Here is a 60,970-nt window from a genome sequence, read left to right as displayed (position 1 = left end):
TGGAGGTCACCACTGGGGAGCTTTCTAGTAGTGGTTACACTGAATGACTAGACACCCCGCAAGGACAGCAGTGGTACTGAGTTGGCTTTCTAACCGGGATTCCTTGCCTGAGTCTGAGCCCCCAAGAACTGGAGTAGGAAGGAGTGATATAGCCTTTGCAAGGCTAGCCAGGCACCGCCCAACAAGCCTCAAGGCAGGTGGTGTTCAGAGAGCTTCTCACAGAAACTGATGGTGTAGAGGGAAAACCGACACGAACAATGAGCAATACAAGCACGTGTTTCTTAGGGAAGGCTCCTCTGGGCCTGGGTAGAAGAGTGGGGCCCATTTTTTTCCTTGGGGCTGATAGGTCTGGAGGCAGCTGGTGGCCCCCAAATCCTTGAGATAACCAAGTATGACCGTCTGAGGGCCTGTAAGTCCCCTCCACGTGTGCAAGGAGACTGAGCTCTGCCTGGCCCCTGTCAGATGCAATCCATGGAGTTCTCCGGGAGGAGGCCTGGGATGCAGCTAGGGAGGCCCAGGTTTTTGATGGGAGTGCAACTGAGGGGAAGACCAAAATCCAAGTTGGGGTCCTGGTTCTCTATGGTTTCCAGCCTGTCTGGGTTGTTGTCCCAGTTGATATGGAATCGGGTCACCCGGGGGTTAGAGGCCAAGATGTTCCGCTGTAGCTGGAGTAAGAAGGAGAGCGTCAGCTGCATCACCTAAGTGTTCATTACTCCCGCAGGCCTCCCCTTTGAACGTGAGAGCAGACTCTCCCTCCCCTGCCACCCAGATGCAGAACTCTAGAGATGCTTGTACACTGCAGGGAGGAGCAGGGCCTTCTCATCCTAGTTTTGCTTGGTGTTGTTCATTTATTTGTCTTGAGAGAGGGTCTCAACTATGCAGCCCTGGATGGCCTAAAACTATGCAGATGAAAACTCATACAGGTCTGCCTGCCTGTTTCCTAAGCTGCAGTTAAAGGGATACACTACCACATCTGGCTTGTTTGTTATGTATAGGTGTTTGGACGCATGCATGTCTGTGCACCCTATGTGTCTGGTACCTTTGGAGACCGGAAGAGGGCATGGATTCCCTAAAACTGGAGCAACAGTTGGTTATGTGCCACCATGTGGGAGCTGGGAATCAAACCTGGGTTCTCTGGAAGAGCAGCAAGTTTCTTAACCAACGATGAGCCATCTCTTCTGTTCATTTTATTTATTTATTTATTTATTTAGTTTGTTTGTTTCTCAAGACAGGGTCTCTCTGTGTTAGCCTTGGCTGTCCTGGACTTGCTTTGTAGACCAGGCTGGCCTCGAACTCACAGTGATCGGCCTGCCTCTGCCTCCCGAGTGCTGGGATTAAAAGTGTGCACTGCCACGCCCGGCTCCCATTTTATATTTTTACTATCTTTATTTTTATTGTAGGAATATTTTGCCTACATGAATGTCAGTTGTTATGTGTGTGCCTGGTCCCTGTGGAAGTCAGTAGAAGGCACAGATCCCCTGGAACTGGAATTAAACATGGCTATGAGCCACCATGTAGATTCTACGAATCAAACCCAGGTCCTCTGCAAGAGCAGCCAGTGCTCCTGACCCCTGAGCCATCTCTTCAGTATTCCCCCACACACCTGGAAACAGGGTCTTGCTATGTAGCCGAGGTTGGTCTGATACTCAGTGTGTATGGTAGATGAGGCTGGCCTCTCACTTATGATACTCCTGGCTCAGCTGTCTGAGGGCTGGGGTGCTGAGAGCACATCGCATGTACCTCATTCTGTCAGGCATGCCTCCAGAAGAAAAGGCTTGCTCTGTCCTAGGTCTAGCTCAGCACTAGCCCTGCTACAGCATGACCTTCTAACCCTCACTACAGACCTTGGCTCCCACCTGCCTCAACTGTAAAAGAACTGGCCTATCTGAAGCAGAAAGTGCAGAGATGGGTCCCACCTGAGAGAAGTCTGGCTTTGGGGGTGGGTTCTCCCGAAGCTCTGGGTTTGGATACTCATTGTTGACATAGTAGCCCACACGGATGAATTCTTGGCCATGGTAGGTGCAGGTGATGAGAACCACAGTCACACCCACAGCATCCGTCTCAGGAATGAGGGATGGGTTTGGAGCATCAGCCTGGGAAGACATATCCTGGGCTTTAGCACTGCCAATCATGACCAGATGTCATTAACACAAAGACCACCAATGAACTGGGACGAAACAAACTGATTACACAGATGACTATAAAGAAGAAATCATGAATTTGATTTGGCAGCATGCTTGCTCAGCATGCACACAGCCCTGCCTTCCAGCCTAGTCGCTAGCAGTAAGACTAATAATAAATTCAAAACTGCTGAATTTGATTAGGAGACAAGGGTGTTCAGGTGGAATGTGGTGCTCAAGGGGACTGACAAGAAATGAAGATGGTCAGGTGGGTACCAGGCAACCCGAACCTGCTGGGTCATTTAACAGCTTAGGGAAGAGCAGTGGCATGTGGAGGTCTGGCTATAGCAGAAGTAGGGAGGCCAGGGAGGAGTCATCCTAGAAAGGGGTGGTAGCCTAAACCTAGCAACAGGGAACAGAATCATGGATCAGGGTGTTTGGCTTTAGGCGAAATAGCTATGTTGGTGCAGTATGAAATCAATGCAAATGAAACCACTCACCTTTACCCAAACCTACCAGAGAGCAGAGCATCACCAGTGGGGTCCTGTTCCAGACCGGGCTGCATGCTTTGGAAGTAGGCCTTGGCTATGAACACGGGGCTCAGTGGGCTTGACAGGTTGGAGTGTGTGATTGCTTGGAATAGGGGAAACCAGTGGGAGGGAGGTCATGGATAATGACTTCCTAAGACCCACCAATGAGCCTGGTGACACTGGACATAGTACTACTTGGAAGTCACAGCCCATTTTCATATTTACTGATTCTGAGTTAACAGACGTGGCAATTTGATACATCTAGAAACTTCAAAACCAACAAGTATAGTACTTTCATAATTGTTTACGCTGTCTACTGTCAGAATTCAAGTTCCTTATGGTTCCTGTCAGAATGTGGGCAGTACTGCTACACATACCAGCAACCACAATATTTTGTCTCTCTTGGCCTAGATACACAGAGCTAAGCTACCATGAATGGAACCCCCTGGAACCTACCTTTGTTACACCACCACCAACCTCAGGGCAGAATACAACTCTTACGTTTTATATTCATCCCCCCTTTATACACACCCTTGTATTAAGACAGGGTTCTCACTATGTGGCCTTGGCTGGCCTCAAACTAAAAGATATCTGCCTGCTTCTGCCTCCTGAATGCTCAGATTAAAAGTGTACCACACCCTGCCTACTTGTTTTTCTTTAACAGCATTTGGCTGTGATGCCTAGGCTGGCCTTAAACCCAGAAGCAATCTTTCTACTTCCACCTTCCACATCCTAAGGTGTACCACTAAACTCAACTACCACCTTTAATAGCAACCAAGCACTTCCTTGAGTCTCCATTATACATGCAAACGTTTAACTCAGAGCCCAGGTTGCATCTAAACCGTGTGTGTGTGTGTGTGTGTGTGTGTGTGTGTGTGTGTGTGTGTGTGTGTGTGTGTGTAGGTCTGTTCTACTTAGTCCAGCTCTGGCTGATGAACACATACCAACAAAACCTTTTAATCATTACTCTTCCTTAAATTCAATATTCATGAACTGTGTTCATGGGTTTTGTACAAGTCCTGTGAACTTATCACAAATTAGCAGCCCAGTAGTCACTAAGAGCTGTGACCCAGAGGTGGGGTGAAGGGGTAAGACATCCGATGAGACTGGGTCAGACAGCTCCTGCAGTCAACTAAGATATGTATGTTACTCAGGCAGGCCTTGAACTTGTCCTCCCACCTCATTGTCCTGAGTAGCCAGGATTACAGGACTGCTATGTCACCAGTCCTAGCTCATTAGGATTTGAACTTGAACCTGATTGTTAAAACCAGTGTGCACTCAGGAAAAGAGGAAGGTTCTAGGCTGGGTGTGGCTCAGTGGTGGAGTGCATGTGTAGTACATAGCAGGCCCATCTCCAGCCTGAAACATTTCTGGCAACTTCCTTACCTGAAAGACGAACATATGTCTTCCTGCAGGGACAGGGCCCACCAGCACTGAGTCTAGGATCTGATCAAACTCTTCGCTCTCAGCTGAGCCCACATAAATGATCTTCCACTCCAGGTCTGCAAGCACATGGGGGAGAAGGGAGTTGAGGACCAAAATAGCTGGAGAGCAAGGCGAGGGTCTTCTTGCTAGAAGGTCCTAGGACTGGGGTATTTGCTGGGCAGTCGGCTCTGGCACCACAGCCCTAAGTTAGAGCAAGTATGAAGATCTCCATTAGTGGAGGCATTTTTCCTTTGGGCCTAACTGTGCCAAGTGACCTTGACTCTGGCCCTCCAGGGAAACTTAGGAGCAGAGAGAAACCATAGAGCAGAAGCTGACTCAAGAGTACTGTGACACTGGCCTGTGGAGGGGACAGCAGGGAGGTGGGCTACTCTGGAACCCTGGTCTCTGGGTAGGAAGTGCTATCCTTTTTCACAGGAGGATTGGTGCCACCAAGTAGAGCAGATCCCTCGACAACTGGGGCAGAGTGGCACATTCCAACACAGCAGGAGAGCCAGGTGTCAAGAGGGGAAAGGCAAAGCTGTTGGGGGAACTAACTTGTCCCAAAGTTGTCCACATCTGGCACCAACTGATGCCTACTTGTGCACAATGTGGGACAGACGCTCTGCCAGCAAATGGTGTGTGAAAGGGCATACCTCCAAAGCCTGAGGCTGTACTCCAGCACTAAGGGGCTCAGTCCTGAAGTATACCCACAAGAGATGAAAGAAAAGGACCTGGAGACCCTTCCCATTAATCTCAGGAGATCCCTGGTGCCCATAGTCTCTTGCAGGAGGGCCAAGTGTTACCAGGAGTAAGGTCATGCTAGTACAGAGAAGCTTGGCACCAGACCCAGAACTTATTTTAGGCTCTTTGAAATTACACAACCCCAGCTCCAGCAGCTGGGAAAAGTTGCACAAGCTGAGATGTTCACAGGGAGCTCTTGGAAGCTGCCAGCCCTTCGTCCAGAGTGGCCCAGGCATCCTACACTGGAAGCACACGGATACCAGACCAGACTCATACTATGGAGTCTGTCATCTGAGCCACAAAGCTTTCCTTGATACAGTCACTCCCTTGTCCCTTTACAATTTCACCTAGGTTCAAACTCCAGCCTCAGCATTTCAGGGAAATTTTATTTAGCCACACTGGACCAAGGGCCAGGCAGCTTCCAAGAGATTATATTTATATTTTCTTCCTTCAAAAGGTAGAACTTCACTTGTAAATGCCTTTAATCTCAGCATGTGAGATACAGCTTTAAAAAGATAGGTTTGGGTCTGAGAGACGGCTCTGAGGGTTAAGGCACATGCCACAAAACCCAAAGACTCAGCTCCATCCCCAGAAAACACATGATGGAAGGAGAGAGCTGACCCTAGCAAGTTGTCCTCTGACCTCCACATTCATTAGCACACACTAATATGCAAAAACAAACGAACAAAAGACAGAGTTTTTCTATGGAGTGTGGGTCGGTCTGAACTTACAACGGTCCTGCAATCTTGCAAGTACTAATGTCCCTCATTGAATCTGGAGTTTGCTTTGTTGGCTAGGCTGGTGCCCAGTGAACCCTTGCAATTCACCTGTCTGTACTCCTCCACACTCCCTCGCTTTTACCTGAGTGCTGAACAGCCAAACTCAGATCCTTCCTGAGCCATTTCCTCACACTAGAATGCAGTTTTTTAAACAGAGAGAAACTAAAGATTTCATTTCAGACTATACTCAGCTTTTAGCACCTGGAGATAATGTAACCATAAACTCACCAAGCACAGATAGAAAATATTAGAAAAGCAGTCTGGGGCTGGAGGCGCAACCCAGAAGTGGAGCACTCATCCAGGATGCATGGTGCCTGGGTTCCACTCTAGCACCAAACACAAACACAAGTCTATATTGAATATGAATATGTACAACTTTTCTTTTTTGTCATTTGTTCTCACATTATGTATCCCTGGCTGGCCTAGAACCCAGAGATCCAGCTGCCTTTGCCTCTTGAGTGCTGGAATTAAAGGCATTTCATTTACTCTTATGTAGTTATTTCCATAGCACTGACACTAAATTAGACTAAGTCACGTCAGGCTGGGGAGATGACTTGGTTTTACAGTGTATCACCTGTCTAACTCCATAACTCCAACCTTGGAAGGTGGTCATGGGATCGCTATAACAAACTGCTAGTAAGACTGGCCATACCATCAAGCCCTGTCTCAATGAGTAAGGCCGAAGAGCAACGAAGATGATCCCTGACATCAACCAGGAATTCCCCTGCACACAACCTGTCCCTCAAAATAAGAGAAAAAGAAAAAAGTTAGTCTCCAGGGTAGGGCTGGTCTTTGTAACCCTAGCACTCTTGGAGATGCAGGTAGAAGGATCCAGAATTCAAGACTAGACTCTTATTACATATTATGTTCAAGATCAACCTAGGCTTCATAGACCCTGTCCAAAAAACCAAAACAAAAAACAGACTAATAACATCTATGGAAGACTGCGAAGGTTTTATGCAAACCATTTTGTAAAAGGGCCTTGAACACCTGTGGATACTGGTACCTGAGGGACTTTTCTGAAACTAATGGTGAAGACTATTTCTTCAAAAGTAGTAGTGGGCCATCAGCCATTTATACAGTATAAACTCACACTCACCAAATACAGGATTAGATTTCTTTCTTTCTTTTTTTCTTTTTTTTTCTTTTTTTTTTTTTTTTTACGTTTTTCGAGACAGGGTCTCTCTGTGTAGCCTTGGCCATCCTGAACTCACTTTGTAGACCAGGCTGGCCTCGAACTCACAGTGATTCGCCTGCCTCTGCCTCCCGAGTGCTGGGATTAAAGGCGTGCGCCACCACGCCCGGCTTTTTTTTTTTTTTTTTTTTTTTTTGAGATAGGATCCCACTGTCTAAAACAGGCTGACCTTGAACTCACAAAGATCCTCTTGCCTCACCCTCTCAGGTACTGGGATTAAAATGCCCATTATTTTTGTATTTACTATGTGTATGATGTGTTTACATGCATGTGAATGTGGGCATGCCTAAGCCATGATGCATATGAACCTTAAGTGAGGTACATGTCAGCACATACAGTGGGATTCTCTTGTCTACACAACATTTACCCACTGAGGTGTCTCCAAAGCCCCTAAGTTCACAGTGACCCCTGGTAAGATACACCTTTTACAACTGGGAAAACAAAACCAAGGCTGAAAATATTACTAAAGACATGTAAAACGTATTGTAGATTAGCTGAGCCTGTTTTACACAGAAACAGGGACAGGTCCAGAACTTCACCCATGCTAGTGAACGCTTCATTAATGATCGACACCTCACTTCATTCCTGTGCAGCCTCAGCGATCCTCCTGCCTCTGCCTCCTGAGTGCTGGGATTAAAGGTATGTACCACTATGCCCTAGTTTTCTTTGGTTGCTTGTTTTTCCCTTCCTTCCTTTTCTTTTCTTTTTTGAGACAGTTTTGGATAGCCCAGGCTGACCTGAAACTTGCTATGATGCTAAGGTTGGCCTTGAACTTCCAATCCTCCTGTCAGCCACCTCCCCACCACCTCAAGTGCTGGGATTACTGTAGAGGAATTTTAATTTAAGAACTTGGCTGCTCAGACAAAAGATCACATCCAAAGACCTTCTAGGTCTGTGTGATCCGGCTGGAATATAAACATGTCTTTAATCCAGGAGACAGAGGCAAGCAGATCTGTGTTCAAGGCCAGCCTGGTATAGAGCAAGTTTCAGGTAAAGAAAAACTTAGGTCCAGGCATGGTAGTACACCTTTAATCTCAAATAATGAAGGTAAAGTTAGTCTGTAGAAGGAAGCACCCATGTTTGAAAGTGACATTTCAGTCAGAAAAAATAACAAATCACAGAAAGATTTGACAGAATAGGATATGCTAAACTTTCACGAGAAGAAAGAGGAGGCAGTTCACAGAGAGACAGGTTGCAGAGAAAGAACACAGGTGAAGACGGAATGAGCCAGAGAAGGAGGAGACAGAAGATTAGAAAAGATTGCTGAAGTTAGTTTGAGGCCAAGCAGAGCAATTCAGAGGCTGAGAGAAAAGTCAGAATAAATGAGTTAACTGAGAGAGGAGTTTGAGCCAGGACAGCTAAATTGAACCAGCCAGCTATGAGCTCAGCAAGAACGAGAAAGGGTGAGCTGCTGGGCGTGGTAGTGCACGCCTTTAATCCCAGCACTTGGGAGGCAGAGGCAGGTAGATCTCTGTGAAGCCAGCCTGGTCTACAAAGTGAGTCCAGGACAGCCAAGGCTACACAGAGAAAACTTGTCTCAAGGAAAAAAAAAAAAAAAAAAAAAAAAGAAAGAGTGAAAACATTCTAGGCCTAGGTTAGAGTGTATGGAGCCTAGAAGCTTCCAGAACTAGGCCTAGGTTAGCAGACAACTTCAACAGGCAAATAAAAGCTCCAGCCAGGTGTGGTGGTACATGCCTTTAATCCCAGCACTCGGGAGACAGAGGCAGGTGGATCCCTGTGAGTTGGAGGCCAGCCTGGTCTACAGAAAGTCCAGGACAGCCAAGCCAAGGATACACAGAGGAACCCTGTCTTGGAAGAAAGAAAGAAATTTTCAGCTGAAAAGAACCAAATCCACTAACTGTAGACTGTACCTGGAACTGTCTACTTTCAGATGTTAACCATGGTTTGGGAGCTTTCTGGAAATGGGGGTCAGCGGCTCAGGGGTGGGGGGCTTGTCAGGTTTCAGCAGATAGTGCCAAAATAACAGGAAACAACTTCTCTGATTCCTGGAAATGAGGCCAGGAAGATGAAGGAATCTTGTCCACCAGTCAGTGTAAGGAACAGAACCAACCAGCATAACTTGGAGGAAAAGCTCCCTCTTCTATCTTTTCAAAGGGTCTTGATGTGACATGAAATTCTATGGTCATTCCTAGTGTGTACTCCTAAAATGGACTGTTGAGCTCATATAAAGCTCAGCGGCAGAGCAACTGTTTAGCATGTGTGTAGTCCTGGGTTTGATATCTAGTACAAAAACGTGAGAACCTCACACAGAGCTCCTACTGCCCCCACCAAAAATACATAAAAATAAAATAAGCTTACAAGCAGGGGTTGAAGAAATGGCTCAGCATTTAAGAACACCAGGAACACGCTGGGTGTGATGGCGCTCACCTTTAATCCCAGCACTCGGGAGGCAGAGGCAGGCGGATCCCTGTGAGTTCGAGGCCAGCCTGGTCTACAAAGCGAGCCTAGGACAGCCAAGGCTACACAGAGAAACACTGTCTGGGGGAGGGGAGGTGCAGGGGGGACAAAACAAAACAAAAAAATACACCAAGAACACTGTTACAGAAGACCCAGGTTTGATTCCCAGCAGCCACATGGTGGATCACAACTGTCTCTAATTCCAGTTCAGTTATTATGACAGATTTTTTTTTCTGGTCTTGACGGGCACCATGTGTGCATGTGATGCACATACATGCATGCAGGCAAAATACACATAAACAAACAAAAAAAACATGTTTCCTTCCTTTTCTAGGGCTGTAGGAAAGATTAGGAAGCAGGAAGCAGGCTAGATGTCTTAGCATAAAAAGTGTTTCCCATGGAAGCCTAAGAAGATGAATTCAGGGTGCTGGAGAGACAGCTCAGGGTTAGAATCCAGCATTGCTCTTTTTTTTTTTTTTAAAGATTTATTTATTATCATGTATACAATGTTCTGCCTACATGTACACTGTGTACCAGAAGAGGGCACCAGACCCCATTATAGATGATTGTGAGCCACCATGTGATTGCTGGGGAATTGAACTCAGGACCTTTGGATGAGCAGACAGTGTTCTTAACCTCTGAGCCACCGCTCCAGCCCCCAGCATTGTTCTTAATGACCCAGGTTTGATTCTCAACACCCTTGTCAGGAGGCTCAAACCAGCTACACAGGATCAGATGTCTCTGGCCCTCAGGGGTTCCCACGCACCTACCACCTCTGACATAGACACAAAAGTAAAACAAAATAAAGAAGCTGTGTGGTGGTGGCGCACGTCTTTAGTCCCAGCACTTGGGAGGCTGAGGCAGATGGATTTCCAGAGCGAGTTCCAGGACAGCCAAAGCTACACAGAGAAACTCAGACTCGAAAAACCAAAACCAACCAACCAAACAAAAACCAAAACAAACAATGGCCTGGCGTGGTGGCGCACGCCTTTAATCCCAGCACTCGGGAGGCAAAGGCAGGCGGATCGCTGTGAGTTCGAAGCCAGCCTGGTCTACAAAGCGAGTCCAAGACAGCCAAAACTACACAGAGAGACCCTGTCTCGAAGCAAACAAACAAAAATAAATAAATAAATAAATGGAAAGACAACAGGTGTAATGGCACACACCTTTAATCCCAGCACTGGGGAGGCAGAAACCAACAGATCTCTTGACTCCACGACAGCTGAGGGTACACAGAGAAACCAGGTCTCAAAACACCAAACAACAACAAAAAAGAGGTGGAGCGCAATTAAGAGAGATTACCTGAGGTGTCTCTGGCCCACACCCTCAGACAAATTTTTAAAAACAAAACAAAACAAAAAACCTAAACTAACCAAAAACAATCTGGACTCAGAACTCAGAGACAAAGTTCAATTGTAACGTTCCTACTATCTGGCTGACTTGGAGAAATCACCCTGCTCCTATTAAAACATGGGCAGCGGGCGGACTCCAGCCTTGCTGTTCTGATTCTATAAATAAGGAATAAAAGTAATACTAGGCAATGACCATGCAACCATTTTTAAATGCAAGGAGCACAAACAGGCTGATGGAAACCTGATCTCTCAGCATCTGGGAAGTGTGAATCCCTTAACCTCTTGGCTCCCAAATAAATCTTATTCCACATTGTTACCCTACCTTTTATTTATTTATTTATACCCTGCCTTGTTCCAGCCAATATTTAACCCTGTGTAGATTCCTTTAAACTTCAGGAGGGAGAAAGTAGGGAGAGGCTGAGCCATCGGCCCCCTTCAAGAGAATTGGAGAGGCTAGCCTTGCCTGAACACCACCCAACAGCCACCAAGAGGCCCAGGGTGCCACAACCCAGTCTCTCAGAGCTCCACCTCCTCAGCTGCTACATCCTTTTCAACCCTCAGTAGAGCAATGGTCCCATGAAGTGCATCCTCCAGAGAGCAGGCCTCCCTCGCCTTGCTGTGGAGCTGAGATTCCAGGGTCACCTCACAGTTCACATGTTCACAGACTTGATTTGAAAGGTCGTTTGCTCTTTCTGGCTCTTGGCCTTCCATCTGTGGGACGAGAGCCACGTCCAACCTTTACATCCCTCGGAAGAATTAAATCGTTCTGTGAAAGATTTACAAAAGCCAGTGACCTCCTAGGTAACTGCGGTTGGATCCCATGCCTGTTTTGGCGAGTCCATCCACTCCCTAGATTAGGTCAGCCCATGAAAAGAGACGGGGATTCCATGCACGGAGCTAGCTGGAAGCGGGAAGGGATCTCAGACACTAGCAGAGGGAGGCCTGCCTGGCTGTGGGGGAAACCAAGTTACCCGCAAGACTGGAGGCAGAAGCCCCCATCTCTTCCCCAGGGGAAACTCATACATAGGATTTGGGACTCTGGGCAACAGCAACGCTATTGCAGTTGGCATGCAGGAGTCGCTGGGGACAAATCTGGGGTCGTCCGGGGAGGGTATTGTTGGGACATACGGGGTGCAGGAGGGCTTGCCATGGGCACACGGGGTGACAAAAGAGGAGAGTCTAGCACGTTGGTGAAAAAGGTGTCCACAAGGAAAACGGGACGGTAACGGAGGTTGGGTTTCCTGGAAGTTAGATGGAAGGTCTCTTATAAAGAAAGCGGCAGGCTGAAACCGGGGTCCGGCCATAGGGAAGAAGGCGTGGCTGAGGGTCTCCCCGGGTTAAACGGAGGCTGACACCTCTACAAGGAAGCCGTGCCAAGGGCGAGCGCGGCAGGATGAGGGGGTGAGGAGGCCACCACGAGACAACGCGGGGTGCAGTGGACAGGGTCGTATTCACCGAGAGGTCGGAGTTAGGGACACGGAGGCGTTACCAAGTTCCCATGGTGACCGGGAATGACAAAAAAAAACGGGGGGGGGGCGAAGGGTTTGGAGTTCCCTGCACAGGCCCAGCCTCACCGTCAGACAGGGCCTCACTGCATTCGAAGCTGATCTCGAACCGGAAGGGGCTGTGGAAAGGGCTCGGGTTCTCCAGCACAGCCACATTAAGCACCGACACCTTGGCCATCACCGCGCCAGGGGAGGGGGCCGCAGCTGCAGCGGAGCTTTTCTTCTTCGGTAACCTGCGGCGGGGGGAGAAGATGAGATGGTCCGCAAGGCAGATCGCTCGCAGTGACCACCAACTTCTTCTCTCTCTAAAGAGCGACTCCCGTCCGCGCGCAGCCTTCAAATAGCCGGCTCTTGCCCTCCAGCCAATCGCCACTAAGGATCTATGACGGCGCGAGAGCCCCGTCAGCCAATCCTGGGGCGTCTTCCGGCGCGCGCCTCGCCCTCAGACCAATCAGAGAAGCTCCCTCTTCCACGGGCCACAGGAGGCGGAACGATCATTTCTTAGCGTCGTGAAGTGTCCATCGGGAACCAATCCCTGGAGTCTCCGACTCGAATCCCTGGCTCCTGGGTGGGCGGGGTTAGAGCGCGGAACTTCTTCTGTCCAATCCCGAGGGTTACCGCACCAGCGTGACCCGCCCTCTCCCCACCCCACCCCCCCGTTCCGCTTTTCCGGTAGACGCACCCCACAAAGAGCAGCGCCGCCAACGGCCGAACGGTGGCGCGCGACTCTCACTAAAGCGCGCGGAACGGACGGTGCTCGCACTCACAGTGATTGACGAGCGATCGGAGGGCGGGGCTTAAACAAGGTCTCTGGGATGCGATTGGCTAATGTCGTGGTTGGCCACGAGGAAGGCTGGGCCGGAGAGCGGTGGGAGTCCCACGCCCTCACAAAAGAGTGGCTTTGGCAGCTGTCCGCAGGTGAGCGTTTCCGGCAGCTAACCTGAGGGGCTCCTGGCTTTGAAGCACATCTGGCTCACCCCTTAAGACAAGATGGCGCGGCTGTAAAGGGGACCCCGCATCGAGTCCCAGGCCGAAAGAAGTACTAGTTTGTGGACGGCATAGGACCAGGGTTCGAATCCTGCCTCTGCACCCCGTTTTCCAGCATTCACTGTCGCAGTGCACCTCTTTTTAATGCCAGCAGCACACGAGAGACAGGCGGGTCTCTGAGTTCGAGGCCAGCCTGGTTTAAAAGAGCAAGTACCAGGATAGCCAGAGAAACCCCTGTCTTGAAAAGCCAAAAGAAACCAAACCAACACAAAAAGTCTGAGAAGCAATGGAATTGATTTTAGCAGTACATTTCACAAAATGCTGATTTCAAATATGATCAGTATAAGAAATACTAATGAGTTATCCTGCATCCTTTTATTCAGTGAGACATCTATGGGATTCTGTATGTATTTCACATTTCAAACACATCTATAATCTGGCATGGGAGCATCCACTTTTATTTGAAAGAAGTATCTGGACTTTTTTTTTTTTTTTCTTATATATGGACTTTTATATTTCACAAAATTTACGGTTGAAAATGTAAGCCGGGCCGGGCATGGTGACGCACACCTTTAATGCCAGCACTCAGGAGGCAGAGGTAGGCAGATTGCTGTGCGTTCGAAGCCAGCCTGGTCTACACAGTGAGTCCACAAAAGCCATGGCTAAACAAAGAAACCCTGTCTCGAAAAACCGAGGTGTGTGTGTGTGTGTGTGTGTATGTGTGTGGAGAGAGAGAGAGAGAGAGAGAGAGAGAGAGAGAGAGAGAGAGAGAGAGAGAGAGAGAGAGGTGGAATGAATTTGTAAGCCAGTAATTTCAGTGTGAGAGGCAGGGCAGGAGTTCAAGGCCATCCTTGAACCTGAGGGCTGGTGAGGTGGTTCAGTGCTTTCAGAGAGTGCAGGCTGCTCTTGCAGAGGACCCGAGTTTGATTCCCAGCACCCACATCAAGCAGATCATAACTGTCTGTAACTCCAGTGTGAAGGGATCCGACGCCCTTCTTGGTCTCTGCAAGCATCTGCACTCAGAGTTTTCTTCTAAGGTGCTGAGACGGCTGAAGCAATTTAGAGCACACACATATTGCACCAGGTGGTGGTGGCACACACCTTTAATTCCAGCTCTTGGGAGGCAGGTGGATTTCTGTGAGTTTGAGGTCTACAGATCGAGTTCCAGGACACGCAGGACTACATAAAGAGACCCTGTCTCGAAGAAAAATGAAACAAAAACAAACAAAAAGAACAGAACAGAACACACACTGCTCTTGTAGAGGACCCAAGTTCAGTCCCCAGGACCCACATGGCATGGCAACTCACAATCACCTATAGCTTCAGTTCCAGGAGATTCAAAGCCCTCATTGCATGGACTAGGCAGCCATGTGTCGCACATAAAAGAAAGCAAAACATTCAATACTACATAAAAACAGAACAGTTGGCCTGGTGGCACCCTCCCCTAATCTTAGCACTCAAGAGGAAAAAAGGATCTCTGTGAGTTTGAGGAACCACTAACATAGTGAGTTCCAGGACAGCCAAAGCTACACAGCAGGAATCCACCCCCCACCTCCCCGCAAAAGAAGGAAAGTGGAAAAAGAAAATGTGGGTTCATGTACTTGAATCCCAACTGTTCCTCATTGTGACGGTTCAAATAAAAATGCCCCCCATAGGCCTTGTGTGTTTGAATGCTTAGGCCCCAGTTGGAGGAAGTGTTTAGGAAGGATTAGGATGTGACCGTGTTGGATGAGGTGTGTCATTGGGGGGCAGCTTTTTGAGGTCTCAGAAGACTTGTGGGATTCTGGTCTGCTCTCTGTGTTCCCTGCTTCCTGGTTATGAATCAAGATATGATCTCCCATCTGCTCCTGCCATTATATGCCTTTGCTCCCACCATCATGGGCTCCAGCCCTCTGAAACTCTAAACCAAGTTAAACTCTTCCTTTCAGACATTGCCTTCACTGTGGTGTTTCCTAGGAACAGAAAAGATAAGTAACACACCCACATATTAAAAAGCTTTCCTGCTTGTCAGTAAGGGGTGGTGCATGTCTTTAATCCTAGCCCTCTGGAGGCAGAGGCCAGGGGATCTCTGAGTTTGAGGGTAGCCTGGTCTACAGAGCAAGTTCCAGAGTAGCCAGGACAGCGTAGATAAACCTTGTCTTGAAAAACAACAAAGTTTTCCGTCTCCAGAACTGAAATAAAGTAGTCAGGCCTTAGCACTTGGGAGGGTAAGATAGTTTGTACACAATTTTGAGGCCAGCTTGGACTAAAGAATGCCTTGTCTCAGTAAACAAAATCAACTTAATGATGAAGTTGCCACGCATTTCGTAGACATAAGCCAAGTTTGTTTACCTCCTTTTGGACTGTGGACTACTTTGCCTGCAGCCCCATCCTCTTCATACCCCAGAATAGCTCACCATCTACAGTTGTCTAATGCTCACAAAGAAATGCCTGTCCATTTCGTTCTTGGAACAGCAAGCTAGATGATTTTCAGGCATAAACCAGATCATGTTATTAGACATTAGAGGTGCTATGGAGGTGCTGGGAATTGAACTTGGCTCCTCTGGAAGAGCAGCCAGTGCTCTTAACCGCTGAGCTGACTTTTTAGTCTCATACATCTTTTTAATATTAAAATATTCTTCTGGCTAGGTATGGAGGTCTTTTTACCTCAGTGACTGGGAGGCAGACATGGGAGGGTGGCTGTGAGTTGATTGAAACCTAAGAGACTCTGTCTAAAGAAAGAAAAGAAAAAAAGAAGAAAAAGAAAAGCCAGGTGGTGGTGACATACCCCTTTAATCCCAGTCCTTGGGAGGCAGAGGCAGGTAGATCTCTGTGAGTTTGAGACCAGCCTGGTCTACAGAGTGATTCCAGGACAGCCAGGGCAACACAGAGAAAGGAAGAAAAAAGAAAAGAGTCTTCTGATGAAATCAGTGATGAACTTAACAAATACAATTTTATTTTTCTTTAAAAATTTCTTTCATGTATATGGGTGTTTTTTTACCTGTGCTTATATCTGTGTACCACATGTGTGCCTAGTGTTTGTAGGAATCCAACACCCTCTTCCAGCCTCCAGAGGTATACACATGGGACATGCACATAAATGCTATACAAAATAATTCAAAGTTAAAATACTGTATAGTGAAATATAATTTAGTAGATTAAAATTTTCCTAGACCATAAAATCATGAATGGGTATTAAATGTATTTAAATAGTAATTTGAGGGGAGCCAGGCATGATGGTTTCTGCTTATAATCTCAGTGCTAAGAAGGCTAAAGCCAGGAAATTATGAGTTCAAGACCAGCCTTGACTGCATAGCAAGGTCAAGGCTATTTGGTCTACAAGAGACTTTCTTTCAAAACAAAATAAAACCAAACCTAAATGATAACATGTGCAGTAGGTTTTCAGGTCATAGAGTCTAAAGTGTTAATATAGTCTCATAGTCCACTTTCAAGTAATTTTCCAACACCAGCTGGGGACGGAATCCAGGGCCACACACACTAGTCAGGCATCCCACCACTGTGACACTCCCTTCTAGTGCCCCACTGACTAATATACACCATTTGTTAAGTTTGGTGCAGAAAGCAAAAAGGAGTATCTTTATCTAAAAAGGTCATTAAAGGCCAGGTGTGCACATACCTTAAATCCCAGTACTCGGGAGGTGGAGGCAGGTGGATCGCTGTGAGTTCGAGGCTTACCTGGTATGCATAATTATTTCCAAGCCTAGGAGGACTACGTAGTGATGCCCTGCCTAAAAGGGGGAGGGGAACTTTATTACTATGCTTTTAAATTTCCCAGTTTTAATTTCTAATATGGTAAATGTTAATATAATCCTCATAAACAGGGCTTGATATGGTTCATTTGGCAAGAGCTCATTTGCCTCTCAGATGCTGGGATTAAAGACATGTGCCTCTACATCCGGCTGTTCAAGTCATTTGTGACCTTGTAGACTGAGCTGTTCTTCTGGCAATTTCTAACACTGCGTTAATTGTACAGCAGGTCACCATCTAGTCGAGTTTTCTCAAATCTTTGCCTGTAGCAGTAGTATACAGTCTAAATGTCATCACAGTACAATCGGCCCTGCTTAGGCCACTTCCTTACTTGTCCCGCCTTTCAGTTGTATTGGGCTTATGCCCTTGTTTCTTACATAACAAGTGGGGCACATACTTTTTTTCTGTTACAAAAGCAAAATATTTAATGTGAAACAATTAAACATGTTTCAAGAAAGTGAAAATAAGCAGACCAATGATGGCGCAAGCCTTTAATCCCAACACTTGGAAGGCAGCAGCAGGCAGATCTCTGCCAGTTTGAGGCCAGCCTGGTCTACAAAGCAAGCCCAGGACAGCCAAGGCCACACAGAGAAATCCTATCTCGAAAAACCAAAACAAACAAACAAACCCAAACAAAACAAAACCCCAAAATAAACAAACCAGTAAAAATTAGCCACTATACACAGACTCTTAATATTTTGGTGTGAGGGTTTATATTCTATTTATGCTATATGTACAAAGAAAAGAACATAGTTTGCTCAGAACTGGCCAGGCAGAGCACCTCATTTTTCAGGGATTAGATTTCAAATCATACATAATGAGGTAGTAAGGTGCTAGAGGCACACAGGATTCTCAAACTGTTTCAATAATCACGTGTGTGTGTGTGTGTGTGTGTGTGTGTGTGTGTGTGTGTGTGTGTGTGTGTATCTGTCTGTCTGTCTTAGAGTGGTCTGCTTAGTCCAACAACGGCTGTCTCCTGAATGGAAGTCCAATAATCCAATAGGTGTTTGGTCCACAAGGCTGGACGTCTGAGCTGGTCTTCACTAGAACCCTGAAGAAGCAGGCTGTAATATGCCTGGGAAGAAGTGAAGTTCCCAGTGTGAGTGGGAACAAGCAGGCAGCGAGCGAGCGCTTCCTTCTTCCAAATCCTTTATATAGGGTTCCACCAGAGAGTGGGGCCCTCCCACTTCAGATGGTCCCATCAAGAAAAATCCCTGACAGATGTACCCAGCATCTTTGGTTTTAGTTTATTCCAGATGCAGTCAAGTTGACAACCATGAGTAGCAATCACAGTCCTCATTCCACGTTAGTGGAATCTGTGTCACACTTCCATGTTTGGCTATAGCCTAGGGCTATGTGTCCAGGGCTTCTCTCAGAGTGTGACACAGTGGCCTGGCCAGAGACCTGGGTATGTGTGCATCGCCATCTGTAAAATGGGATTGTAATTCTAGCTTGCACTTTGGATTGTGGGTGCAAATCAGAGGAAAGTGCCCAATAAACAGCCAGACCAGGAGTACAAAAGCATGCCACATACAAGCCACTGTGCACATCAGTACATGGTGTCTGCTGAGAGTTGGAAGAGTGCTCCTTTTTGTTTTTTTGAGACAGTTCCTCTGTGTAGCCCTGGCTGTCCTGGACTCGCTTTGTAGACCAGGCTAGCCTCGAACTCCCAGTGATCCGCCTGCCTCTGCCTACCGAGTGCTGGGATTAAAGGTGTGCAGCACCGTGTCCAGCTGAGCAAGTGCTCTTTACTGCAGAACCATTTCCCCAGTCTCTTAATTTTGTTGAGACAGTTTTGCTGTGTAGCCCAGGATGACCCTAGCTGGTCCATCCTCTCACCTGCTGGAAATTATAGGCCTGTAATACCAACATCTGAGTGTCTTAAGTGTTGATTCCTGGGACAGAGAGAACCACATCCCACTTTTTTTTTTCTTTTTTTGTCTCAATTAAATCACACTACTCATATCATTCCAAGAAATCTTTAATTTCTTTATTGTTTGACTTTTTGACTCAACATTTTTTTAAACTTTTTGTTTTTTTCTGAAACGTTCTTATGAGCCTTTTGTTTTATTCTCGTTAAATGCACTCGACCCAAAATTGGTTTGGCATATCGAAAAGGAGACCAAGGAGGGGAGGGGCTAGGGTGTGGGAGCAGGGAGGAGGCCCAAATGGACTGAGAAATTGAGAATGAGAGTAGAGAGAGGAACACAGAGACAGCAAAAAGGACACAAAAAAAGGTGGATAGCTAGGGAAACCCAAAAGGGAGGAAATCTAGGGAAAAAAGAAAGAAAGAAAGAAAGAAAAAAAAAAAAAGAATGAGCAAGATTTAGGAGCAAATGAATTCAGGAGCCCAAGGAAGGGAGCAGGAGACCCAGACCCTTCTGTGTACCGTCCCCGCTGGGGTGGGGGCGTCAAGGCACCAGGTCTGGTTAGGCTAGGGGACACCTGGGCTCTCTGGGTGGCTTTGCGCTGGATTATAGTGGATCCAGCCCCACTTGGGGACCTGCCATGTAGCTCTGAGGCCTAGGAGATACTCCTGGGGCCAGCGAGTCCAGCTAGAGCAGGACCATGGACCCTACCACACTGCAGCCTGGAACCCCAGGCGCCCACACGTGGAGGACTGTGCAGGAAAAGAGGGCACAGGACTCCTGCGCCTGCCAGTTCCCAGAGAGTTCTTCACCCCAGCTCTCCCTCCAGGGTTATTGGTGTCTGATGGGCCTCAGGCCTGGGCTGAATCAAGTCCTCTGGCTCCTAGGCCACCCACTCCACAGCCACAGCAAGCGGCAGGTCCAGTGATGTTACCAAAGGCAACACGCTGTCCCATGCTCTCTTCACACCTGCCTGGCAGGACTGTCCCCACCCCCTTCCCTATAGACTTCACCCGTGGTCTTCTAGCAGACAGGCTAAAACATACTGCCAGGAAAAAAACCAGAGATGGACTAAACCCTGCCTTTTCACATCTGTTCCCCTCCATGGGGCAAACCATTATCTTTGGTCTGGCCCCTTCCACCTCGTTGATGGGGACAAGCCAGTCCCAGCTCCCCAGAAGGGAGAGGGCTTTCTAGCAGCAAAAGGACCATCCTTCCAGCTACCTATCCACCTCCTCCTCAGCTCCTTCCCAGAGCCCCTCCCCCAGAACCCAAAGAAGTTCATGGCAGCAGCAAGCTGAGACCCAAGGATGCTTTAAAACTCATGGCACTTGTGAGGAAGGAGGCAGGGAAGAGTCAGGGTGAAGTCTGCAGAGGTGCAAGGTCACCTCTGGAAGATGGCAGCGGGATTATGCTACCCCCAAAAAACTGGGGGAGGGCAGGCCAGGCTGAGGGCTGGAAGTACTTGGCAGACACCCTAAGCCTGCCAGAGGGCTTGGGGTGGGGCAGGCAAGGGAAAGTGACCTCTCACCTTTGCCCTCCCCCCACTACTGCCACCCCACCCTCAGCCATAGCAACCACTCTCTGACCTCCACTCCTCTCTGCTTTGCCCTTCTCAGGATGGGACACCAGCCTCCTCCTGCCTGCCATGAGTCCTGAAGTGAGATACAAGAAGCAGGAACTCAAAGGGGTAGTGCAGCCATCTTGGCAAAAGCATCTTTGGGTGTGAGGATGTCTCCTGGCCAGTGGGGCAGGGGGAGACAGGCCTCTGGTCCTGGGACAGGCAGTGAGGTACACGCCCCAGGAGGGCTGACTGGTGCAAGGAGAACCGAGCAGAGGGAAAGGACCGGTGCTGGGAGGGACAGGTTCTTTGTTTCGCTGTTGCTTCTAGATTTGTTTTGTCTCTGGAGTGTAAAAAGCTGCTCTGGCCGTTGCCCACCACAGCTGGGATGTACACATACAGGAAGTCCTGGCTGCCAGGGCTGGCCGCTGCTCTGTTCCGGAGAAAGTCCGGGCTGGCCTGGGCTGCAGGTGCCCGGTGGCTTCAAGTGATGAGATTTTCTTTTCTTTTTTTTTTTTTTTTGTCTTTTTTTTTTTTTCCTTTTCCATTTTGTTGAAATATTTACAGCAATAGGGGAGGAAGAGAGGGGGAAGAGGACCCCTAGGGAAAGATCCAAACCCAGGACCCACTCCTCAGGGAGCCCCAGACCCCAAATCTGCTCCCCAGATAGCCCAGCCCACAGGACTGGGAACTGCCCAAATATGGCCACCCCAGTGGGTTAGGGGCCCTGCGGGGAGTTGTGCTTCATCAGGAGTCACCCCAAGGGAGGGGGTCATTGGGTGCACTCTGGGGGTTGAGGGGCAGGCTTGCTTGGGAGACAGGGACCAATAGCAAGAGGGAAAGGAGCTTCAGAGAAAGTTCCACCGTTAGCCACCAGCCCCCACTGCCCTGTTCCCTGGGCCTGGGCTTTCTTGTAGCGCAGGCCCCAATTTCTAGGGAGCAAGGAACTATAGCAGGGGAGGATCCTGCCCATCTGTCCCACTGCTCCCGTCTAGTGGATGGAGAGGAGCCGATAGGTTGGACCCTGCAAGGCTTTGGCCACCTGAAAAGTGGCACCCCCTAGACCCTTGCTTTCTCCCACCACAGGCAGAGAGCTTCAAGAGTTGGTCGCACCTACCAGCTCCTCCCTCACTCCCAGGGCCCCCCTCCCCCAGGGCTTCTCCTCAATGTACTCCCCTAGAGAGGCTGGGACGTGTGGCTGGTGGAAACCCTGTCTACTAACCCTGGCACCTGGGGCCCAGATCAGAGTCCCCAAAGGGGACTATGGGGCCCATAGGCTGAGGGGCACCTAGAGAGAGTGGCCCACCAGCCACTGCCTCCGTCAGTCTCTGCTCCCACCAAAGCCCCCTCCTGGGTTCCCTCCCTGGCCAGGCCTCCGGCCTCTGGTCCATGAGGCCCCTCAGAGACTAGTGACCAACTGCATCTGCCCATCCCCATCGGGCCCTGGCCCCTCGAGGCTGGGGGCTGCCAGATAGCCCTCGTGGCTGGGCCGCCGCACCTGGTAGTAGCCCTGTAGGGGATTCCGAGCCACCAGGGCCGGTGGGCGGGAGGTGTAGTAGATTTCTGGGGGCCCAGGAGGGGCAGGTGGGGGCGGGGGCAGGGCCTCATTAGGCCCTTCGGGGCTGCTGTCCGGGTAGGAGGGCGAGTCCCGCAGGTTGGCCCCACTGGCGTAGAGGGAGTCCCGGCCGGGAGGGGAGGAGAGGGGCCGGCTGGTGGCCCCATCCTCTGCTGTGCAGCTCTCCGACTCATCCAGATCACTCTGGTACAGCACCGACTGGGCCCGGGGCAGCAGCAGGGGCTCCTCCAGGGCCTTGTAGAGAAGTTCAATCTCCGCCCGGTCAGCACTCCCTGGCCCACCGGCCTCGTCCTCACTGACCCCTGGCACGGGTGGCACAGGAGGCTCTGGTGGTGGCCCTTTAGCGCCCCCACTCGCCCCCCGTAGGTTGTTGTGCACCAGCTCTGAGATGATCATCTTCTCAAAGGCGGCAGCATCGGCCAGATTCCGGCCTCGGGGTGGCTCAGGACCCCCATCCCCTGGAGGAAAATCCCCGCTTCGCAAGGAGTAGCTGTTGTTGAAGTTGCCGTTAAGGGGCAGGGTGTCCATGCCACAGGCTTCCCGGCCTCCCAAGGGGTGCTCTGCAGGGCAGAGGGGGCAGTAAGGACCGGCCTGGTCGTGTAGGCAGGCAAAGGGAGCCGAGGTCTGTCCCAGGTCCTCTGCTCATTTTCCTCTTCCCTATCTGCAGTGGGGTCGGCCAACTAGCAACAGGCTGATGAGGGTGTGCATAAGGACGGGTTCCCCAGGCTCCCCTCTTTATTTAAGCTTCAGAACTTCAGCAAGTGTAGGCCTGTGCAGCCAGGCATACTCCCTAGGCTTGGACTGCTCACTTTCATTCTGTACCTGAAGATGCTATCTGGCTGCTATGTCAGAGCCTGTGGGTAGTGGCACCCCAAGTTTACAGTCCCTATGAGAGGCTACAGAAGACGGCCACTGCCTTGTTCCCTCCCCCCTTTGGAAGTGCTTCCAGGAGACAATGGTACTTACTGGGTTCCCTGTAGCTTCCTGTAGACGCCAGCCCACAAAAGAGAAGACAAGAACGAGCTAAGCAGAGGCCCCTCAGGACCTGCCCTGGGGCCTCCCGACCTGGGACTCTGCTCTTCCCTGGCATCTAGGCAGCCTAAGTGTCCTCACCTGGGGAGTTGAAGACTGGGGGCGAGGAGGGGTTGAAGCCCACGGACTCTGCAATGAGTGTATTGTATGGGCTGGTGCCCCCACGAGGCTGTAGCACAGGGTTGGTCAGTAGATGGTTCCCCATGGTACCTGCCCAAGGGAAGGGTAAAAGGTTACCAGGCGGCCTAGAAAACTGGGGCAAGGAGCTTCCCAGAAAAGAACCGGGGCCAGGGGAGACCTCACCTCGGTTCAGGGTGGGGGTGCTGTTGATGTCACCTGCCATAAAGGAGGACTCTGTCTGTTTCCTCACGGTGTCGTTCCACATCCTCCGGATCCGGCTCTGAGGACACAGCCCAAACATGAGGGGATCTCTAGGACCACCCTGCCCGCCAGGACCTTTCTGAGATGCTGGCAGAGCACTCCTGCCTCTTGGCCCCAGAGAGACCTGGTGGACATGCCTTCCCTGCCCGGGTACCTGGGTCCCTGTGTAGTATCGGGTGTTACTTCGCATGGCTGAGGTCTTAAGGGAGCCATGAGCGCCCCCAGGTGGGGAGCGGATGCAGCAGTAGGAGTGACGCAGGCACTTGCTGTACTCCTTGTGCACCTGTGAAAGAGGTGACCATCAGCCACAGCGGGGGGCCTACCTCCGCTGTCATCAGTCACTCTCAGAATGGGTTGCCTCAGAGGTCCAAACGCTTATTTTAGCGGTTGGTACACAACCACAACTTCAGTGTCACTTGTCCCCAGTGGCCAGCCATTCAGGCTGTTTTGGCACATACTCTTTTCTCTACCATCAATGTTCTTACCTGTTCATTCTCCAACTTAACACGCCTTTATGGAACATGTACTATATGCATCGTACATGCATAGGCATAGGGAACATATGATCTCCAGGTCCTCCCACCCCACCTCCCCAGTGCTAGAACTCCAGGCCTGCATCACCATGCCCAACTCACGCGACACTGGGGGTATAACCCAGAAGTCACATATGTTAGGAAAGCATTCTAGCAACTCAGGCACATCCTCAGACCTCATGTGTTGTTGTTTTAACTAGTTTTCAAGACAGGGTTTCTCTGTGTAGCCTTGGCTATCCTGGACTCACTCTGTAGACCAGGCTGGCCTTGAACTCACAGCGATCCGCCTGCCTCTGCCTCCCGAGTACTGGGACTACAGGCATGTGCCACCATGCCTAGCCCCCTCGTGTGTTGTTTTTTTAATTTATGTTTTGACTTAAAAAAAAAAAAATTCTTACTGAGCGTGGTGGTGTACTCTAATCCCAGCACTCGGGAGGCAGAGGCAGGCGGATCGCTGTGAGTTCGAGGCCAGCCTGGTCTACAAAGCGAGTCCAGGATAGCCAAGGCTACACAGGGAAACCCTGTCTCAAAAAACAAAACAAAACAAAATTATTTTCCCTCATGTTTTTTTTTTTTTTTCTGAGACAGGGTTTCTCTGTGTAGCCTTGACTGTCTTGGACTCACTTTGTAGACCAGGCTGGCCTGGAACTCACAGCGATCTGCCTGCCTCTGCCTCCCGAGTGCTGGGATTAAAGGCGTGCACCACCACGCCCAGCTCCTCATGTGTTTTTTAAGGAAAAATTTTATGAGTATGGATATTTTGCCTGCATGTGTGTATATGTACCATGTGTGCTCAGTATCCTAGAAGCCAGACACGGGAGAACCATTCCTACTGTTAAGGTAGGAATCTTAGTATTGTGACTCCCAGCTGTTTGTCACCCATGGCCTCACCGTTCAACAGGGCCATGAGAGCGCCCATAGCTAGATCTGCTCTGTGCTGCCACTCTTCTGAGCTGTGCCCTTGTATCTTGCTTTATTTCCAGAATCTTCTTTACTTCCCGTTGAACACCCCCACCTTGCCCCTATCAGACGCAGATGGTTCACAGAAAGCAGGTGACCAGGGGACACACCGAGGGTTCCAGGGAGCATCTGAGCCCTTTCCTTCTGGCCTCCCCAAGGAAAGCCCTGCCACCCTCACCTTTTTCTGTAAGGCGCAGTGAAAGACAAAGATGAAGACACCCTGGAAGGCGTTGAAGGTGGTGAAGAGATAGGCCATGACTACCGACTCCTTGTTGATGAAGAGGAGGCCAAACGCCCAGGTGAGGCCCAGCAGGAAGAGCAGCGCAATGGCACCCAGTGCCCAGGACCTGGTGGCCAGGGGACAGGAAGTCAGCCCAGCCCCAAGGTCCTTGGTGTCATCTGAAAGACTCAGCCTAAGGTTGAGGAGGCTTTGGGAAGGTCTGCTGGTGGATACTGAGAGTTAGGGCCCCACATGGAGGCTTGTTGCCTGCCAACTTTATAATTTTGGCCAGATTTCCAGTCCACTCAAACTCCCTGTGTGGCCTATTTTTCAAGGTGTCCTCGAGCAGACTCACACTGAATCTGCAGTCTCGGGCTAGCTGGGCTGCTGCACTCTCTGACCGCTAATAGGGCCATACTGTGCACAAATACCCTCACGCTGAAAACCCCAGGGGACAGCACCAGCGAGGAGCGTTTCAGGAAGGCCTGGGAGGGTCCCCAGGGTAAGTGGCTCACTTGATGTTGTCAAGGCGGCTGGAGTCAGGCTTGAGCACTGATGAGCTTCGGATCATCTTGTGCAGGGTTACCATGAGGAACACCAGGTTCACCTGGGTAGGAGGATAAGAAAGGGTGCTCGGGGCTGGAGAGATGGCTCAGTGGTTAAGAGCGCCGCCTGCTCTTCCAAAGGTCCTGAGTTCAATTCCCAGCAACCACATGGTGGGTCACAACCATCTATAATGTAACCTGATGCCTTCTTCTGGCCTACAAGCAGACAACACTGTATGCATAATAAATAAATCCTTAAAAAAAAAAAAAAAAAAAAAAAAAAAAAAAAAAAAAAAAAAAAAAAGAAAGGGTGCTCAGCTTTGCTCTAACCCCTTCTCGGTGCCTCTTCTGCCCCCCACCTGCAGCTGTTTGCTATTACTGCTGCTCACCACCGAGCCATGCCCTGACCTCTCTGCTTGGCTCTGACAGCTTTTACACTAGTGCCTTGCAAAGCTGGCAAGGAGCCCTGGGCTTAGGGTCAAGACCAGCACGAATGAAAGGAGCCCCAATACTTGGGAGTACCGCTCACCACAATGACAAAGGAGACGGGCCCAATGAAGCTCCAGATGAAGTAGTTATCCACCCTCAGCCAGCAGCTAAAGAGAAACAACCAGAGTGGGAAGATGCCTGAAAGGCCAGCCACCCCAGCCCTGGCCCAAGCAAAGCGAGCCATGGGGATAACGGGCATACTTACGCCTTCTCGGTGCCGTAGCTTCGGTAGTCAATGGCTGCCGCGATGCCTACCACCAGGGCTGGGAAGCAGTAGCCACCCAGGTAATAGTACTTGGTGCGCGAGTACTCGCTCTCGAACACCTCCACCAGCAGCAGGTAGAGGTGCACACCCTCTAAGCACAGCCAGGAGAAGGCGGCCAGGAAGAAGTAGTGCAGCAAGCCAGCAAAGATAGGGCAGGCGACCTGCAGAGAGCAGCTCAAGTGAGAGGCTGCTTGGCCAGCTGCGGCCCCTCCCGCTGCCTAGCCTCGGCTCCACGCCTGTCTCACCTCATACTGAGTCTTGTCTATCCCGACCAGGAAGAGCAACTCCGCAAGAAAGAGGTTGATGCACAGGTTCTTGTGGATGGTGTTGCGGTCGGTCTGCAGGCCCCGCAGGAAGCAGAAGGTGGAGATGCAGATGGCCAGACAGACCAGGGAGATGACGATGCCAACCCAGGTGATGACTGACAACAGCAGTTCATTGATGTGGCCCTGGTACTAGGGGACGGGAGTTGGGGTGGGGGGAAGGGAGGTGCACTCAGGGCTTGGCCAGGTGCCAGCTGAAGGCAAGGACCCAGGCAAGGCCATGGGCCACAAGGCCCTCCAGTGCTGCCCACCCGGCCACCAAGCTGGCCCCCACCCCTGTGCAGGCAATGCAGGCTCACTTCCTCATGCTCTGGAAGGCTTGTGGAGAGATGACAAATGTGACACCAACTTGCTTCTCCAGAGTGCCTCAGGGCCAGATGCAAGGCCTCATGCCCCAGGCAAGACTGGTGGCCCCCCATGCCCATGAGCTGGCCTCGTAGGCATCGCCCATGATGTGTGCTCTCTAGGATGCCATGCAAAGCCAGGCCAGCAGCAAGCAGGCCCGCCCGGAGCAGCAGAGCACTGGCCAGCTTACGATCTCTCGATGAGCCATGAGCACTGCGAAGTTGGTGAGGTGGCTGCAGGCACATGTGGTATGGGTCTTATTGGACTCCACCAGGCGGCAGCCCTGGGTTGACCAGTAGCCCAGCATGGAGCGCTCTGAGTAGTTCCAGAAGGAGCAGTTTGCATTGAAGTGGTTCTTGGCCTGTTGTGTAGTGGTGGCAGAGTGTCAAGATGACAAGTCCTATTCTTGCCCTCACAGCAGCTACAGGGACAGTGCTGAGCGTGCAAGAAGTGTCTGGGACCCCAAGGTGACACATGGTCCAAGCTGAGGCAAGGGAGCTAAAACGTACTCTCAGGTAGGTGGGTGAGCACATGGTGGGGGAGCAGAGGATGCTGGGGCCTCCAGGGAGGGCGGGCTCCCCTGGGCTCACCTCCAAGTGGGCCACGGTAAAGATGACAGGGTCCATGAGGAAGACACGGCTCGACTCCTTATTGATGGACGCTGCAATGACCTGTGAGTTCACCACCAGGGAGGCACCTCCAGGACCACCGGCCCCTGCCTCGCCTGCCAGCTTCACTGTGGCATTCTCCGTGGACAAGAAGAGGCCCAGGTTGTTGTAGAGGATGAAGACGACCTTGACCACACCTGAGGGAGATGGGTACAGGGAGGTCAAGTGGCCATCCTCAGCCACACTCTATCTGGGCTCCATGGTTCTAGCCCAGGTCAGGAGGCTCAGTGTCCACAAGGCCATCGTTCATCAGTGGGCAGTTCAAGTGACAGCACACTGGCCACTCTCACTGTCTGTGTGTGACCTTCGACAGATCCCTAAACTCTCTGTGCCTTGGTCTCAAATGGCACAATACCTTCTGGAGCCAGGATTCAGCTCTGTAAACCCAGGCCTCGGCAGAGCTTCGGGATACCCACACTATCAGTAGATAGATCATGATTAAAACACATGACCGGAGGCTGGGTGTGGTGGCTCCCAGCACTCGAGAGGCAGAGGCAGGTGGATGGCTGTGAGTTCGAGGCCAGCCTGGTCTACAAAGTGAGTCCAGGACAGCCAGGGCTGTTACATAAAGAAACCCTGTCTTGGGTGGGGGGGTGGGGGGGGAATCAACACCCCCAGCAAAACGTGTGACTGTTGTGTTCCATATAGAGCCAAGGTCAAGGCGCAAAGTGGGCAGTGTGCACGTGCAGACAAACCCCATGGGACACTGACCATTGCGGCTATTCTGCTTGATGGTGTTGGCAGACAGCTGGATGGAGTTCTCGCTGGGGTATTCCTGAGGGAACACCAACTCCTGCACTTGGCCCTCTGTATTCAGGACAGTCACTTCCAGGACTTGTGAGCAGGGGCAGAAAGAACATATTGTCAGTGTTTATCAATAGACCGGGCTCGTGCTAACCATGAGGCCTGCAGCAAAACCACAGGTCCAGGAATTAGGGAGCCAACACCCCCAGAATGTGGGATTGACTCTGGGGCAGCTGCAACACTCACCCACATTCTGCTTGGCAGCCAAGAAGCGAGCAGGTTCCCTGACGTTGTCGGCTAGCAGGAAGGCGCCCTCCTCCAGGACATCAAGGAGCATGGTGGCCGTGTGCACCTGCTCGGTGGCATTCATGTCTTTCCATGACTCAAGGGCCTCTGGCCGGAGCAGGTTGTCCACTGTCTCCACCACAGCCTGTGGGTACAATGGGTCTCCCACATCCTCTAGTTCTTTGGAACAGTTTGACGTTCCTGCCTCTCCCTTCAATTCCCAAAGCCCCCAGGAAGCCAAGGCCACTCATTCCCAAGAGCTGGACCCCACTGGACTCACCTTGATATAGTCCTTGCAGGTTCTCTCTCGCTTATGCATCTAGAGAAACAACAGAGGTAGTGACAGGTGGAGACTCCAGGCACCGCTCCCCTGGCCCTAGTGCCCAGCCACCGAGGCGGAGTATGTCACTCTCCCAGAGACCTTCCTCAGGAACCCCAGCTCTCAGGACTACTCAAGGCAGTCCAGCATCCCCTAGGGTCCCATGTCCCTCACTGGTCACTTAGGGTGGCAGCAGGTGCAGAGGTACCCTGAGGCCCTTCTACAGGCCTACCTTATTGTAGTTCTTGCCGGCTGACTCGCGCTCGATGGGCCGTAGGGCCTGGAGCTGGGCATCCAGGATGTCTAGGAGTTGCTCCATCAGCTTCACCGACGAGGACACGTCCCCAGCATAGATGGAGCCCCGTGTGTGGCGGGCCAGCTCACTAGCAATGTTGGCTGCATTCTCTCCACTCTTGATCTGCAGGAGGCGGGGAGCAGGGGGACCTCAGGTCTGCTGGGCACTGGCCCGTGCTGCTCCACACTTCCCCTTCACATGCCCCGCCTGAGTAGGCCATCCACGGAAGGGTTAGGTAAAAGGAGAACCCTTTCCATGGCTTTCAGCCCTATGTGTCTCCCCAATACTCCTGCTGACCCTGGACTCTGCTGGGCCTGCCTACAAGGGGCAGCAGTTACTGGTACCTTCTGGGCTACTTGGTTGACCCAGGGGGAAGTGCAGTTGCTGAGGTCAGGGCCCCGAGGGTTCCAGAGCCCCAGAGCTGGGAGACACTGGAACGAGGCAATTCCTGTAGAGATAGACAAGAAAGCCAAGGAGAAGGAGATGAAGAGGGGCCAAGGAAGGAGAGAGGAGGGGACCGAACAGAGGACACGTAGGAGAGAAAGCCTTGGGAAAAGGCACAAGGCAGCCCACCCCGAGCCTCCCAGAGTTAGAACCCCCTAGGCAGGATCTGCTGTGGAAGGGGTTCTCTACTAAATATCTTCCAAGCTTGTCTGGAACCCCCAGAACACCTGAGTTGTTCATCTGTCCTGAAACTGGTTACGCTTCTTTACAGTCTGAGGCTGGGGGCTGAATCTCTCCCCCAGTACTACTAGGCTGCAAATGACACTTATATACCTAAGCTGCGTGTCCTCAGCACTTCCTGGTCACTCTAGCTCAGGCACTCACCTCGAGTTCCCTTGGGGCAAGGCCTCTCCACCAGCATACCCTGCTGGGTAGCTGGCCACTGGACCCGCCGGACCTCTCGGGGTTCACAGAAGAGCTCGGGGGACACATGCAGGTTGGGGGCTGGAGGCCGCCGGGTACTGGGTGCCGGGGCTGTGGCTGGAGGCAGGTCAGGTCCCAACTGGTTGATGGCACCCACTGGGTGTGTGGTGAGGGGCGCCCTGCGGAGTGGAGTGGTGGCTGCAGGCGAGGCTGTGCTGGTAAGGGGTGTGGGCCGCGCTGTGGTGGTGGTGCTGAGAGGCGGGGAAGTGGCTGGCCCTGGAAGGTAGAGGGATACAGGCCATGGTCATATCCATGCCTATGGCACACCGATGCACCCAAGCACAGGGTCCCCTGGCATCTTGTCATCTTCCTTACCCACTGAAATGGAAAACTGTCTGTGCTCAGAGGCCCCCTACGTTCTCAGAAGAGGGTAAAAGTGTACTGTTGTGCATCGTGAGTTGCCTCTCCTAGAGCTGGGACTGCAGATACCTGGCTACACCTTCCCTCAGGGGTACCAATTCCCCTCCTGCAAAGGCTGGATAAGGCTGGAGGCAAAATGACTCCAAGTGTCCTGGTTTTGAGTCTGCATCCCCAGAAATCCCACACTAACGTGCCCAGGCAAGGCAGGTCCTGGTTAAAGCCCAGAATCCTGGGGTTCAACACTCAAATAAGTCATGTTTCACCTGTAAAACAGTGCAGTGAACCCCAGGTCTTGAAGACAGCTGGCACACTGAAGTACGGACCATAAGAGGTGTGGCCAGTGCTTGCCACAATCTGTGATTTTCTTTACCTCCCAATCCCCAAGAGCTTGGCCTACAGCCTGGTACCGGAGAAGTGGACACGAACAGGCCTACTCCCCTCAAAACCCATCCTCACCAGCACTGGGATCTGGGGGTCCGAACTCCAGGCTGTAGCGCACCACAAAATAGTTGTTCCACACATAGAGCTGGTTGTCCCGGGGGTTGTAGTCGACAGAGGAGACAAACTGGTAGGGGTTGGGGAAGGCCAGACTGACAGGCTCCTCTCGGTTTGCGTTGGTGTTGAAGGCGTAGTCCACGCGGTTGCCTGCTGCCTCGCTGTCATCATCCACGTAAACGGAGCGCAACACATAAAGGACGCCGCATACCATGAAGGCATTGGAGGCCGAGCGCTTGTCGTAGCCCGTTTCCCACGTGCCCTCGAAGCGCAGCGTGTAGGGGTTGAGCTGGCTCACCACCAGGCGCCCGTTGTTTCCCTCGGTGGCATAGATGACCCACAGCCCATTCTCATCCACGGCCAGGTCGATGTCGGTTTTGCCTCCCCAGCGGTAAGGCGAAGTGTCATGGTAGTTGGCCGTGTTGATGACTGTCTCACCGCTCTTGATGCGGGTCCGCAGGTCATACTTGACAATGTTGCGCGTGCGCTCCTTGTTGTAGAAGACTGCGCCGTCATAGACCACAAAGCCGGTACCATCCACACGGTTGGGCAGTCTGTACGTGGTGGTGTGGCGCGCGGCCACATAGTCCTCCCACGAGGCATATTCAGTCAGTGTGTCTGTACGGTAGGGGATCCAGGGCATGACGTAGATGCGGTCACCTGCCTGTAGCGGGTCCTTGCACCATGCACCAGACTGATGCTCTGACTCATGTGTGGATGTGGGCTCCAGCACCTTCTGCAGGGTCCCTGGGCACACGAAGACTGGGCGGGGTGGGTGGGTAGGCAGGGAGGAGGTGGTGGGGAGCAGAGGCAAGGAGAGAGGGGAGAGAGAGGCAAGTTGGTGACACGGTTGGGTGTGGAAGCCACACTGTCCCCTCCTGCTGCTGCAGTCATGGTTGCTTGGTCGGGCTGGTGATGGGAAGGGGTCCCACCCTGCCCAGCTGCCCCTCTCCCTGGAGCTGTGGGCCCTGGAGACCATCAAGAGCAGGGTTAGTGTGGGAAGGTGGGTGCCCTCGTCCCTTCCTTGGTTGCGCGAGACCCCACAGGCTGGGGACAAAGGATTTGGCTGGAGCTCTCCCAGACTGGGCGAGAGGGGGTGGGGAGTGGGGCCCTCTGCTGCAATGCCACCTAGCTCAAGGGCCGGGTACCAGCACCCTGACCTCCCTTCTTTGCCTCTATGGAAAGACTAGGGGCGGAGATCCCATCCTTCACCCACCATGCAGGGATGGACTTAAAAAAAAAAAACCTCCACTCTCTTCCTCCTCCAAAAACTGCAAGGTAGAGTGATGTTTCCACACCAACTCTGGCAGGCAGGGAGGCCTAGGACTGTCTAGTCTCTCCTTGGGGGCCTGATGCTTTCTGGGCTCCACTCAGCTGGTACCCGCCAAGTAGGTAGCTAAGGGAAGGACGGAGGGAGCAGCTCCCACGTTAGGCTAGGGAGGAGTCCAGTTCTGCCCCAGCCGGCAGGGTCTCTGGTGGGTCAGGTTCAGAAGCACACACTGACACTGTGCACAAGGGTGGAGTTGGGACATGGAGAACAGGACTCCCGGGACTTTTGGGGCGAGGGAGCTGTGCAGAGGGAAGAGAGACAAGGAGGGGTGTGTGTGTCCACAAAGTCCTGGCTCCAAGGGAGGCGCTCTGGAGACCACCTGGGAAGAAAAGGTTAGTGCTGGCGAGGAGAGAGGGGGTGAGCAGAGAATTCACTCCAAGGCCCAGGCCCGACTGAGAGTCCCTTCCAGGGGCAGTCCCAGGTCCAGCTCGGAGGGGGCAGGGGAGGGAACCAGGTGCTAGGATAAAGCCCCAGCCCACCCCAGCCAGGCCCCCACCTCCCCTGCCCCGGACCCCGATTTACCTGTGACCATCCCCGGCTCGGGAGGAGGGACCAAGGCAGCGCTGATGTCAGAAAGGTGGGGGGCCCCGCCCCACCCCCCCATTCCCTGAAAAGAGGAAAACCTCGACTGCATCTCGTTGGCACCACTGGCCTGCCCACCCTTGCCCTCACAGCCCAGCACCACCTGTTCCTAGCCTACCCTACTGATCCAGCAGGTCAGTGTGGGCGCCCCCCTTTCCCCCTGAGTGCTGTGGGCCCAATGCCCCGCCCTTCAGGAGGACTGGTGCCTTCCTCTTATTTCATGATAGAACCCACAGGTAGGCCAGGGCTGTAAGGTGCGTGCGTGTGAGTGAGTCTATGGTGAATTCTCTGCTCCTGCTTGGTCCCATCACCAAAGCAGCTAGCCCCAGGGGCACAGGGAGGGCTGGGACGACTTGGCACCAGCATAATGGCAACCCCTGGGTAGGAGCCAGGTCTAGTGCCTACTTCCAGCCTGGCTCATCTGCAGGCTTAGCTTGGTTGGGGTATGTGTGTAATCTATAGCCCTCCCTTCCTAGCACTGGGTCAGCTTGGCTCCACGTCCCCGGGCACAAGGCAGCCAGCAGCATAGCCCCTTTAGCAGAAGTTAAGCGTGGGCTCTAGGCCCCAGCTTTCCCATCAGTTATGTCTGTACCCTCTGACCAGACTACCTGGCCCCCACCCTCTATTTCTGTTCCTCAGGTCTTCCCTCAATTCCACAGAAACCCCTGCCACGGGTGTGTTCATTAAGAGGGCCTGAGTTGGTCAGAGGGTCCCAGGGGGGAAATAACGGTTAGAGGCCATCCCAAGGAAGGGGAGTGACATGGTCTGCCCAGAGCCGTGGGCAGCGAAGACCCCTCCTCAGCTTCCTGCCCCTCATCCCTCCCACAGCCCACCCCGGAGAGGAGATCCAGTGCCGGAGTTCCAAGCCTGCAAGAAGAGTGGCTAGTGCAGGGCCTACTCAGAAGAGCAGGGGATGGATGGAGCCCAGGCCTCTGAGATGGGCAAGGCGGGGAAGGAAAGGGGAGGGGCGCAGCTCAGAGGGACTCCGCCCACCTCCCTGGCAGGGGATACTCCACAGACCACCTTAATTTCAAGGCAAAAGAGACCCCAAAGGGCCATCTCATTGTTTGTCCATTGCCTTCTGCCCTACTAGCAGGTCACCCTCTACTCTCTAGCCCAGAATAGACAGCCTCACCCACCAGCGTCGGGCTCCCTGCAAGAAATTATGGGGCCTGTGGAAGTCCCCAGAGCAAGTCTGTGACCCCCACCACCCCTCCCTGATCCTCTCCCACATCAGCCCGGAAGAAACCCTGACTGCAGCTTTGCAAGTGTGCAGACCCCACTCCCACCCTCTCCAGGAAGCCCGCCCCCACCCTGTCCCAGGATTTTGGCAGGCTGCCCCCTCCCAGGGGATTGGGATAGCTGATAACCCTCCCGGTACTAGACCCGACTGGTCAGGAGGGGTGGAGGGTGAGGAGACTGGTTCTCTGTGCTCCACAACAGCTCTGGGCCTTGGAAACGCCAAACCAGAAGAACTTAAGCCATCAGGAGCCAGAAAGAAAGGAGAAATCTGGTCCCCCAAAGGAAAAGGTGTCCCCCTCCATCCCACCACCCTCCACCAGAAACACTTTGCAAAAGGTACAAGGGGAGAGGGGAGAGAATAGGAGAGAGGAAAGGAGAGGAAGAAGAAGGGAGGCAAGAAGAGACAGAGAAACCGAGGAAGAGAAACCTCTAGCGGTGCCTGTGGAGGCTGGGGAGTCCCTCCCCCCCACCCGCCTGGATGCTTACACAGTTCTCCTAAGGGAGGCAAAAGAAATGAGAGATGAGGTCAGGTACCCTGCGGGGACCAGGGACCAGAAGAGGTACAGAGGGAGGGGAGAGAGGAGAGAGGAGAGAGGAGAGAGAGAGAGAGAGAGAGAGAGAGAGAGAGAGAGAGAGAGAGAGAGAGAGAGAGAGAGAGGCAGAGACGGGTAGAGGAGTGGGGTGAGTATCTTGCCCAGGCTCAGAGAGGAGCTTCGGTGGATATCTGGAGGGTGGAGAAGCCCATGGCCGTGACCTTGGCCGTGGTGGTGCTGCAGCACCAGGGCCAGCCCAGCTGTGCTGGGAGGACACCCGGGGCAGGGGAATCACTGGACCGAGTACGGGTGGGGGAGAAGAAGGGTGGGAGGGGCGGGCCACATGAGCATGGTACAGGTGGAACAAAGTGTGAGTTAGGGGTTAGCATTGGTGACAGTGCGTTTACCTTTCTGCTCCACTTCTACTTTAAGCATCGGAAGAGAGAGAGAAAACAAATTGAAAAAAATGTGCAAGAAAAAAAAAGAGAAAAAAAAAAAAGATTAAATTGCTTTCGTTTCTTTTCTGGCCACACGCCCCCTCTTCCTGCCTTTCCTCCTGCTTTCCCAACCCCTTCCACAGCATCGTCTCAGCCCCCACCCCCAAGTCCCTTCTTTTGGGGTAGGATGGGGTAAGAGGGTGCTGAGGAGACAGTGAGAAGGGACAGGGGAGACACACGGGAGGGAAGAGACGAAGAGACTGGGTATGGTACAGACAGGCAGGGGGACAGAGCCCTCAGGTAGGAGGGGCCCTGGGTGTACAGAGGAGCCCCTGAGAGGAGCTGAGCTCTGGCTACGGGGACACCAGGCAGTGGGGGAACCACCGGCCTCCTCTTCACCCCGTTATTGCTAAAGCCCTTGCTAGAACCAGAGGGTGTCTCCAGGACTTGGGTACCCCTCTCAGCCATTCCCCTTTGAAAAGGCCCCACCCGAGTCCAGCTGTGTTCCCCTAAGCCCTCCAGACCCCTAAACTGCACAGAGAGATGGCAGTAGAGGCAGACACAGAACAACAGAGGCAGGCAGGCAGGTGCCCCTGGCCTCAGACAGAGCCAGGGTAGGGTAGACAAGAGGCACAGAATTGGAGGGGACACAGACTGGGCTGGACACCACGTGGCAGACAGGCTCCTACACTCCTGGGGTAGGGGGGTAGGGGAAGGCTCAAGGTTCAGCTGCTCTGCCCAGTCCACCAAGGGCCCAGGAACCCTAGCTGCCCCCTGCCCTGCCCACCGCCCTTGATGACGCACAGGTGGCACCTGGGAAGGAAGGGAGAATTAGGCTGTGCTCAGCTGCAAAGCAAATCCAGTGTTAGTCCAACGTCTGGGGGTCCCACACTCCGGTGACACCACCCCCAAGCTGTGGGATCCCTGCCCGTCACCCCTGCCCCCCCATCACCAGCACTGGGGCCACCCCAGCCTCTGAAGCCCAAGGCCCTGTGACTGACCAGGTCGATCCCCTCCAGGCACCTTGCTTGAGTTCTACAAGGACCCTGTCTGGCTCCCCAGCGCCTCACCCAGGGCCTAGCACTCAGGATATGCTCAGAGAAAGTCATGGAAGTATGTGCCTAGCTTCTGTCTTCTCCCAAGCTTTAGTTATTCCTGAACCCTAACCCCAATTACCTGGGGTAGGGGTGGGGGCAGGAGCTAATTTAACTGGGCCTATGAGCTATGCCTGCCCAGGAATGCGAGTGGTCAGGCCTACCTGTGAGCCCACCCTGTGTGCGCGCTGTCTTCCCTGCTCATCTGCATTCTCCTCAGTAAAGCGGCCACTTGTCCAGTGTCACCTTCAACCCCACAGCCCATCTTCCCTGGCTGTGCTCCAGGGCCACACAAGGGGGCTACCCCAGAACCTGCAGCCTCGTCTTTTTCTTTTCTCTTGGTTTGGACTTTGGACCCGGACCAGGAACTTTTCCCAGTCCCGGGTCCTGCCTGCTCTGGAGTGTTGGGCTCGTATATGTTGTTATTCTTATTGTGATTACCACGGCAGTAATGCTAACTGGTTAGAGGTGAAGTGTAGTCACAGTGACAGCAGCCAGTGCTCAGGAGGCCCTTGTAGTTAGGCTTTTCAGGACTGTCTACAGCTGGGGAAACTGAGGTTCAGGAGATGGAGGCCATGCAGCCACCATTCCCTCAGAACCTATGGTCTGGGGCGCAAAGCAGCTTGGGCCCCCATACTGTCTATTCCTTGAAGCCTTCAGGGCACACTTTTGACCCCCCTCCCCCATCACAAAGGACTGAAGAAGCTCAGGTGGTGGGAAAGAGTGTCCGTACCATCACTGAGCACATCTTGAACCAGGATCAAGGCTGGGCGCTTGGGGGAGGGGGGAGCAGAGGGGTGGGGCGGTGAAGTCGAAGCCTCTGCCTCCGGGGCTTTGCTCCTGGGAGCAGACTCTGGCCGCAGGGCAGGGCCGAGCGCTGTCACTCCTGATCTCCAGGACTCACGCCTCCGTCTGCAGCACCCGGAGAAATTTAAGTCATTTGCTGCAGGTTTCAGAGCCAGACAAGTCAGGAGCCACGGTTGAACCACACGCCACCTGCCCAGCCCTCTGTCTTAGACTTGTCACTTCCCACCTCCCTCCCGGCTGCCCCAGCTGTGGGTGGGCAGTGTCCCCAGTGCTGTGGGGAGGCTTCGAGGAGCAGATGGGCATCCCCCTCAGGCGGTGGAAGAAGGCCTCAGGCACTGAAAGGAAAGGGCGGAGACTAAAAGAAGAAAGTTTCGAGAGCAATAAGTGACCCTGTTCACCCATCATCCTGGCTTCACCTGCAAAGAGAAATTAAAGGTTGGAGGGATGGGGGTTCGGGAGAGCTGGTTGGGAGGGGAGAGGAGGGAGAGTTATGAGGTCTCCTGCTCCCCTGCCCCCTCATTTAGATACCCTGACAGTCCTGCCTCCTCCCCTTTTGCCTAGAGGCCCTCCCTACCTCCAGGGTGGCCATGGGAAGCCATGGTGAGAGGCTAGAAGGGGCAGTGGGGGGGAGGGTGGAGGGAGAGGGATGCTGCTAGCGGTGGTGTTGAGGATGCCTTGCCCTCTCTATCTGCTCCCTTTGGTCAGATGCAGGTAGTCAGGTTTCTGGCTCCTAAAAATCATCTTCTTAGGGGGCACTGCCAGTCCAACACAGTAGCACTTCCTTTGCATACAGGAAGTGTTCCTCGGGGTAACAGATAAACCAACCAGTAGTTAGGAACCTTGGAAGATGTCTTTGGCTTTTGTGGCGTGGAAGGGCAGAAGGGGGTGTGTGTGGAGGAGGAAGAGAAGGGAGGAGACGCTGAATGGCCGGGAAAATCAGGTGAGTCCACAGGAGGGAAAGGGGTGTGTGACAGGAGGGAGGGAGAGCAGTTGCAAGGCTGGAGAGAGATGCCAGCATGCTGTAAGAGTGTGGCTTTGAAGGGCTTTAGCAAGCAAAGAACGTGTGAGGAAGCAGGGAGTGGGCATGTGACTAGAACTGGAGCTGCCCCTCCAGGAGAGGACAGAGTCTGTGGGGTGGGAGAACAGCCACCAAATGTGGACAAGTGTCTGTGAAAAGAATGTGTCCAAGTGGGAGCAAGCCTGCTATCCTCTGTGCCCAGTCCCATGGATGTATGTGTGCACACGTGTGCTGGATCAAGGTTCTCTTTCCTTGCTCCGTGGGAGAAGGGCCCGAGACAGCGTGAGGAACAAGATGACTCACTGTAAGGGACACAGTCGTACTGCACCTCCAGGTACTTGTAGGTTCCAGGACAGGGGTCAGGAAAGGCGTCGGAGCCGGCCACCACCACACACTGAGTTCGGTTATTACACCTACAGACAGAAGGGAAAAGGACCTGAGAAAAATGGCCCCAGACACAGAAGGCTCTAGGGTCAGGAGGCAAACACACAGCTCCAAGTGGGAAGGCGCTGTGGGCTGGGGGGCTGGAGGGCTGTTTGCCTCTTGCCTGCCTTCTGTCCCACAGGCCTCTGTAGCTGTGAGGTAGGTTCTCCTGGTATTAGTACATCCTTGGCATTTTCCTCTAAATTGACTTAAAAGCTCCTGTGCCAGATACTAAAAGCACACAGGATACCATGAGGGACAGGCGCCTCTGTGAACACCACTGTGTCTACCTGGGCCTTTCCCATGGACACTGCCACACCCTAGACAGTGACTGAGAAGATCCTCAGCAAGCACAGACAGGAAGAGTCATGAATGTCTACAGGAAATTCTCTGCTAGCCTCTCAGGGGCCTGGCTATATGGAAAAGGACGCCTATTTTACAACTAGAAGACACCACATGACAGAAGCTGGTCCACGTTTGGTGGCTGCTCACGCACCCCACATACCTGCCCCCTGCTTCTTCACATTCCTCGTTACTACCATCTGTGCCCAGCTGAGGTGTGTGCAATGGCTCGCTGTCAGGTAGACTGGGCTTAGAGCTGCCTAGGAGATTGCTTACATACGCCTCTAGGCATGACTGGGAGGATCTTGCCAGAGGAGATTAACCCAGGTACCAAGATCCACTCCAAATGTGGGCAGCCTAGCCTGTGGCCTGAGGGCCTAGACTGATGCAATAAAAGGGGGGTGGGAAGGGGAGAGGCAGAATGTCCACACTTCTCCCTCTGCTTCCTGGCAGCCATGACGTGAAGAACTGTGGTCTGCCACACGCCCCTGCTGTGACGGACTTAACTCTGACACCAGGAGCCCAAATGAACCAACTGTTGTTCCTTAAATCGTTCCTGTCAGGTGTGGGGTCATGGTCAGAGAGGAAATGCAGATACCACCATTGCCAGTCCTTAGAGCGGCCGGGTGAAGTGTGTGTGTATGTGTAATAAGTGACGTGACGGGGAGGTGGTGATGCAGGCCCAGCGCTCGGGAGGCAGAGGCAGGTGGGCCTCTAGTTCAAGGCCAGCCTGACCCACAAAGCGAGTTCCAGGACAGCCAGGGCTACACAGAGAAACCCTGTCTCGAAACAAAAAACAAACAAGGAAAAAAACCCAAAACAAACAAGTAGCTTGAATCTGCCTGCAGTTCTTCCAGGGACCAGGAAGCGAGAGGGATAAGAGCAGAGGCTGGGGAGTAAACAGAGACTTAGGCAGGGCAGGGCTCAACAGTCCTGCTCCTCAGGGATGTGTGTGTGACCAAATCCTGAACACACATGTTCACAGCTGCACTGCCTACATCTACCAACAGGGGGAGATTATCCTAAAGCCTGGCCAAGGAGAATGGCCCAACAACATGTGGCCTGTTTTGAGATATTGGTGGTATCACTGGTATAGATGCCTCAAAATGTGGCCTGCCCACATGACAGAATTGTATCTGACCAGGAAATGGGCTATGGTGCTCACTAGCATCATACCAAGGCTAAGTTTCAACAGTGACTTTGAGAACAGGCTGCCCGGGGCAGGTTGGTGTATGTGGAGACAGAGCCTAGCGCAAACCCCTGGGCAGAGAACATACAGCAGGGCCCACAGGAGAAAGCGAAGCAGCTGGGAAGAGGTACGTGGTTTCCTTTTGCAGCGATGAAATGCTCTGGTACTAAGGTGAGTTGGTAAATGCACAAAATGTCACCGAAAGCATTCACTTCAGAGTTGTTAACTTCAGGGATGTGTGGTCCAGTGACGGGGGTGGGGTGGGGGGGGGCGCTCATCTAGTGTGAGCTGCATGCCCAGATTTATACCCCTGACTCCCCTGGAGCTGGAGTGAACTACAATGAGAGAGTAGGTGTGCATCTGTCTTTAAGGGATGGAGACACAAAAGACCTGCGAAGGTTTTGCGCCCACTGCCCTGTGACATCTGTCAAAGCAGCTTATCTACCACCCTGAGAGACACAGAGTTGTAGCATTCAGAGAGGAAGCAAGGTTGAGGGACCCCCCGACACACACACATACACACAAGGCTCCTGAGGCCTCGTCATGCTCCTTGGCCCCTGTAACCCATCACCCAGTCTCCTGTGTGGAGGAGGGCGTATATATGACTGTCCTAGCTGCTGTGTACATTGTGGAGAGGAACCAGGATGTGTCCAAGGAAAGGGGTGGGGCCTAAGTCATGGCTTGGGGGCTGGATGAGGTCTCAGGAGAAATGGGGCAAAGGGGAGAAGGCAGCCCCAGCTCTGCACACTTTGAACCACTCATCTTCCCAATGTGAAGCTCTGGCTGTCTCCCCGTGCCCCCAGGACCCTGCCCCCAGGACCCTGCCCCCAGCCTTCCTTCCTCTTCTACCATGCTACAGATCAAAGAATGGGCCCTGGACTCTGTCTGACATCTCAAGCATCAAGGAAGTGCCTGCTGTGTACCTGGCCACTGCCATTGAAGGGACAAAAGTTTGTCCCTGAAGGGCCAGTGGGTTAGAGTTAAGGAGGATGTAAGATAAAATACCAAAGCCGGGAGTAGTGGTGCATGCCTTTAATCCCAGCACTCAGGAGGCAGAGGCAGGCGGATCACTGTGAGTTCGAGGCCAGCCTGGTCTACACAAAGCAAGTCCAGGACAGCCAAGGCTCCACAGAAAAACCTTGTCTCAAAAAACCAGGAAAAAAAAAAAAAGAGAGAGAGAGAGAGAGAGAGAGAGAGAGAGAGAGAGAGAGAGAGAGAGAGAGAGAGAGAGAGAAATACCAAGCAAAGACAGTATCTGACGGAAATGTCATGGAAGGCAGGGCCCTGAAGGGGTCAGGAGTTTCAGAGTATACAGAAGCGCTCAGTCACAAGGAAGCATAGAGCAGCCACTTGGATCTCAGGGATGGACAGCATTCTACGCAGAAAAACGGCAGGGGCATACCTGTGCTTCTTAAAAACAAAATAAACCATCAGTTGGCTTTTGTCACTTCCCAGCTAACAGGCCTGGTACTTGCGGCCCACAGACACCAGGCCGAGTATGACACATCAGAGAGGAGCCTGGGAGCCTTTGGGCTACAGGGCTGCGGGTTCTGATGCATGCTCAAGTTGGTTTATTTTGCAGTACGGAGAACTGAACCCAGCAAGCACTCTACAGTGAGCTGCCCTCATGGGTGGAACTATGTGAGTGCACGGGAAAGGAGGACCAGTGGTCAAGGCAGGTCACACAGGGCACTTCCAGCCTCAGGGAGGCTTTGGCTTTTGCAGAGGAAGGTGGGAACCAGAGAAGAGCTCTAATCAGAGGGATAGGATCTGACTCGGGAGTTCATGATGCCCACTGGCTGCCTAGGAAGAACAGAGTACAACAGACTAGATGGTGGCAAGCAAGGAGAAGAGGCAGGAGGCCCTGTCCCGGGGGCAGGTGCTTGTGGAGAAACTAAAGGCTCTAGGTATACTGATGATTCAAGTGTGTAGTGGGAATTTTGGAATTTTGGTTTCTTATTAAAAAAAAAAAAAAAAAAGACAGAAATATTATAAGACTATGTTTTCACTTTAATGCCAGGTGTGGGGACATGGGGCTGCTTTGCTTTGACTATGATTTGCCTCGTGCTCTAGCAGAGGTGTGGCTTTGCCAGCTGCATAGTTTCTCTAATTATGTGAATTACAAGGACTTTTCAGAGGGTACATAAAGGCTAGGGCCCCTAGAGGAGTGAGGAGTTGTTGGTTGTGGTTTGTTAGGTTGTCATGTGCAAAGAAGAGATTAGATCTCCTGACAGCAAAGACCAAACTTGGCCCAAGGAGCGCGACACTCCTAGCAAGCAGGAAGTAAGTAGTCTAATGATAACGTCTTCCCCTTTCTCCTCTATACTTTTTTTCCCTCTCATATCTAGTGTTGAGGGTTGAACGGCAACCAACAGGTCTTGTAACAAGTTTCTGGAGGTGGCAGGAGGGATGGGCAAAGTGTCTATGGCACTGGTTCTCAGCCTATGGGTCGCCAAGTCCTTTGGGGGTAGGAGTCTGCATATCAGATCTCCTGCCTATCAGACATTTACCTCACAATTCATAACAGTAACAAAATTACCGTTACGAAGTAGCAATGAAAGTAAAATTATGGTGGGCGGGGGAGGGGAGGGTGCGGGGGGGGGGGGGGGGGGGTGTCACCACAACATGAGGAATTGTATTAAAAGGCCGCAGCATCAGGAAGGTGGAAAATCACTATTCTATTGGGGTGACTGGGTTAGGGGACACTGCCTGTGGGACATGTGGAGGTCGGAGAGCAGGCTCACCTTTGTGACATGATTTTGAAGGCATCCGGCAGGTAGCACTGCACATTCTCCATCTGGAAAGGGTCGGCATCGCAGATCTTGTCATCTGTGCGCCCGTAGTTAGCATTCTCCACCATGATGACGTCACTGCCCGGGCACCGCAGCTCGATGGGGTAGCCCTCGCATGCCAGCTCCCGGCGCATCAATCCAAATGGGAGCCCGGCCCTGCTCAGGCCTGCGGAATGGTTGGAGACAGTGTCACAGTCACCAGGGAGGAAAGAACCCACTGGCTCAGCCAGGCTGGGAAACTGGCTTTGTGAACCTCAGGCCCATTGGATGTAAAATGGCACTGAGTTTTAGGCCCTGTGTAGGAAGAGAGAGCTGACCCTTCCTCACCCTGTAATGCCCTGCCTGGTAAGATAGAGTGCACATTGTCTCAAGAGGTTGTGGACGAGCCACAACTGTGTGTCTGTCCCCCAATTCTTTCAAAACAAATTTTTTTACACTTGTGTGTATGTATGGTGGTTCACACGTGGAGGTCAGAGGGCAACCTCTACCTTTTACCAATGGTTCTGGGGGGGTTGAACTCAGTTCAAGCTTTGTGGCAAACACCTTAACCCACCTGAACCATCTCACTAGCCCTGCCCCCCAAAAATTGTATGCTGAATTGAAGAATTAAGTACCCCCAGAAAGTGACTGTACTTGGGTATCTTTTGGGTTTCCCCGCCCCCTAACTACTAAAATGAGACAGAGTCTCAAGAGGCCTACACTAGACTCAAACTTGCAATATAGCCTTGGGCTGATTTTCCTGCTGCCACTTCCCAAGCTAGGACTACAGGCACGCGACACGCACGCACGCACGCACGCCCTGAGATAGGATGTCAGTGTAGCCTATGCTGACCTTGGCCTCACTAAGTAGCCCAGGCTGGCCACAAACCACAGCAATCTTCCTTCCTGCCACAGCCTCAGCTGGGGTAACAGGTATGTAACCACATGTGGCTTGGAGATGATGGTTTTCACAGTGGAAACCCATTTAAAATGAGGCTCTCCAAAAGGGCCCCAATCCAGTCTGACACACGGGCCCGTACAAATAAGGAGCATCTGGGGCATGTTTTACTGTCATAGTTACAATGCTAGTAACAGAGCCCAAGGCATCAGGCAGCATCTCGGGTGAGTGCTCTAGCACGGTATCCCACTGACTTGCTTACTTAGATTGGCCTTGGAACTGTGATCCTTCTACTTCAGCCCCCTGTACAGCCAGGACACCAGGGCTGTGCTGCTGCTCTGCACTAGAAGACAGAACCGCCCCCCACCCCGACCCAGGGAAGACTATGTGCTGGCATGGAGGGAGGGGCACCACCTGCAGGAGCCAGCTGGGCTGATGTCACGGTGGTGGGCCTCTGTTCTCCTGAATGGTGGGATGAAGGCTGTGGCAGCTTTAGCAAAACAAGTGCCCTGATGAGAGGACTTAGGGTGGTGTCCTCTGGAGGGATGGCGGCCATGCAGGTGTCAAACAAATCTATGAAGGGGCTTCAGTTGAGACTGGGGGTACCAGGATGTGCTGCCACAGCTGAATCACACAGGACTTTACTGTTCTGTTTCAAACACCTCTAGACTGGGTAGAATCTGTCTTCCCATTGCAAAGAGCTGTCCTTGAGTACAGTAGCTTCTGTGGGTGTTGCTGGCCCTCTGCACTTGTCACAAGTGAGAGTGGTCCTGAGGACCTCCCACCACCAGCCACCCGACAAGGAGCAGACTGAACCTCGCAAGCATTCTACCACTGACCTGCTGCTTTATTTATTGTTGGGGGGCGGAGCAGACTGAACCTTGCAAGCATTCTACCATTGACCTGCTGCTTTATTTATTGTTGGGGGGCAGGTAAGGTCTTGCTGTGTGGCTTGAAACTTGGGGTCCTCTTGCCTCAGCCTCTCCCAAATTCTCAGATTATAAGCATGTACCACCACACACAACCTTCTGCATACTTTAAGTTCAGATAGCCACTAGTAGTAGTGGCTTCCCCATGCCTTGTTTTCCTAAGCTATAAAATGGGCACCCACAGGTCAGGGTCATATAGCGGGGATGCTAGACCAAAGGAAGTTTTCTGCTTTGTTGTTTTGAAACAGGCTCTCACATAGCCAGGTGGCCTCATAGTCTAGACAGTTAGGGCTAGCCTTGAACCCTCCTTCCCCTCCACCCCCAAGCGCTGGGACCACAGAATGCGGCAGCACCACCAAAGAGCGGCAGCACCACCAAAGAGCGTCCCATGAAGGGTCCTTCTGTGACAACCAGAGCCACAACTCTGCTGCTCCCTGGCCTGTCTGGCGGCTCCGAGTGGCCTCTCTCCCACTACCAGAGAGAGGTTAATCTACAATTAACGTGCCAACTGATGGGCTGATAAGACCTTCATATTTTTTATTTTATCTCAATTTGAGGATCTGAGGTTGACCCGAGCCAGGCTGCCCTGGTAACCACCTTCGGACACCGGTTGCAGGCCATCCACACGGGGTGCAGGAAGGTAGAAGCTGCAGATGTCCAGGGGGAGGACCGCAACTGGGAGCAAGCTAAATGCTGTGAAAGGGGCCAAGCTCGCCCCTTTAGGGACAGAGTCCCCAGGGTTTAGAGCAGCGGGTCCTTGGGTTTTTGGGGATGCGTAGAGCCCCAGTTGAGAGAAAGTTTCCCATGAGCCCCTGTCATGCCATCTGCTTCCTCCTCTAATTTTAGCTTGCCTAGTCAGGGAAGAAGGCCGGGGGTGGAGAGCTGGCTCACATGGGGCTGAGGGTGGAGGCAGCCCCTTCTGCCTGGCAGGGGCTGCGCCCGGAACTTGGGTATGGGGAGACTGGGTCAGTGACCAGCAGGTCCCTACCAAGTCTTCAGAACAAGGCTGATAATGTCCCTTCATCCCTGTGACCGGGCTGGCGGCGGGGTGGGGGCGCTCTAGGAGGAGGCAAGGCCAACAGACCCCTTCTTGGCTATTGCTGCCCTGCACGGAGCTGGTATCCAACCTGGGATGGTAACTAAGTAATGGAGGGTGGGCAGCATGCTCAGGGCACTAATTGTTGCATGTGCAGGATCCCAGGCCAGAGTCAGGTAATTAGTTGTTTTTAAATAAACGTCAGCAGGCATGCTTTAATTAAGCCTTAGTCCCAATGAGCCTCAGAGATGTGATGAATGAGGGGGGAGGGAGAGAGAGAGAGAGAAATAGGTGGCCCCCCGGAAGGCCTGTCTCGGTCCTAGGGGGTCCCCAAGCCAGACAACACCCGGTGTCCTGGCCTGCTGGGAGTTCAACACTCCTCAGTGGAGCCCACTAAGGGTGGCATTACCAGGTTCCCTCTGGCCAGGTCCAGCTTCATCTGAAGTGGGGGCTCTGGTCTGTAGAGAACGATGCCCCCCACCTCCCATCAGGGTTTGGAGACCCAGCCTTTCCCCAGCACCTACCTTGGGTGGCAGAGGTGACGAGGACAGTTGTGACACAGAGACTCCAGAGTGCTGCAGCCAAGCGGGCCATGGCGAAGGCCAAGGGCGGGTACGGGGCTCTCAGCGGACTGTGGGGGGGGCCTCGCCCCGCATCACCAGGATACCACAGCCTGGCCCACCAGCCTGAGGGAGGACAGGAGAGTGATACTGGGCAGGTGCTGACCTCAGCAAGCCCAGGGGGCATCTGCTTTCTGCTAATGGTTGAGTCCCTCCCTGGGCCTTTGGCACCCTGGGGTGCACACAGCCCTGTTCCAGGGTCACTCTGACTAGCTCTGGTCCCTCGTCTCCAGTGGAACCTGTCTGCGAGCAGCTTGATAAGTCAGCATGGCCGCCCAGCACCCACCTACCCAAAGTCGCTTTGGCCATACGGAAGGCCTGCCCTGCTCACTCACCACCACCAAGCACCCTCATCCCCCAAGGAGGGCAAGGGGCGTCCAACCTGATTTCAGTCTCAGCTTTGGGCAGGAATCCAGCCCCGCCCCTAGCCTCTGCTTCCTGTCTCTCTGCTATGGCAGCTAATTAGAATCCAGCTGGCTGGCGCCACAGATAGGGGACCAGGGACACCCAAGTCCCCTCTTTCCTTTCTAGGGGACTCTTGGGGTGAGCTGGAGACAGGCAGTCGGGGGTGGGAGGAGTGCTGAAGGGAGGAGTGGGGACGGGGGTATACTGATGACCTCTTTGGTTACAGTGCCTCCCAGGACATCGGTTCTGACTTGCTGCTTCTTCCTCCCCTACCCTCTGCTCCTGTGACGTCCATACCCGAGTCCTCAGGGCTGCCACAGCCTGAAGCCATCAACCTCACCTGCCAACAGCCTAGAAACACTCATTCTAGGAAGGGCCCCAAGAGGTAACACCACATTGTACACCTCCCCAGTCACCCAGCCGCCCGTCCCCCCTCCACTCTTCTTGCCGGTCTGGGATCCCTCAGCACAGCTCTACTCCTCTTCCTCCCTCCTCCCATTTCAAAGTCCTTGAGAAACCACCTACCAGTGACCTAGTTAGCTCCCTTTCTCACTCTGTCCCACCTAGGCCCTGCCTTAGGGCCTTAGTGTGTCTTTCCCCTACAGTGGCTTCAGCTCCAGAGCTATCCACCGGGCCGCCATTCTGCTCACACGCAGGTGCTTATCTGGATAGGAAACTGCCCAGCCAGAGATCTAGACATCGCTACTCGTGGCCACCACACCCAACTCCTGGAGCTGGCCCTGCATGCTGAGACAGGTGTTTGTTGACTGCATCTCAGACCCACTGCTTCCCTTCTGGCCATCTCCCTTGTAAATTCCACGGCAGGTGCAGCTGTGTGTACAGCCCCCACTGTGCCCCTCACCGTCCAGAGCTAAGGGACCGGTGACAAGGCTCGTCTCTCAGCTCCACTTCCCTCTAGTCTTCTCCTTCCCTCTCACTCAGCGTTCAGTGAAGCTTCCAGCCCTCCCTCACCTGGCCTCCTATGATTCCCAAACACGGGCTTCTCACTTTGGGGCTCAAGCTGGGGTAACCCTCCCCATCCTATGCTCATAAAGCGGTAGCTCCTCAGCACCATCAGCTTGAGCTTTAACGTCTGCCCCCAGCCACCCCTCAAACGACCTCCTTGTGGTGGAGGTCTGTCAGTAACCCCCTCCGTGTCTGTCCTCTGTCCCTTATGCACCACAACCAGCACTCTTCTTCCACCAGGTACCCTGGCCATCTAGCCACCTTCCTCCTTCCTCCGGCCCAGATGTGGGAGGCCTGGGGTGCTTGCACAACCCTGAGGTAGACCTCCTGGCACTCACCTCCCCCTCTCCTTTACTGGCCTCTCCCAGAGCTTGCTTTCCAGCTGTGCTGGCCTCAGAGGCAGGGGGACATGCAGCTGCAAAGGCCCTGGGAGACCCTGCCCCCATGGAGTCCAGGTCTCCAAAGTACAGTTACCTCGGAACAATCTAGAGCCAAGCCTGTGCTTTACCACCTTCCCAGCCTTGCTCCCTCAGGGAGGCAAACTATTATACTGTAAAAGCAACAGTGGGCAGTGTGTGCAGTGGGCTCAGACCCCCATCAGATGGGGAGTAATAAGGGGACATGGCAGAGACCCCGGAAGAAGTTCCCGGCCAGCTCATGACTAAGACACCACCAACAGCAGAGGCTACAAGCATCCTCTCTAGCAGGACTGGACCTCGAGAAAGCCTTCCTACCCACCAGCGGCAGCCACCTTCCAGGTCCAGACCTCAGAAGCCCAGCCCTGCTCTTCCTCATCCTGTCCCAGCTCAGCAGTGAGTCAGGGGTCTGTCCTCACTGTGTCCTTTTGTCCTTTTGTCCTAATACTCTAGGCTTCCTGTAGGCAGAGAGATGGTGTGTGTGTGTGTGTTTAAAGCAACATAAAGGCTAGAGAGATGGCTCAGGGGTCAGGAGCACCTGCCCTTGCAGAGGACCCTAGTTCAGTTCCCAGACCTACATGGTGGCTCATAACCCCCTGTCACTCCAGTTCCGGCGGGGGGGGGGGGGGATCCAATGCCCTCTTCTAACCCACCTCACCCCAGGTCACCAGGCAGAGAGATGATGGTACACATACACACATGAGTAAAACACAGAAAATACGACATCATTTCTGGTGTGTGCAGATGGAATCTAGGGCCCCCTGAATTTACTAAGAACTCCTTCCACCTGTGGGCTGCAGCCCTGGGCCCCCAAACCACTTCAGTGTACAATAAGTGGTATTAATTACAGAGTCATCTTGACTGTTCCACTTGGATTTTGAGTAACTTAAGCTGGCCTTAAATTCACAGCAGCCCCCGTCTCCTGCAGGCTGGTGTTACAAGTGTGTTAGGCTACTACACTTGTCTTTATTAACTATAAACTTGCAATAGGGCTCCACTGTGCTGCCCAGGCTTGTGTGATCTCCTGCCTCAGCCTCCCCTGCAGCTGGGACTCCAGACATGTGCTTGTGTGCTAAGGTTCCCCCAGCAGCTGCTGGGTCCTGTGCATTCCAAGGAACCACGCCCAGCCCTTTACTCTTGTTTTCTTAAGGCTGGGATTGTGTGCATGAGCCACCAGGCCTGGCTCTTTTTCCCTTGCAATGCCAAGGGCAGGACCCCAGGATCCGCGGGATAGAAGCCAGCTTCCTGGACCACGGGTTGTAGCCTCACGGAACTGGAGGTGGGTCTCTGAGAAGGTTGCCAACTTTTCATCAATTGTCTGAATGTGCAAAGACCAGAAACTAACCCAATCAAACACATCCCGAACCTGAGGCAGTTCTGGCAGCACTCGCCTGGACCACACCCTCCAACTTCACTGGAGTCTGGGTGCAACAAGGCAACTGCAGTGTATGTGCCTTGATTGCCACCCCCTTAGCACCCATGAGCTGTGGGCCTTGTCTCATAGACTAGACTGCCATAGGTGTGTGCTCTGCAGGGTTCTTCCCAATTGTCTGCATTTGTGAAAACACAGTGGTTTAATTATGGGAAAACAAGAGCTCTTACTATTTCCCACCATCGTTCCTAAGCATGCATCAAGCAGTATGTCTTTGGGTTGTATTATGTTGTTTGATTTTTAAGTTTGTTTGAGAGAGAGCTGGGAAGATGGCTTAGTGGTTAAGAGTGCACACTGCCGCTGGGTGTGCTGGCACACGCCTTGGGAGACAGTGGAAGGAGGATCTCTGTCCGAAGCGAGCCTGGTCTATGCACTAAATTCTGAGACAGCCAGAGCTGCACATTGAGACCTCGGCTTTAAAAAGCAAGCAAAAGAAAAATGAAAACTATGTGTGTGTGTGTGTGAGCGCGCGTGCCATTTGTGTGCAGAAGCACAGAGGATGTTGGGTCCACTCGAGAATAGTCTTCTACAGCACTGCTGCCAATGTCAGGAACCAGCGCAGCCCCAGAGTGGGCTAAAGCCTCCAGGACAGGGTGTGCAGGGTCTGGCAGATGCCACACTACTTCACAGACAGCCTCAGCACCCAACCCTGGAGTCTGAGGTCCTGGGCAGCAGAAACTTACCTTCCTCATCACTCTGAGAGACAGGCGTGAGCTGAAGAGGCCTGCAAGCCGGGCTTCTGTCAAGGGCTTCCTGCCCAGCATGCAGCCTGCCTTCTCACCTGTGCTCACTCAGCCTTCCTGGGTGTGGAGGAGAAAGGCCCCTGTGCCTCCTGTGTTCTTATAAGGACACCACCAGTGGCCTCTGCCTGGGGCCTATGACAGGACCTCACTTAACCTTAGCTGTCCCACTGAAAGCTCCCCAGACCTTCTCTCCAGCATGGCAGTGGGTGCAGGAGGAAGAGACAAGGGGGTCTTGTATAAAAGGCAGGTCGGTGCTACAGAGTGAGTTCAAGGCCAGCCTGGAGAACTTAGACATTATTTCAAAATAAAATCGAAGCTGGGTGCTTTGGAGCACCCAGGACTTTGGAGGTAGAGACAGACAGGTCTGTTTTGAGTTTGAGGCCAGTCAGGTCTACACAGCAAGTTAGAGGCCAGGATTACATATTTCATATGAATTTAATATATACTTAAATTTTATTTTGATTATGCATGTGTTAGCGGCACTGGACCCCCGGAACAACTGACAGAAGTGCTGAGAACTGAACTTAGTTCTCTAGAAAGGCAGCCCGCGTACCCCTAGCAGGTGAGCCATCCATTTCTCCAGCCCTCAAATGAGTATTTGTAAAGGGGCCATACACAACTGTGTCTTTACTCATTCTCCATCTCAAGACAGGCTCTCTTCACCAAACCTGTAGAGTGCCCGGCTAGCAAGCTCCTCGCTTGCTCTGCGGCCTGGCTCCTCCTGTCTTCACTGGGGTTATGGACACGCCGCCTCACCTGGGGCTTTATGTATGTTCTGGATAGTCAGCCTTGAGCTGTGGCAGTCCTTCTGCCTCCACCTCCGAAGCGCTGGGACCATAGGTGGGTGCCATCACACCTGTCTACCATGTAGCTCTTTTAGGCACAACCATGGAGCCAGAGGCTGTAGTACCCACTTTATGGAATCTAGTACCTTCCTCAACTCTCCTGGGTGCCATCTCTGTCCAATGGCTCCCGCCTTCCTTACACCAAAAGCTACAAGCCCTCACTGAACTTCCACACAGGGCCCAGAGCACCTTACAGAAATGGCATTCCCAGCTGCACTCACGTGTTATGCGACCCTACGGTGGCAGCTCAAGGAACCAGGTGTGTACACACACCTGTGCTCATCTCTCTCTCATACCATGTGGCCCTGGGGAAGCAGGGCTGGCGACTCATCCTCAGGGGCCACACACCTGCCTCTATGTTTGTGTCTGAGTTCTGCGTTTGCCCAGAGAGGGCATGTGCAGCAGGGTCTGTCCTCGAGTGCCCTAGGGCGGGGACGGGGAGTGTGACAGGAGGAGAAGCGGCTGCTGGAGGAGAGGGGGCGCCTGGGAGCCTGCCCTAGCCTGCAGTTGCCACGGCAACCCTGTATGCTGAGTGGGTGGGAGTCTGAGAGTCTGAGGAGGGGTGACAGGCCCCTCCTGGCCTCACTTGCCTGTCCCTGGAACATCCACCCCTTAGGCATCTTTTCTCCTGTTCTTGGCTGGGAGCCCGCCTCCACCTCCACTTCCAGGAAGCCAGGGCTGGTGGGCACTGTGGCAGGTACCAGAACCTGTCTGGAGCAGAGGCCTGGGGTCTGGATCAATTCATTAGATTCTTGGCCTTCCATGTGGACTGACAAGGGCGTCTCGCAGAAACGGAGCGAGTGCCTCAGAGTGCTAGGCACAAGTCCTTCTCCAAGCGGTTTGGGATGAGGACAGGGTCCCCACTGCATATTCAGTACCTCAGACTGACCAGACAGCAGCCGGGTCCTTCTCCACAGAGAGCTGTACTGGGTTCTGTGCCATCACTGTCTAGCAGTCAATAATTCCCTGAAGACCTGGCTCCTGCCCTCACTCTCTGAAGAGAGGTCAGGGAGGCCAGCTAGCACCTTCTGAGCACTCTTCTGCTCAGAACACTCTGTGGCTCCCACCTTCCTCAGAACAAATATCAAAGCCCTCCCTGAGGCACCACGCACGGCTCTACCCCAGGACCTTGGCATAGACTGTCTCCCTACCCACCAGCGACCCTTGTCTACTGGACTTTGCTCACACCCCCTCAGGGCCCAGGGAGGCCCCACTGACTCCAGCATGCCAGCGTTCTGTCTACGCTGCTTCTATTTCTTTATTTCGCCACGGTTCTATGTCAAGGAACCCTGCATTTTCGTTCTATGCTTCTTTTCTCTTCCACTGGCTGTTGGCTCCGCAGGCTTGTGTGTGAGTCTGCATCCTAACAGCCAGCAGAGCGAGCAGGAACCGGCATAGCTTCATTTAGCAGCGAAGCTTCAGAAGGCTGCCCTGGCTGGAAGCAGAGATGGGCCAGCCTGGTCTACAAAGTGAATCCCATGCCATCCTGGATTAAATAGGTTGTGAGATTCCATCTCTAAATAAGTAAGTGAGTGAATTTTTTAAAAAGGTAAAGGCTGGGGGTGTGGTTCAGTGACAGTGCCCCCTTCTTGGTGAGGCATTCCCTGAGGAGCTCACAGAAGGCCCTGGGTCCATCTCCAGCAGGTCACCAGGTACTTTGGATTTTACAGAGAGGCAAGAGCCACCCACAACACCACCCCCGTATCCCCATGCCCTTTCTTTTAGTCTTCCATCAGTCTACACCCTCCCCTACACCCTAGACCCTTTGTTGACCATCTGTTTTTCCCACCAGGAAGGGCCTCACAGAAGGCCCTATCTCTAGCTACCTCACAGTCAGCCCTGAGCACGGAGTAGGTCTTTTTCATTGATTAATAAAGACAAAACAGGTACAACAAGCCGGACATGCAGGAGGGGCCTCAGGACAGGGGCACATGCGTGCAGGCAGGGAATACTTCACCAAGAAGTGGGCACCTGTTGGGGATGCGCATGGGTCCCAGAGTAGCAAGGAGCTGAAACCTAGCAGGGAGTCAGCAAATGAAGAGGAGGCGGGAAGGAAATGAGGGTGGCACTTGCTATAGGTCATGCAGGCCTCTGTATGTGGATAGTGGTCCTGGGACTGGAGGGGGCACTTCACCCTAGTCACTCCCTTTTCTCCTGTCCCCTGCCACCAAAGCCAGGAACCCTTCTCAGCTGCTGCCTTTCCTGCCCTTCAACCCTGTCTCAGAAGCACGATGCCACCTCGTCTCCATGTCTCAAGTCCAGGAAGAGCTCGAGGCTCCTGGCCCTCACTCTGATGCTCTGGCTATGAGGGTCCCTCCTCCTCCTCCTCCCGTAGGGCAGCCTGACTCAGGGCCAGCCCCACTCAGCCCCGGCAGCTTACAACCTCACACTGAGCCTCTCTCGGCTCCACAGGCAAACCCCAGACCTCTCTAAAGCCAGCGGACAACACTGGGGTCCAGCCTGGCCTGCTGGCCACACTCAGCCACAAACACCTCTTTCCTTACTGAGGCCTGCTTCTTTCTCATCTTCCTCCTCAGGCTCTCTAGTCATAATTTTCCCTCCAGGCCCCAGCTGCAGAGACCCCTCCTCTAAGAAGCTCTGACCTACCTGCCCGCCCGCTCTACTCCCTACTATGGAATGCTAGTACCACGGCGGCCATATTATGTGTCCACCTCACAGTGCTCCTGTTCACCCCAGCTTCACCTCCTGTGCCACGGCAGACCTGAACTCAGTGCCTGGAAGACGGGACCCCAAGCAGGGGGCATACAGGACACTCCTATCCCCCTGGTAACCGCATCTCTGGCAGGGGAGAGAGTGCAAAGCCCAAAAAGGGGTGGTAGCAGTGGGAAGGAAACAGGACTCTCAGTAGGACAAAGGGACAAAGCCCAAGGCTAGCATCCTCAGGCCCAAGGTTTAGCTCCCAATAGGCTGCATTTCCGGCTCAACCACAAGGTGCATAGCAGGCCACACTTTCGGAATTCTGTCTCTCAGTAGGGGTACATCACCTGGCACAGTATGGTTGTAAGGATAAGAAATGACATTTGGTCTAGGGCTGCAGCCGCTCATCGTGTAGTACATGGGAAGTCCTGAGTGCCATCTCCACTGCCTAAAATAAATAAGTAGTCTTTCCGCCTGGTCTCTGAGCATCTACCACGTGTCACAGGCCCCAGGGAGAGGAGAGAGGGCGCTAAGGAAATAGATATGATCATATTTTAGTCCAGGGGAAGATAAAGCTGGAAAGACAGGGAGGGGCAGCTGTGTTTTTACACATTTTTATGTTACATGCATAGGTGTTATGTCTGTGTACCACGTATGTGAGGTGAGGAATTCCAGGTCAGGGACCTGTCACTAGAGTTTACAGACTGTTATCAGTGGCCATGTGGATACTGGAAACTGAACCAAGGTCCCCTGGAAAGGCAGCTGGCGTCCTTAACCACTGAGCCATCTCTCCCGGTAATCATGGAAGCAAGCGCGCTCACCTCGAGACGACACGCCAGATACGTGCTGTGACAAGTAAGAACGGAGTCACGCAGATGTCCATGGATGCAAAAGGCGTTTTAGGCCATTCGTTGCTTGTGCAAAGGTTCCGGGGCTGGACCATGTTTACACAGCAGGTCCAGGGAGAATGAGAAGTCAAAAGCAGCTGGGAGGCGAGCAGACTACGCCTGATGTCTGGGTCCTGAGGCAGCCCCTCAACTGAGGTACTCTGGGTCACTACCCACCCTTGTCTGCTGTGAGCAAAGGGTCAAGAGAATGGTGGACCTTACAACAGAGACGCCCACAAAGCTCAACCTGAGCTCAGAGCTGTTGAGTACGCCTCTCGCCTGGGCAATCTGCCTCGACTGGGTGCGCGGTGCTATCTGTGTGGGGCACTGTGAGCACCAGTGGGGGTAGCTCCAAGTGCAGACTGCAGGGTGGTCCCGTGAAGAGCACCATCAAGAGCCTTGGGGTTCTCAGTACTTGGGAGGCTGAGGCGAGAGGTTGGAAGGTTTGTATGCCCAGCCTGGGACACCAAGAAAGAGAAGGGGACAGAGAGAAAGGTCTAGCATGTCCATCAGGGATACCATTGGACAACCAATAGCTCATGACTGGTTGTGACTGAGGCTTCCCGCCCTCTGGGTTGGGGGGGGTTGTTTATTTTTAGCTGGGGGTGGGGGGGCAAAGCTATTTTTAGTCTCTAATTTATTGATTGAATTGTTACCTTTGCCCCACTTTGGAGTGAGAGGTGGGCAAAATCAGGAACCCTGGTTACTAGCTCCCCAGGACTAAGAGGAAACTAAAGCGGGCGAACGATGCCATCCTATAGAGAAGCTTGGTCAGTTTCAAGGGATCCTAGGAGCAACCGCTCAGACCCTGACTCAGGGGTTCCCAGGCTCACGGTGAAGGGTATGGACTCCTCAAATTCTGCCCCAGGACCTAAACCCTGTAGTACATAGCCATTTGGAGCCATGTCCCCACAAAGACACTCTCCCACACAAGGGTACTTTTGAGTACCCTGAGACTGTGCCCCAATGCGCCCAGGACTGCAGAAGGCTGTAGCACAGCTAACCCAACCCAGGCCTTGCTTCTGAAAAGGGGCACAGGGTCTTCAACTCTATGGAAAGGATCCTCACGCAGTCTGCTGTGCCAGCCCACCTGCCTCCCTCTTTCCTTGCTTTGTTTTAGAAACATTATTTTTATTCTTTGTAATCATGTTTGTGTCGGGGGGACAGGGCATGTTAATGGGTGCAGGCGCTGGCAGATGCTAAAGGTGCCTAGCTCCCCAGAGCTGCAGTCACAGGTTAGCCACCTGATGCGGGTGCTGGGGACTGAGCTCTGGCCCTCCTCAAGAGCACTGCTTTTACTCCCTGAGCCACTTCTCCTACCTTTTTGTTTGTTTGTTTGTTTGTTTTCAGTATCTCCCTCTGTAGCCTGCTTAGGCTGGCCTCAAATTCACGCTCAGCCAACCCCGAGAGTTGGGAATGGCAGGTCGGCAGACACCACCTCACGCAGCTCAGCGAAGAGCTCTTCCAGGGCACCTGAGCTCCAAGAGCAAACCTAGCAACAAGATCCCCAAACTTCTGGATCTTACGCAGGCAGACAGACAGTAAACAGACAGGTACAATAAATCAGGGAGTCACAGAGGTGTGAAGGCTACAGGCTCCCAAGTCATGAGGGCTGTGGGAGCTCAACTTGGAAGCAGAATGCACGAGCCATGTCCTGGATGGAACTGCCTTATAAAACATGGGCTCTCCAAGGATCTGTGAAGAGGAGGGGCAAGGGATAAAACAAAGGAGGTGACAGCACACTCCACACCCTAAAACTGGGACTTGGGGGGCTAGGGATCTCTATTTGGTCTAGAAGCATGTGCATGCGCGTGCACGTGCGCGCGCGCACACACACACACACACACACACACACACACACACACACACGCTATGCCTCTCTCCTTTGCCAGACTGTGAGTGGAGGGGATGGAGGTAGCCACTGTCCCTGAAGCACCTCAAGCCTGCACCCTGACACAAAAAGCACTTGTGTTTGCAGTTGCTCAGAGGTGCACTAGCCCTTCTGGGACACACAGCCAGCTTACACTAGTAGGTGTGAGCAAGGTAAAGCTTTCCAGTCAGTGTGCATACAGACAGCTGCCCAAGAGTATTGGAGGATGGTACCAATTTCTGCACAAGAGTCACCCCCTCAACAAAACCCTCCAGGGAATGCACAGTCCGACCCTCTGAGCACAGGGACACGAGAGTCCTGGCAGTCACTAGCCTAGGCACACACAGATGTAAGTAGAAGTGGAAACCAGCTGCATTTGGAGACACCAGCTCTCCCCTGGCTGCGGAGAGCCCCAGGACCCCACTTTCTGTATTCTGTATCAGCCATTTGGTTCCATCCCAGGCAGAGAGGAGTGCTGTCTTGCTGGGGACCTCCAGCTCACCAGGGAAACCCTCCACCTGGGCAGTCCCTCCCCTAGTGTCCCCACAGAGGGGCTGGAGGAGGGGAAGTGTCTGGCGACTGGAAATCTGATCCCTCAGAGGAGCCCACACAGAAACCAGAGCTCTCAGTGTCCTTGGCCACGTCTGGCTAGGGAACCAGTAGAGGGCGGGAACAGAGACCAGAAACTCCCCATCTGTGGTGGGAGCGGGAGGTGGGTCCCACCCTACTACTGTAGGGGTGTATGCTCCAGGGGTTCTTGGGGCCCACTCGACACTCTTCCTTCCCCTCTGCTAGCTGTCCATGCTGAGCCTGAAGCACCCCAGGGCCTCCCGCCTGCCTGGTGGGACAGCCAATGCAGAAACAAATGAGAGACACAGGCAGCACACACTCCCATGTGCAGACAGAGACCCGAGGGCCTGATGCAAACAGACTCCCCACGTCTGCAGGCTCCTCCCCCCTCGTGGGGCTTCCACAGCTCCCCCCTAGGAGAAAGGGGTTCCCCAGGGCAGGCTGGGAATAGAAGCCTGACTCCGTGTCTCTGGCCTTTCTCCTCCTCAGCTCAGTGCATTAGTCCCCAGCTCCCCACCCTCCCCTAATTCTGGGGGTTGTCTCCACACCCAAAGGTGTCCAGTAGCACAGGTGACAGTGGGGCATGCCAGTCCCTACGAATGGGAATCAGGATGCAGGTCAGAGGACAAAAGCAACAGGGTGGCCCAAGCCAGAGGAGGAAGATGGTGGCACTGCCAGCAGGAGGGCTGGTACCCACACTCACGAGCACGCCTGTGGCCCAGTGCAAAGGTGCCACGCCGCCAGCCACGGAATCAGTTCCCTTTTCCTCCTCCTAGATGATTTTTCATCTCTGTAATTAATGGGCAAGTCAGATCTGAACGGCATGGCAGGCAAATTGCTAGTTAGGAAAATCACAGATAATTTCCTCGATATGATAATGAAGGTTGTATTCCGTCTCTTATTCTCCCTGTTTTCATCCTACTTTTAAGTAATAAATTCAGCATTGGTGGGCAGGGTGTGGGGAGGAAGGAAGTCACCTGCCCCCAAGGCTGGGACCTGCCTTAGCCTGCCTCCCCCAACATACACACCAAGGTCCCCAGCTCCTGAAGATGGAGATGCTAGTGGGGACCCTCGAAGGAACACCCTGACATTCCATGATTGATAGGGATAGTGCTAGGGACAGGGTCTAGGGAGCAGGTGGAGCACCGGGAGCCATCAGGCTGTGGCCCAGATGGAGTTGGGTCTGGGGTCGTATTAAAGACTTAAACGGCTGCCCTTGGGGTGCTGGAAAGAGGAGCAGGTACCAACGGCCTCTCTCTCAGCGGCACTGGAGGTCAATAGGCCCAGAATTGACATCCACCCTCAGGTGTCCTCCACACTGGTCCCTGCATAGTCCGGCCCCCTCTCCACGGTAACCCCCTACTCTATTGGAGGCATGAGGGTAAGTAGAGAGCGGGGGAGACAGACAGAGATAAAGAGGCTGCCAGCCATCTTGGCGGCCATCTTGAACCCCTCCCCCAACTCCCCCAAACGCACCACATGTTTGGATTTGGGAAGACAAATCCTGGCTCTGGGTCCCACAGAGGCTGGGGAAGGAGGAGACTCTCTGGTTCACACTGGGACAGGAGGGACACCCACAACGCTGCCAAAGCCGGGAAGAAGGCGGCGTGGGGGTAACTAGGAAGGTACAATAATGAGATACAGGGTAAGGATACGGTTGGGAGCTGACCTAGACTTAAAGTGTACGGACTGGGGTGTGTGAGCTGAGGGTCTGTTTGGCGGCGGGGTACTGCCTTCAAATAGGTGCCTGGAGCGCACTGAACTGAGGGCATTTTCTGGCCACTGCTTGAGTACACATGACCCTCTCAACACACACACACATATACATACACACACACACAGGAATTGGACTTTCATCCCAGGAGCCTCAAATGGGACGATGACAACCGAGCCACACAGCTCTATTTCAGCACCACCTGGAAGAGGCGAAGGCTCGTTCCCGTAGCTCCAATCTGACAGCCTCCATCCATGCTTAACCGGGTACCACCGACAGAAGATACCTCACGCCTGCACCCCGGCTGCCCACGGCGCCCCTCCGGGCAGCAACCCACTCGACACCCAGACAGACCTCTCCCCATCCCCCCGCACCACTGATTCCCAGAGAAAAACAACCCTAAGCCCAGCATCCTGCGGTGCCAGCCCCCCGACATGGCTTCTCTGGGGAGCCAGGGCCCGCGCGCGCCGCGCGCACACGCACCCTCTTCACTCACACCCAGACACCTACACAAACAGGGCGCCAAGCACCCGCGCGCACACGCACCGGGGACACGCAGGCACCGCCGCGCCGCTTCCCCACAAAGGCCGGCGCGCGCGCGGGCACACGCAACCACGCGCGGGCACACTAGCGGTCCCCTCCCCCTGCAGGGCACCCTGCGGCCGCCCATCCGCACCCCCACCGAGCCCCTGGCGGACGGGGGTAGGGTGCTTCCCCCGCCTCTCCGGCCGCGCACACCTGGCCCAGGTGCGGCATGGCCTGAGACTCCCGCACACTCACCTGTCCAGCGGCGCTTCGGGATCGGCCGTGCGCGCTCCTCCGGCGGCTCCGCGAAGCCGGGCCCCCCACCCGGCACATCTCCCGGAGCCCGGCCCAGGGGGAAGCGGGGAGGGGGTGGCTGAGCGAGGGCGGACTCCGTGTCCCTTCCTTCCTCGGGCCCAGCACTGCCGCCACCGACCAAAATTTAAAAAGAAAAAGAAAAAAGAAAAAAAAAAAGAAAGAAAAAAGAAAGAAAAGGCGGATCGCGGCGCTCCGGAGGCGGCCCCGGCCCCGGGCGCGCGGGTCTGCGCCCCTCCCGGGGAGCGAGGCGTGGAGGCGGAGGGGCGGGGGCGGCGTCAGAGCTCGGGGGGCTGGGGCGAGGCGGAGCCCCCCGAGGCGGCGCCGGCTGCCCGCATCTCCCCCGCAGCTCCGCGGCCCCGACGGAGGCGGCACGTGTGTGCCCAGGCGACTTCCCAGCGCCCCCGGACGGCAGCGGGCGAAGGGTTAACGCGGCAGCCGGGGCGGCCGCGCAGGCCCCCGCCGCCCGGCGGCGCCGCTCCTGGGCCCGCGCGGCCCCATCCGCCGGGGCGTCTCCGGCAGACGGCGGGGCGGGGGCGCCGCAGCGCCGACTGCTCCCGCGCCGACCGCTGGCGCTGCCCGCAGGGGGCCGGGGCTACGCAGCTGGAGGCAGGCGCGGCGGCGTCGCGCCCCCGAGGTGGCCGGAGCAGGGGGCGCGGGGCTGGGCCCGTGGGCACCGCAGGATGCGCGGAGCGAGCGGACGCGGGGCACCAGCAATGACAAGCCGCCTGCTCTCGGCGCTCCCGGGCCCGCCGGCTCCGGGAGGGGGGCGGCGGGCAAGCGCAAAACCTGGCCTGGACTACCCGCCCGGGACTGGCCTCCGCAGCCCTCCCGTGCGCCCCGGGGACGGGCCCGGAAACCTGGCCTGGAGTTCCACTCTCCTTCCCAAAGGAAAAGTGGGCAGAGGGAGGCGATGCGCTAGATCCCCTAGTTGGACCGGGGGGTTGGTGGGGTGCGACGGGCGGCTGCAATAACTGGAACGGAATCTGCAGCCAGGCTGTGCAGAGAGGCGCCTAGCTGGTGAGGGGTAAATGGAGAGCTGTGCAAAGACTGCGCAAAACCTGGCCAGGATTAGGCGGAGCGAGCAGGGACGGCAGTGGGGGAGGTGGGAGGTGGTGGGGGGAGCTGCGACAGGACCAGATGCTCCCGGTGCACGCAAATTTCGGGCCGGATTCTTCCAGGGGAGATGGAGTAATGCGTCAGGCCTGTGCAATGGCAACAAGAAAGACCTGGACCAGACCATCTACGACCAGGGATTGCAGGAGGGTCGGAGGGGGTGCTGCCTAGTGACTGACAACAGCGTAGGCTGTCCCTCATCTTCCTGACAGCGACGTGCGATGGGGAGGGGCAAAATGAGGGCTGGACTGAGGTATGGAGGGATCCCGC

The 60,970-nt window shown here is 53.6% G+C and overlaps 2 protein-coding genes across 8 annotated transcripts; both read right to left on the bottom strand.

Moving 5' to 3' along the window:
* Positions 1-307: 307 nt before the first annotated feature.
* On the bottom strand, positions 308-12,302 carry Asf1b (anti-silencing function 1B histone chaperone). Its single transcript, XM_051168841.1, has 4 exons — positions 12,135-12,302; positions 4,037-4,152; positions 1,917-2,093; positions 308-665 (listed from the first exon to the last, which is right to left on the bottom strand). The coding sequence occupies exons 1-4, from the start codon at positions 12,241-12,243 to the stop codon at positions 459-461; spliced, it is 609 nt and encodes a 202-aa protein (XP_051024798.1). The 5' UTR covers positions 12,244-12,302; the 3' UTR covers positions 308-458.
* Positions 12,303-20,202: 7,900 nt separating this feature from the next.
* On the bottom strand, positions 20,203-59,814 carry Adgrl1 (adhesion G protein-coupled receptor L1). 7 transcript variants are annotated; one of them, XM_051169029.1, is made up of 24 exons: positions 59,528-59,812; positions 46,146-46,307; positions 42,732-42,945; positions 38,337-38,446; positions 35,085-35,102; positions 30,952-31,752; positions 30,037-30,351; positions 29,553-29,656; positions 29,146-29,331; positions 28,875-28,913; positions 28,556-28,739; positions 28,277-28,399; positions 27,488-27,702; positions 27,088-27,258; positions 26,475-26,684; positions 26,170-26,390; positions 26,005-26,071; positions 25,446-25,537; positions 24,889-25,057; positions 23,372-23,500; positions 23,140-23,236; positions 22,918-23,046; positions 22,771-22,788; positions 20,203-22,364 (listed from the first exon to the last, which is right to left on the bottom strand). In XM_051169029.1, exons 2-24 carry the CDS (start codon positions 46,213-46,215, stop codon positions 21,628-21,630), a joined length of 4,419 nt encoding a protein of 1,472 aa, XP_051024986.1. In that variant the 5' UTR covers positions 46,216-46,307; positions 59,528-59,812; the 3' UTR covers positions 20,203-21,627. The 7 variants fall into 7 exon arrangements, with proteins under 7 accessions (XP_051024986.1, XP_051024984.1, XP_051024989.1 ...); XM_051169027.1 differs by having other exon boundaries at positions 23,140-23,500; positions 59,528-59,814; XM_051169032.1 differs by lacking the exon at positions 22,771-22,788 and having other exon boundaries at positions 59,528-59,813.
* Between the last annotated feature and the right edge of the window lie 1,156 nt (positions 59,815-60,970).

Source organism: Acomys russatus, chromosome 26 (genome assembly GCF_903995435.1).
Source record: "Acomys russatus chromosome 26, mAcoRus1.1, whole genome shotgun sequence".
Lineage (NCBI taxonomy): Eukaryota > Metazoa > Chordata > Mammalia > Rodentia > Muridae > Acomys > Acomys russatus.
This window is presented reverse-complemented; position numbering and strand designations above follow the sequence as displayed.

Coding starts and splice junctions, on each gene's coding strand:
- Adgrl1 (XM_051169027.1), bottom strand. CDS start 46,215: ATGGCCCGCTTGGCTGCAGCACTCTGGAGTCTCTGTGTCACAACTGTC. Junction 30,352..30,951: donor ACCCCCAGATCCCAGTGCTG/GTGAGGATGGGT, acceptor TCTACCTTCCAG/GGCCAGCCACTTCCCCGCCT. Junction 26,391..26,474: donor TAGACAAGACTCAGTATGAG/GTGAGACAGGCG, acceptor TGCTCTCTGCAG/GTCGCCTGCCCTATCTTTGC.
- Asf1b (XM_051168841.1), bottom strand. CDS start 12,243: ATGGCCAAGGTGTCGGTGCTTAATGTGGCTGTGCTGGAGAACCCGAGC. Junction 4,153..12,134: donor CAGTGAGGCCCTGTCTGACG/GTGAGGCTGGGC, acceptor ATGTGCTTGCAG/ACCTGGAGTGGAAGATCATT. Junction 2,094..4,036: donor GACATATGTTCGTCTTTCAG/GTAAGGAAGTTG, acceptor ATGTCTTCCCAG/GCTGATGCTCCAAACCCATC.